The following is a 72,089-nucleotide window of genomic DNA, read 5'->3' on the forward strand; positions in this document are numbered from 1 at the left end:
TTATCAGAGAAATGCAAATCAAAACCACAATGAGGTACCATTTCACACCAGTCAGAATGGCTGTGATACAAAAGTCTACAAGCAATAAATGCTGGAGAGGGTGTGGAGAAAAGGGAACTCTCCTACACTGTTGGTGGGAATGCAAACTAGTACAGCCACTATGGAGAACAGTGTGGAGATTTCTTCAAAAACTGGAAATAGAACTGCCTTATGACCCAGCAATCCCACTGCTGGGGATACACACCGAGGAAACCAGAATCAAAAGAGATGTGTACCCCAATGTTCATCGCAGCACTGTTTATAATAGCCAGGACATGGAAGCAACCTAGATGTCCATCAGCAGATGAATGGATAAGAAAGCTGTGGTACATATACACAATGGAGTATTACTCAGCCATTAAAAAGAATACATTTGAATCAGTTCTAATGAGGTGGATGAAACTGGAACCTATTATACAGAGTGAAGTAAGCCAGAAAGAAAAATACCAATACAGTATACTGCTGCTGCTGCTGCTGCTGCTGCTAAATCGCTTCAGTCATGTCCGACTCTGTGCGACCCCATAGACGGCAGCCCACCAGGCTCCCCTGTCCCTTGGATTCTCCACGCAAGAACACTGGAGTGGGTTGCCATTTCCTTCTCCAATGCATGAAAGTGAAAAGTAAAAGTGAAGTCGCTCAGCCGTGTCCGACTCTTAGCGACCCCAGTATACTAATGCATATATATGGAATTTAGAAAGATGGTAATGATAACCCTGCATGCGAGACAGCAAAAGAGACACAGATGTATAGAATAGTCTTTTGGACTCTGTAGGACAGGGTGAGGGTGGGATGATATGGGAGAATGGCCTTGAAACATGTATATTATCACATGTGAAACAAATCACCAGTCCAGGTTTGATGGATGATACAGGGTGCTCGGGAGAAGGTGATGGCACCCCACTCCAGTCCTCTTGCCTGGACAATCCCATGGACGGAGGAGCCTGGTAGGCTGCAGTCCATGGGGTCGCTGAGAGTTGGACACGACTCAGTGACTTCACTTTCACTTTCATGCACTGGAGAAGGAAATGGCAACCCACTCCAGTGTTCTTGCATGGAGAATCCCAGGGATGGCAGAGCCTGGTGGGCTGCCATCTATGGGGTCGCACAGAGTCGGACACGACTGAAGTGACTTAGCAGCAGCAGCAGCAGCAGCAGCACAGGGTGCTCAGGGCTGATGCACTGGGATGACCCAGAGGGATGGGATGGGGAGGGATGTGGGAAGGGGGGTTCACGATGGGGAACACATGTACACTTCTAGCAGACTCAAGTCAATGTATGGCAAAGCCAATACAATATTGTAAAGTAAAATAAATTAATTACAAATAAAAGAAAAGAAAGAAAACAATTCAGGCCCCTTGAGTAATATTTGGTCATACAGCCAGCTAATCCAGAGCAGCACTAAGATGCAAATCTTAGGAAACCTTCCTGCCCCACCCCTCCACCACCCCCATCACTCCAGAGCCTGTCATCCTACCCACCATGCTCTCCTTGCTGGTTTCAGTCTTGTCAAGATGGGGGTTAATCTATGCCTGGGCTCTAGAATACATGATCTATGAGCTCAAGCTCATTTGGATGTTAAATTCATCAAAAGGTAAATTTTGGCACTATGTAGTTGGCACCATATATTCAACCATATCTTAAGGGGAAAATGCATTGTCTTTTCCCTCAGAGAATAATGCGGTTTTCTTTGAAAAGCAACAACTACCGTCACACAATGTTATTTGAGGAAGCTTTCTTTCTCATCTGGTATATTTAAAGCATCCTAATTTCCATTTCCTCTATGAAGTCCCAGATTCTGGCACCTCAGGATTGGATGGAGGGTAGGCTCTATCCAGTGACAAGGCATCTACATTCTCCTGTGGGCAGTCATTGTTAGCATTTTACCATGGTAGCTTTTTTTTTTTTTAAATCTGACCCTTAATAAAGAATTTCTGAGGCCCAAGAAACAAACTCCCAGGTAATATTTCCCCTTCATTTGTAATTAACTAACCCAGAGTCCACTTGGGACAAAATGATGGTGGGCTTTTGAGCCTGAACCATGTGAACCTAACTGTAATCTTCTCACATTAGCCTCCTCAGGCCTAAATTCAGAAAGAATGGGGGCAGCTGTCTAGTGCTATCTATCCAGACTGGGCTCTGACAGTTTGAAGCCAGGTCTCCAGTATTCTAGAACACAGAACTCAGAGAAAATTTTTGCCTTACAAACAGCAAATACTGCTCTGCTTCCAGTGCCCAAAAGGTCTGTATTTGGAAAAATGCTCCTCTACATATATTCTAATGCTGGTTTCAGTTGTACCTGTGTCACTCACATTCAAGCAACAGGCTGTACTCTAAGGCTACCCAAACCTACTAAAAGGGCTTCCCTTAGTGGTGAAAGAATCCATCTGCAGTGCAGGAGACAGGCGAGACATCAGTTTGACCCCTGGGTTGGGAAGATCTTCTGAAGTAGGAAATGGTTACCCCACTCCACTCTTCTTGCCTGGAAAACCCCATGGACAGAAAAGCCTGGCAGGCTACAGCCTATGGGGTCACAAAGAGACATAACTGAGCACACATGCATGCATTAAGTCAACTAGAAACCTCCCCCGACCCCTGACATGGGCAGTTGCTTAGAGGAAGGGCTTTCTCTTAGGGCACATTCACTGCTAAGAAGAAAAGGCTAGGGAACGCATGTCCAATTTCTCTATCTAAAGCTGCGAGTCATTTAAGTCAGCCTTTTCCCATCTAAGTCAAAAGTCAGTGAGAGGATTAAAGAGAGTCCAACAGGGCGACAAAGAGTGGAGAGTCCTCCATATGGAAAGAAAGTGTCTGATTAGGAAATGAACATTTCCTCCTGAAAAGGACTGCAGATACTCCTGGAAAGAATACTGGAAAACAGAGTTTTGCTGTTGCTTGAAGATTTAAAGAACATGACATGAAAAAAAGAGTTCCTGTGCTCAAGAGAAAACAAGAACAAACACATGGATATGGTTAGTATCTTTGGGAAGTAATAGCATATCTTGTCTCTAAATCACACATACACACAACTCTCTATCCCTAACAGCTCTTATAAATTCAACTAGAACTTTAAGGTAGTCACAGAAAGGAAAAGAAAGAAAAGGACAATCGGGTCTTCCTTCTTTGTTCAAAACAGGCAAGTCCTAGAAACCAGAACTAATGAAGAATAGCTTCTGTCAATGAATCATAAGATGACATTCATGACCAAATACATTTCATCAACAAGTGAGAATTACCAAGTCCCCTGTCTTTCCACAGCCCCTTTGTTATGTGGAAAAGGGAAAGTACTGGGGCTTCTTCCCAAGTGGCTCAGTGGTAAAGAATCCACCTGCTAATGAAGAAGATGTGGGTCCAATCCCTGGGTCAGGGAAGATCCCCGACAGGAGGAATGGCAGCCCACTCCAGTATTCTTGCCTTGAATATTCCATGGACCGAGGAGCCTGGCGGGCCACTGCCCATGGGATCACAAAGAGTCTAACATGACTGAGCATACAGAGAGAAGGTATGAATTGCCTTCTCCACCTCCCTCACAAGACTGAGTGGAACCCGAAATAAAAAAGGGCTTTGCAAAGGGTAGAATGGGCCACATGTGCTCACGGACGCTCCTCTTCTCTATGCAAGGGATGAGTTTAGCTTCTTCTCTAGCTGCTTGGTGATTGGATGGCTGCTTTATTTCAGTCTGTCCTGAAATAAAGTCTGTCAGGCTTGCCCGTCTGCCTGAGCCAGAATTTTCAACTCATTTCTAAACACAAAACTTTTTAACTGCCACAGTTTCTCACAATGGATCCTAAACTTTTAAAATATTCTGTCTCTTTTTCTCTTTCTCTGAGACAGGTACAAATTATGTGTTTAGGTGGCTTCCTGGCATAGTACCCTTGCTTTCTCAATCTCACTGGGTGCCACTTCAATCTTCCCATTTATCTGCTTACTTAAAGTGTGACAGCACTAAAATAAATAAATAACCACGACTTACTGAGCCAGACATTGTGTTAAATACTCCATATAAATTACCTCACGTATTCCTCACAACAGCCTGAAGTGGGCAGGGGAGAAATCCCTATTTCATAGAAGAGGAAAGTGTGGCAAGTTATCCATAACTAGTGAATTGCATACTACCCCTATGCCCTCCCACACATAGATCTAAATTTACCAAGATTTATGGTAGATCTTCAGGGCTTCCCAGGTGGTGTTAGTAGTAATGATCCCACCTGCCAATGTAGGAGACATAAGGCATGCAGGTTTGACTCCTGGGTTGGGAAGATCCCTTGGAGGAGGGCATGGCAACCCACTCCAGTATGCTTGCCTAGAGAATCCTATGGACAGAGGAGCCTGGAAGGCTGCATAAGCCCATATGGCTGCACAGGGTTGGACACGACTAAAGCAACTTAGCATGCCTGCATGGTATATCTGCATAGACCTTGCAAAAATTCACTGGTACTTCTCTTGCAGAACACTTTCGTAATCCCAGGTAGAGTCTAATTAACTCATGAGCTGAATCCACATGGTCATATGACCTGCCTCCTTAGCTGGACATGAAGCTTTATAGTTAAGACACATTATAGGAAGTATCTTCCTCGTGTTATGCAGAGTAAAATACTATTTTTAAAGCTGGCTGCTGTTTGAGCCAGTTGCTCTTAGAGAACAGCAGAATTCCTCTTGAAGACAAAACTGTTATTTTAAGGGGGAGGCTGTGTTTATGAAATGTATAGCTATAGTCTAGTCTGGATGAAAAATGAGAAAAAGGAATAAAGTCTCTTGTTCTTTCTTATCTTTGCTAACAAACTTTTCAGTTCAATTCAGTTCAGTCGCTCAGTTGCGTCTGACTCTTTGCGACCCCATGAATCGCAGCACGCCAGGCCTCCCTGTCCATCACCATCTCCCAGAGTTCACTCAGACTCACGTCCATCGAGTCAGTGATGCCATCCAGCCATCTCATCCTTGGTCGTCCCCTTCTCCTCCTGCCCCCAATCCCTCCCAGCATCAGAGTCTTTTCCAACGAGTCAACTCTTCACATGAGGTGGCCAAAGTACTGGAGTTTCAGCTTTAGCATCATTCCTTCCAAAATTTTTACTAAATGAAAAAACCTTGGACCTTGGAGATAACTTAGGATAATCTTTCAATTCTGTATACAAGGAGACTGAGACCTCAAGTGACTAGGGTGACTTTCCTAAGGTCATAGCTATTGAATGACAGGAATCCTTTTATTATACCAAAATTTCTCCCATTCAACAACATTCACTACATATTATAGTAGATACCCCAGAGCACACAATAATAAGGAAAACACATTCCCTAACTACCAGGAATAAATCAAGAAGTTACAGAGCTACAGTTAAAAGTATAAGATATATGCCGTCTCGCAGAAACATAAATACTAGTATGTATGTGTTAGTCGCTCAGTCGTATCTGACTCTATGTGACCCCATGGACCGTAGCCTGTCAGGCTCCTCTGTCCATGGAATTCTCCAGGTAAGAATACTGGAGTGGGCTTCCATTTCATCCTCCAGGGGATCTTCCTGACCCAGGGATTGAACTTGTGTTTCTTGCATCTCCTACACTGGCAGGTGGATTCTTTACCACTAGAGCCACCTGAAAAGCCCGAAATACTAGTATGGATTTCAAAGTTAAAGCACTCAGTTTAGTTGTAGACAGAGACACTTCATAGAAAAAGAGGCATTTAAGACTAGAAGATAAGTGTATTATTACATTATTTTTAATTGAAAGCAACAGAAAACCCTGTACAAACTGGCTTGAATAATTTTTATTAAGAAATGTGTTTGTTCATCAACAAAAATCCAGAAGCAAAGCAGGCTGCTCAGTGGGTTGGCTCAGTGACTCCATGATCTCTTCTGCACAATAATATTTCTATTCCACTCCCCTCACCATCAGTGTCTTTCTAAGTCTGACCAAAGGATGATTTTAGCAGCAACTGGCGCTACAAGCTTCTTTCTGTACAGACTGGAGAATAATTCTGCCCCACTCATGGTTCAAAATTATTTTTTTTCCTTTCTCACTGAGCCCATGTGGGTCACACTGTGTCCACTCTGGACACTTCAGCTGTGGTCCCTACACCAATTACCATTCATTCAGCCTCTCCTCTATTATAGATGCTTCCCTATTGCTATACAATAGGGTGAGTGGATGCTGGGTAGTCAAAAAGTTACCTCTTTAACAGGATTTCACAGGAAAAAGTAGGAAGTGGGGCAATCCCAGTGGAGGAGAGAACAAGAGTAAAGATACAAGAGTGAAATCAAATAAGAACAGTGCTTAGATGGAGAAAACCAGAGGTATCAGAATAGGACCCTTGGTTCTTCCATTATTTAGAGTTAGATAGTAAGAGAAAAAATAAACACAACCTCCTGAAAGATAAAAAATGCTATTGAGAGATCAAGAAATTTAAGAACAGAGAAGTAAACAATACATTTGTCTGGATCAGTAGATCTCAGCTAAAGGCCACAGTCCCCAGGGAGCACTTGAATATACATATATATATATACATATATATCTGCATTTATTCTTTTGTTGTAGTAGTTGTCCTTGTCCTAATAACTAAGAAAGAAACTGACAAAAATTCTCACAAAGAAATATACTGTCTTAAATATAGCTGCTTTCTCCTATTCTCCATTTTGAAATAAACTTATACCAAGACTTTTCTATTTAATGATGTAAAAAAAAAAAGTCTTAAGATGAATTTATATCAAAACCAGATTCCACATAAGCAATTTGATCAATTTATATAAAAATGAGATTCCAAATCATTGATTGGATCATTTTATACAAAGAACATGATTTCATATCAGTGAATAACTATTCTATTTCATAGCTATAAAGTACATCTGAAATTCACAGCAAAATTTCCATCAATTTGGTGACATGGACTCATTAGTTCTGTTTAGTTTTGCTTGTGTACATTTAATAAAATGTGTTAAAAAAATAAAAGAAGAAAAATATAAAGGAAGGGAAATTCAAAGCGTGAGTATGAGAGCTTAGCTGTAGCCTAGCATATACACAGAAAGACACCCAAGGGAGTGGAACAAAAACTTGTAATGATAGGTTTCGTCCACACTATTAAGGGATTTGACCATCAAGGTGAGCTAATTAATTTGTTAGCTACTTACGGATCACTGATTTTTTTTTAACAAGAAGGAACAAATAATCAGATGATTACTTTTAAGTGACATATCTAAAAATTATTTTCAGAATGACCTGGAGTGAAAAGAGATCAGTTAGGTGACTAACATATTGTACCAGATAAAATGCACTAAAGCCCTAAATTTGTCGGGGTTATAGGAGGTGGGGAAGATACCTTGAGGAGGTAGACTAAGGGACTTTCTGAGGGACTGGATATAAGAAGGAAATAAAAGCAAAGCTAAAATAACACAAAATCTGAGAATATAGAAGTAGGAGTTGGTTGGAAGGTGTTGAGAGAAACAAGAAGTTCCATTTCAAACTTCTAAGGTCTTTTAGGGAGACTCCCAAGCGAGAGATTAGAATTCAGGTCTGAGCGTTGGGACAGAGGTGAGAACTGCATCTACACATGCTTGCCAGGGAGAGAGGAGAGGAAGAAGAGAAGGGGCCAAACACATACCTCAGGTGCATCTGCATCCCATGAACAAACATGGACCCGGCACTAGAGAAGGTGCCTGAAAGGACAGAGAGGCGGAAGGATCAGAGTGACAGGAGCCATCAGCAAGCATTCCAAGGGGAGGCTGGCGTTGAAGCTCTGGTGTGCAGTGCGAAGATTAAGTACTGCATTAGCCAAGAGGCTTGTTCAGGGTTTCCCGTAATATCTTATAGAAAAACCGAAACTAATTTTTTGGAGGGCATCTGGTGACATATCGAGGAGATTTCTTTTTAGCAGAAAGAAAATGGTAGCATGAAAGGGTGAATTAATTTGGTGGTTAGAAAAGATTGATGCTACGTCCTATGAATTGTTACAACTTCTAGCACTCTCATCTGCATGTTCATTTACATATCTCACACTCATCTCTGAATGCTTCAAGACATGTGACCATGACTTGACCACTTTTGGGCCCCCTACTGGTAACTCAGAGCTTGTGCCCCAAGCTTGCAAGGAAATGAGAATTAAAAGGACCAGACATTTGATAAGACAGAGCAAATGAAAGGAGAGCGTTAGTCCAGAGAAGAACTAGAAATACAAATTACTGTGAAAAATAGCATATAGGTGGAGGTGTTAACTTTGGCAAGAAGGAAGCACACTCAGAGGAGAACAAGAAAAAAAAATATTAGAGAAAGGAGCTTGACAGGCTTCCTCTGGGCAGACTTATTCTCTAAGAGTGTAAGGTAGGAAGATGTGGGACTAAAAGAAAGCAAAGGGAATGAGGGGAACCTAGAAGATGCCAGAATTCAGGTCATAGCTGGCGAATGCTCTGCTTCCATCATTGGCCAGATCTGCTGTACATGTCTCTGTCTTTTCATCTTTTCTTTCTTTGTTATATTTTCATTGCCCTCTTCAGACTCACCTTCACATCACACCAATCCTTCTAAACAGCCAACCCCATAACTGAAGTCAGTAGCATATAGATTTTCACTTTGACAAAAACAGTGGCCTTTCATTACTGTTGTGGATGGAATCATGCCACCGCATTTGTGTGCTGAAGCTCTAACCACCAATACGATAGTATTTACTGAGTAAGTGCTTAGCTGCTCAGCCATGCCTGACTTTTTGTGACCCCCTGGAGCCTTTGAAAGGTAATTAGGGTTAAATAAGGCCGTAAGAGTGATGGCCCAATCCAACGAGATTAGTGTCCTTTTGGAAGGAGGAGCAGACATGAGCGAGCTCTCTCACTCTCTCCACACACACACACAGAAAACACCATGTGGTGACCCACAGAGAAGGGGTTCATGTGCAAGCTTGGAAGAGAGCTCTCACCAGAAACTGACTTTGCCAGTCTTGATCATGGACTGTTAGCCTTCAGAATCATGAGAAACTAAGTTTCTGTTGTTTTAACTACCCAGTCTGTGGTATTTGTTAGCACACACCAAGCTGACTAATGTGCTCACCACCAAAGGAATAAGGTTTACTTAACCAGTCTCAGAAAATGCCCCAGATCAGGAGCACTGGGGCCTGGGTTCTAGCCCTGGGTCCTAACTAACTCAGAGACACCAGATCAGTAACCTAACCTCTCTGAGCTTCCAGTATAGCATCCAGAAGATGAGGACACTGAACTAAATCATCTTAGAGTTTCTTTCTAATTCTCCTAGTTTATGACTCTGAGGAGTACTTTCAGTGTTGGAAGGTTGGTTAGCATTGTCAAGTTCCCAAATGGAGGCTATATCATCTCCATTACTAGAGACAGAAGATGTTCAGGGGTCTGGCCTGGAGAATATTTAAAATACATTTCCAGTGCAAAGATACCAACATTTGATAAGGTTGTTGGCAGCCCCTGAGAAGGTAAAGTCAAGAAGAGGCATGGCAAGAAAAGAGTGTCATTCAAGGAAAACACCATTGATTTTTTAGAAGTGAGTTGCAGCCTTCTTTTCCCCTTTCCTTTATAAAGTGTGATTAGGCTACACTGCTCAAGTTTGCAGTAATAACACTTTGACTCAGCACTGTAAATTCTGAAGAGTGTGCTCCAAAGTACTTGACCAACTCTGAGAATACAGTCCTTCCCTGCAGGGTGCACAGCCAGGCCCCCTCTGCCATGCCCCTCCTCTGTGGTTAGTTAACCAGCAGGAGATCGTTTTAGAACAGACAGTTTTGGGAGAGAGCTCCAAAGAGGTAATGACACAATAGCAAGCCTGATCCTTGGAAAAAGGAAAAGACCATTTCCATGCTCTGAAGGTCTAAGGTGTGCCAAATGTATTACCTGTTATTTTCACCTGAGTTGACTCATTCTAATCTGCTCTCTTACAAATGAACAACTGATAGGAAAGGTTAACCTACTTTTATATGTCCCCTTTTACCAGGCTTTTGCTGTTTATACTCATTTTTACCCAATAACCAATATGAATGAGGCAAGTGAAGCTATCATTTTCCAAGCAAACAAACTCATGATAAACAAACTGGTGGCACTTTAAAATCAAAAGTCAGAGCAGCCACTGTCCCAAACTGACCCCTCTCACCTTGAGATTAAGAGCAGGGAGACATGGGAAGAGCAGAGGCAGAATAATCTGGATACAAAAGATAATAAATGCAAATTTCAAAGACTGCAATATTGTGCCAAGAGCCAATACTATTTCATTAAGGATTTTCCCAAAATTCACAGATAAGTGCTCTCTATATACACTCATCCTTTCTCAAATATTCCATGTTACCCAGAATTGAATGTGAATCAAATTGATGTACAGCTAAGTACAAAAATGTTCCCTACATTTGTATACAAACTCCAAGTTGTCAAACTATTTCCAAGTGTTTTATCTCATTTCATTCACATAAGTATGTGATGAAGTTTACTGTCCTATTTCATAGATGAGGAAAATGGAGTATTGAAAAGTTGAGTGATTTAGTCTAAATGACCAACTCATGAAATATTAACAGATAATTCTCAGAAGGAACACAATTGTACATAAAAATTTCAACCAGTAACATTTAATGTAAATTTTTATTGAAGTCTAACAGAGAAAAAAAATCATAAGCATAGAGTGCAAGGAATTTTCACAGAATAAACACATTAGTGTAGCCAATACATTGATTAAGAAACAAAACACTACCAGCACTTCAGATGTGCCCCCTCCTTCCCCTTCCAGTCACCATTAATAGGAATCAATACTAAGAAAATGTTTAAGAACAGAGACTATGATATATAAACTGAGATGCTTTTTGCAAAATTGTTTAATATAATGAAAAATTAGAATACTTCTAAATGCTCAGTTCCTAAAGAATGGCTAAATAAATCATGATACAGTTATAGACCAGAATAATATTCACATTTGGCCTCCAATTAAAACACGGAAAGTGAAAACTGTACAGTTCTCACTATAACAAGAACAAATCAGAGAAGCAACAAATGCAGGGCTTTTAAAAACGCACCAAAGAAGTGAAAACGGCAGGGGGGCAGGGCAGGCAGGTAAAGTTAAATGAATTAAATACCAGAAAGTAATAGTCTTTTCTAGAAAAGACATATAGCTACTTTCACCTTTGACAAAGTCAGGAGGAAAAGGAAGCCATCTTGATGGGAGTGAGAGACACAGTCGTGTTTTTAACAAATGTTTAATGGCTGTTTGTGAGCTACATGAAAAGTTAAAATCCTCACTCACAGAGAGTCAATATCAACCCATCAACTCTCTTCTATCAGCTTTCTCGAAGGCGAAGATTTTACCGACAGTTGAGGACAGAGAAGTAGAGCTGAGATAAATCCTATGTGAGTCGTGTGGGACTTTCTCAAGTTCACAGTAGTAGCTTACTGAAGTCTAGAAACAGGCAAGAAAGCTGACAGATCCTTCAAGATGTTTCAGGAAGCAATTCAGGCCTTCACCTAGTGCACTGACGCTGTCCTCCTAATGCTAGGGACAGGTCAGAAAAAGAGAAAGATGTCCTAGAGTTGAGAAAGCCAGGAATGGGACTGAAGAGCAAAGAGAATTCTCTGGTGACCCAAAAATCTGGCCTCTAGGCAGTAAAGCATAGAAATCAAACACAGTTCATGAATTCAGTGACTGTTTTCTAAAGCAGAGAACTCTCTAGAGTCTGACAGACACTAAGACCTCAATATCTGATAAGGGGAAAGTCCTAGCCCTGAACTCAACACTGAAATAGAAACTGAGTTTAACTAAAGTTACAACAAAGCCCAGGCCCTGCACACATACAGAACAGACTGATTCAGCTGCCTATACTGGAAATCTGACAGAAGAAGCAACATGCCCTTTTCTGGGTAAATATTATTTTATTCTCATGTGGCGCTAGTGGTAAAGAACCCACATGCCAATACAGGGGAATTCCCTGGCGGCTCAGAGGGTAAAGAGTCTGCCTGCAATGTGGGAGACCTGAACTTGATCCTTGGGTCAGGAATATCCCCGGAAGAAGAAAATGGCAACCCACTCCAGTATTCTTCCCTGGAAAATCCCATGGACAGAGGAGAATGGCAGGACACAGTATTCTTGCCTGGAAAATCCCATGGACGGGAGACATAAGAGATGTAGGTTCAGTTTCTGGTTCAGGAAGATCTCCTGGAGGAGGGCATAGCAACCTACTCCAGTAATATTTCTTGGAGAATCCCCAAGGACATAAGAATCTGGCAGGCTATAGTCCATGGAGGTCTCAAAGAACTGGACATGACTAAAACAAACTAGCATGCATGCATTTTATTTCATTCAGCTTCTTCTGCACACAATATCCAGCATATTACCAAAGACCTTAAGGCATATAAACAAGGGAAAAAATGTGACCCACGGTGAGAGGAGGAAATAGTCAATAGAAGGAAATAGAAGGAACTAGTTAATAGTCAATAGAGGTTCCAAAAGAAACTAGATTGGAAATATGAAGAAAGAACTTTAAAACAGATATGATTTTTATTTAAAAGAACCTAGGAAGAAATGTGAAGAAATAATGTACTAAAAACTGGGAATATCATCAGAAAGATGGAAATCATATAAAGGAACCAAATAGAAAAGACAGAAATGAAAAAGCACTGACACAGAAATGAAGAACTTGTTCTGAGAGCTAAATAGCAGACAGAGAACACAGCACAGGAAAGACTCAGTGTACTTGAATACAGGTCAACAGAAATTATCTAAAAAAAAAAAAAAAGCCAAAAACAAAATGAGAGCTGAGCATCTGAGATCTGTTGGGCAATATCAAACTGTCCAACACAAGAGCATACATACACAGAGCATGCCACAGGACTTACACAGGATAGGAATAAAAACTCATCTCATGATTCTGAAATGCTTCAGAATCTGACTGCAAGGAGATCCAACCAGTCCATCGTAAAGGAAGTCAGTCCTGAATATTCACTGGGAGGACTGATGCTGAAGCTGAAACTCCAATACTTTGGCAATCTGATATGAAGAACTGACTCACTGGAAAAGATCCTGATGGCTGGGAAAGATTGAAGGCAGGAGAAGGGGATGACAGAGGATGAGATGGCTGGATGGCATCACCGACTCAATGGACATGAGTTTGAGTAAGCTCCAGGAGTTGGTGATGGACAGGGAAGCCTGCCGTGCTGCAGTCCATGGGGTCACCAAAGAGTTGGACACAACTGAGAGACTGAACTGAACTGTTTCATCATATCTAGGGTGTATAAAAGGATTGGGATGAAGATTTTAAAATGAGAACTATGGGAGACAGAGTCACCTTGGATAAATTACTTTTTCACTTGGCAAGAGCAATGCTGCATGGCTCACATTCTATCCCCATGGGAGAGGTAAAGAGAAGGAAGTGTTGCATCCTAGCCTCATAAGAGAGTCTTCAAAAAAATTACATAGAATGATATTTTTTAAAGATAAATGTTGATGGGCTTTCATTCCAACTACCCTATACTTCACCCCCAGTTAAGGGCAAAAGTGGAAGGGTGCCTGTCCCTACCCAAGGGAAAGGGACCCTGCATCTTGGGAACATGGTAAACCTATTTCTGACTGGAAAATCCAAAGGGCCAGCAATGGGCTGCATTGTAGGAAGTGAGATAAGGCTGATTAGGCATCCTATATTCCTGGGGAAAGAGACACTGGAGTGTTGCTATAAAAGATGCAAAGAGAACTTGTTTCAAATGAATGATGTAGCAACTCCAAGTCACTGTGATTAGATCAGACTATTCCACAAACAGTTGTCTTCCTTTAAAGCAAGTGAACTCTATGTCTGTCTGATTGGGGATGCAGTAGATATCATCCAGAAGAACAGGCTATTATTTCCAGTAGACTCCTTTTGGGTTGTGAGCTAACCATAAGTGACATTTGAGAAAGACACCACACAAAATCAGCTGGGGTACAGAAGAGAGTAATAACCATGTTTGAGACTGTATTTAGTTCAACATATATTGGAGCCCTACAATCTATGAGGAAACACTGCCAAATATTTGAGGGTGGATAACAACAAACTGTGGAAAATTCTGAAAGAGATGGGAATATCAGACCACCTGACCTGCCTCTTGACAAACCTATATGCAGGTCAGGAAGCAACAGTTAGAACTGGACATGGAACAACAAATTGGTTCCAAATAGGGAAAGGAGTGCATCAAGGCTGTATATTGTCACCCTGCTTATTTAACTTATATGCAGAGTACATCATGAGAAATGCTGGGCTGGATGAAGCACAAGCTGGAATCAAGATTGCTGGGAGAAATATCAATAACCTCAGATATGCAGATGACACCATCCTTATGGCGGAAAGTGAAGAAGAACTAAAGAGCTTCTTGATAAAAGTGGAAGAGGAGAGTGAAAGAGTTGGTTTAAAGCTCAACATTCAGAAAACTAAGATCATGGCATCTGGTCCCTTCACTTCATGGCAAATAGATGAGGAAACAATGGAAACAGGGACAGCTTTATTTTCTTGGGCTCCAAAATCTCTGCAGATGGTGACTAGAGCCATGAAATTAAAAAATGCTTGCTCTTTGGAAGAAAAGTTATAACCAACCTAGATAGCATATTCAAAAGCAGACATTACTTTGTCAACTAAGGTACATCTAGTCAAGGCTATCGTTTTTCCTGTGATCATGTATGGATGTGAGAGTTGGACTGTGAAGAAGGCTGAGTGCCGAAGAATTGATGCTTTTGAAGTGTGGTGTTGGAGAAGACTCTTAAGAGTCCCTTGGACTGCAAGGAGATCCAACCAGCCCATTATGAAGGAGATCAACCCTGGGATTTCTTTGGAAGGAATGATGCTAAAGCTGAAGCTCCAGTACTTTGGCCACCTCATGCGAAGAGTTGACTCATTGGAAAAGACTCTGATTCTGGGAGGGATTAGGGGCAGGAGGAGAAGGGGACGACCGAGGATGAGATGGCTGGATGGCATCACTGACTCGATGGACGTGAGTCTGAGTGAACTCCGGGAGATGGTGATGAACAGGGAGGCCTGGCATGCTGCGATTCATGGGGTCGCAAAGAATCGGACACGACTGAGCGACTAAACTGAAACTGAGGCAGCATATTAAAAAGCAGAGATATTACTTTGCCAACAAAGGTCCATCCAGTCAAAGCTTTGGTTTTTCCAGTAGTCATGTATGGGTCTGAGAGTTGGACTATAAAGAAAGTTGATCTTTGAAGACTCAATGCTTTTGAACTGTAGTGTTGGAGAAGACTCTTGAGAGTCCCTTGGACAGCAAGAAGATCCGACCAGTCAATCCTAAAGGAAATCAGTCCTGAATATTCACTGGATGGACTCATGCTGAAGCTGAAACTCCAATACTTTGGCCACCTGACACAAAGAACTGATTCATTGGAAAAGACCCTAATGCTGGGAAAGATTGAAGGTGGGAGGAGAAGGGGATGACAGAGGATGAGATGGTTGGATAGCATCACCAACTTGATGGACATGAGTTTGAGTAAGCTCTGGGATATTGTTCTTAACAAACAAACTAAAGAAGCCCATGATCAAATGTAATTAGTACCACAAGATAAATGCCAAGTTTCCTGGCTATTTAGGAAAAGAAGACTCTTTAGCTGGCTATTTTAGACATGTGGTGATTGGCACAGGGTTGGCAAAGGGATTGTTGGGAAAATTAACAAGGTTTAGCGGAAAACTTGGTAAATTAGAAAGCTGATAGATTTGCAAGCATGCAATGGGCAAAGGGAAAGATATTCCTACCAGAGAGCAGAGGCAAGTAACATGACATCTTAGAAACAGAGTTAAACGATGGTATTGCTAAGTCACTTCAGTTGTGTCCGACTCTGGGCGACCCCAGAGACAGCAGCCCACCAGGCTCCCCCGTCCCTGGGATTCTCCAGGCAAGAACACTGGAGTGGGTTGCCATTTCCTTCTCCAATGCATGAAAGTGAAAAGTGAAAAGTGAAGCCACTTAGTTGTGTCCAACCCTCAGCGACCCCATGGACTGCAGCCTTCCAGTTCTAACTCCAAATTCTACACCACTACATTATACTGTTCGACCTTAACAAATGATATCGCTACTCTTGATTTCAATTTCATTCTTTGTGACCCTGCTGTAGTCTGAATGTTTGTGTCCACCTAACATTCATATGCTAAAAATCCAGTGCCCAATGTGATGATGATATTCAGAGGCAGGGTGTTTGGGAGGGTGATGAGGTCATGATGGGGACTAGTTTGACCTCATAGAAGAAGCTCCAGAGAGATCCCTTATCTCTTTCTGCCATGTGAGGACACAGTGAGAAGTCTGCAACCTGGAAGAGGACCCTCACTTGACCATGACCCTGTTCTTGAACATCCAACTTCCAGAACTGTAAGAAATAAATCATGGTTATTTATAAACTACCGAGATTGTAATACTGCATTATAGCAGCCTGAACAGACTAAGACAAGCCCTAATTCTTATGTCTGGCATAGCACCCAATGATGGTAGTTACATGTGCTACTAATCCTTAATAAAGCTAGAGATGTGAGAAAATACATAGGAAAGGGTCATAAATAATGACAAATGGAAGGAAAAAGGAAATTAAAAGCAAACAAACAAACAAAAAAAAACAGTTGTATCCAGATCATGGAGCCCTTTGAAGGCCTGATGAAATGGAGTTTGGGGCCTTATCTGATAGGCAATGGAGATACTTAAAGGGTTTTCAGAGGCATCAAAGCTATGCTTCAGGAGAAGTAATCTATAACCTTCATATTATTATGCAAAATGATTAGCTGCTTTTTATTAGATCTAGAATTCAAACTCACATTCTTACAAAGCCAAGAGAGAACACAAACCAGTGAAGCAGGCTGGGTGATGATTGTGCAACTTAAAAACATTCCACCCGAAATGGGGTAGGCCCCACCTAGCTCCAAGGTCATTGTTTCCAGTGAGGGCACTGGGATACATGGTCAGACTGCTCTCAACTTCAAGAAAAATAGCTTTATGTGACATCCAGTCTTTGTATGTTGTATACATGTTTTTAAATATTAATGGATCAAATATATTGATGTGAGTGGTCCACCTGTTTGAGAGCTCTGGCCTGTTTGAGAGCTTCCTCACATCTGAAAATGATCTTTGGCTTACTTTTTGCATAATCAAGGTCTAGGAAAAGGCTGTCTTCATTGTTTCAGTTGTTGGTGTTTTCTCAAAATGATGAAGAAACCTGCCCTCAAAGATGCAATGAAATCTACATATCTAGAGAATCAGAAAAATTGCCATCTTTAGAATGGCAGGCTTTTTCTACTACTGGCCATCTTTTAAAAATAACATTGGGGCAAATTAACAAAGATCAAACACAAAGAACAAATATTAAAAGCAGCAAGGGAAAAACGACAAATAACACATAAGGGGATTCACATAAGGATAATTGCAGATCTTCCAATAGAAACGCTTCAGGCCAGGAGGGAATGGCAAGACATACTTAAAGCGATGAAAGAAAATAACCTACAGCCCAGATTACTGTACCCAGCAAGGATCTCATTCAAATATGAAGGAGAAATAAAAAGCTTTACAGACAAGCAAAAGCTGAGAGAATTCAGCACCACCAAACCAGCTCTCCAACAAATGCTAAAGGATACTCTCTAGACAGGAAACACAAAAAGGGTGTATAAACCTGAACCCAAAACAATAAAGTAAATGGCAACGGGATCATACTTATCAATATTACCTTAAACGTAAATGGGTTGAATGCCCCAACCAAAAGGCAAAGACTGGCTGAATGGATACAAAAACAAGACCCCTATATATGCTGCCTACAAGAGACCCAACTCAAAACAAGGGATACATACAGACTGAAAGTAAAGGGCTGGAAAAAGATATTCCACGCAAATAGAGACCAAAAGAAAGCAGGAGTAGCAATACTCATATCCAATAAAATAGACGTTAAAATAAAGGCTGTGAAAAGAGACAAAGAAGGCCACTACATAATGATTAAAGGATCAATCCAAGAAGAAGATATAATAATTGTAAATATATATGCACCCAACATAGGAGCACTGCAATATGTAAGACAAATGCTAACAAGTATGAAAGGGGAAATTAACAATAACACAATAATAGTGGGAGACTTTAATACCCCACTCACATCTATGGACAGATCAACTAAATAGAAAATTAACAAAGAAATGCAAACTTTAAATGATACAATAGACCAGTTAGACCTAATCAATATCTATAGGACATTTCACCCCAAAACAATGAATTTCACCTTTTTCTCAAGTGCTCACAGAACCTTCTCCAGGATAGATCACATCCAGGGCCATAAATCTAACCTTGATAAATTCAAAAAAATTGAAATAATTCCAAGCATCTTTTCTGACCATAATGCATTAAGATTAGATCTCAATTATAGGAGAAAAACTATAAAAATTCCAACATATAGAGGTTGAACAACACACTTCTGAATAACCAACAAATCACAGAAGAAATCAAAATATGCATAGAAATGAATGAAAATGAAAACACAACAACCCAAAACCTGTGGGACACTATAAAAGCAGTGCTAAGAGGAAAGTTCATAGCAATACAGGCATACCTCAAGAAACAAGAAAAAAGTCAAATAAATAACCTAACTCTACACCTAAAGCAACTAGAAAAGGAAGAAATGGAGAACCCCAGAGTTAGTAGAAGGAAAGAAATCTTAAAAATTAGGGCAGAAATAAATGCAAAAGAAACTATAGCAAAAATCAACAAAGCCAAAAGCTGGTTCTTTGAAAGGATAAATAAAATTGACAAACCATTAGTCAAACTCATCAAGAAACAAAGGGAGAAAAATCAAACCAATAAAATTAGAAATGAAAATGGAGAGAGCACAACAGAAAAAACAGAAATACAAAGGATCATAAGAGACTACTATCAGCAATTATATGCCAATAAAATGGACAACGTGGAAGAAATGGACAAATTCTTAGAAAAATACAACTTTCCAAAACTGAACCAGGAAGAAATAGAAAATCTTAACAGACCCATCACAAGCACAGAAATTGAAAGTGTAATCAGAAATCTTCTAGCAAACAAAAGCCCAGGTCCAGACGGCTTCACAGCTGAATTCTACCAAAAATTTCGAGAAGAGCTAACACCTATCCTACTGAAACTCTTCCAGAAAATTGCAGAGGAAGATAAACTTCCAAACTCATTCTATGAGGCCACCATCACCCTAATACCAAAATCTGACAAAGACGCCACAAAAAAAGAAAACTACAGGCCAATATCACTGATGAACATAGATGCAAAAATTCTCAACAAAATTCTAGCAATCAGAATCCAACAACACATTAAAAAGATCATACACCATGACCACGTGGGCTTTATCCCAGGGATGCAAGGATTCTTCAATATCCACAAATCAATCAATGTAATTCACCACATTAACAAATTGAAAAATAAAAGCCATATGATTATCTCAATAGATGCAGAGAAGGCCTTTGACAAAATTCAACATCCATTTATGATAAAAACTCTTCAGAAAGCAGGAATAGAAGGAACATACCTCAACATAATAAAAGCTATATATGACAAACACACAGCAAACATTATCCTCAATGGTGAAAAGTTGAAAGCATTTCCCTTAAAATCAGGAACAAGACAAGGGTGCCCACTTTCACCGCTACTATTCAACATAGTTCTGGAAGTTTCGGCCACAGCAATCAGAGCAGAAAAAGAAATAAAAGGAATCCAAATTGGAAAAGAAGTAAAATTCTCACTGTTTGCAGATGACATGATCCCCTACATAGAAAACCCTAAAGACTCCACCAGAAAATTACTAGAGCTCATCAATGAATATAGTAAAGTTGCAAGATATAAAATCAACACACAGAAATCCCTTGCATTCCTATATACTAATAATGAGAAAGTAGAAAAAGAAATTAAAGAAAAAATTCCATTCACCATTGCAATGAAAAGAATAAAATACTTAGGAATATATCTACCTAAAGAAACTAAAGACCTATATATTGAAAACTATAAAACACTGATGAAAGAAATCAAAGAGGACACTAATAGATGGAGAAATATACCATGTTCATGGATCGGAAGAATCAATATAGTGAAAATGAGTATACTACCCCAAGCAATCTACAGATTCAATGCAATCCCTATCAAGCTACCAGCGGTATTTTTCACAGAGCTAGAACAAATAATTTCAAGATTTGTATGGAAATACAAAAAACCTCGAATAGTCAAAGCAATCTTGAGAAAGAAGAATGGAACTGGAGGAATCAACCTGCCTGACTTCAGGCTCTACTACAAAGCCACAGTCATCAAGACAGTATGGTGCTGGCACAAAGACAGAAATATAGATCAATGGAACAAAATAGAAAGACCAGAGATAAATCCACACACCTATGGACACCTTATCTTCGACAAAGGAGGCAAGAATATACAATGGATTAAAAACAATCTCTATAACAAGTGGTGCTGGGAAAACTGGTCAACCACTTGTAAAAGAATGAAACTAGATCACTTCCTAACACCACACACAAACATAAACTCAAAATGGATTAAAGATCTAAACGTAAGACCAGAAACTATAAAACTCCTAGAAGAGAACATAGGCAAAACACTCTCCGACATAAATAACAGCAGGATCCTCTATGATTCACCTCCCAGAATATTGGAAATAAAAGCAAAAATAAACAAATGGGACCTAATTAAAATTAAAAGCTTCTGCACAACAAAGGAAACTATAAGCAAGGTGAAAAGACAGCCTTCTGAATGGGAGAAAATAATAGCAAATGAAGCAACTGACAAACAACTAATCTCAAAAATATACAAGCAATTCTGCAGCTCAATTCCAGAAAAATAAACGACCCAATCAAAAAATGGGCCAAAGAACTAAATAGACATTTCTCCAAAGAAGACATACAGATGGCTAACAAACACATGAAAAGATGCTAAACATCACTCATTATCAGAGAAATGAAAATCAAGACCACAATGAGGTACCATTTCACACCAGTCAGAATGGCTGTGATCCAAAAATCTACAAGCAAAAAATGCTGGAGAGGATGTGGAGAAAAGGGAACCCTCTTACACTGTTGGTGGGAATGCAAACTAGTACAGCCACTGTGGAAAGCAGTGTGGAGATTCCTTTAAAAATTGCAAATAGAACTGCCTTATGACCCAGCAATCCCACTGCTGGGCATACACACCGAGGAAACCAGAATTGAAAGAGACACATGTACCCCAATGTTCATCACAGCACTGTTTATAATAGCCAGGACATGGAAACAACCTAGATGTCCATCAGCAGATGAATGGATAAGAAAGCTGTGGTACACATACACAATTACTCAGGCATTAAAAAGAATACATTTGAATCAGTTCTAATGAGGTGGATGAAACTGGAGCCAATTATACAGAGTGAAGTAAGCCAGAAAGAAAAACACCAATACAGTATACTGACACATATATACGGAATTTAGAAAGATGGTAATGATGACCTTGTATGCGAGACAGCAAAAGAGACACAGATGTATAGAACGGACTTTTGGACCCTGAGGGAGAGGGAGAGGGTGGGATGATTTGGGAGAATGGCATTGAAACATGTATACTATCATGTAAGAAATGAAGTGTCAGTCTATGTTTGATACAGGATACAGGATGCTTGGGGCTGGTGCATGGGGATGATCCAGAGAGATGATATGGGGTGGGAGGTGGGAGGGGGATTCAAAAAAAAAAGAAGAAGAAGAAGTAAAACTCTCACTGTTTGCAGATGACATGATGCTCTACATAGAAAACACTAAAGACTCCACCAGAAAATTACTAGAGCTCATCAATGAATATAGTAAAGTTGCAAGATATAAAATCAACACACAGAAATCCCTTGCATTCCTATACACTAATAATGAGAAAGTAGAAAAAGAAATCAAGGAAACAATTCCATTCACCATTGCAACGAAAAGAATAAAATACTTAGGAATATACCTACCTAAAGAAACTAAAGACCTATATATAGAAAATTATAAAACACTGATGAAAGAAATCAAAGAGGACACTAATAGATGGAGAAATATACCATGTTCATAGATCAGAAGAATCAATATAGTGAAAATGAGTATACTACCCAAAGCAACCTACAGATTCAATGCAATCCCTATCAAGCTACCAGCAGTATTTTTCACAGAGCTAGAACAAATAATTCCACAATTTGTATGGAAATACAAAAAAACCTCGAATACCCAAAGCAATCTGGAGAAAGAAGAATGGAACTGGAGGAATCAACCTGCCTGTCTTCAGGCTATACTACAAAGCCACAGTCATCAAGACAGTATGGTACTGGCACAAAGACAGAAATATAGATCAATGGAACAAAATAGAAAGCCCAGAGATAAATCCACACACCTATGGACACCTTATCTTCGACAAAGGAGGCAAGAATATACAATGGATTAAAGACAATCTCTTTAACAAGTGGTTAAGTACTATTCAACATAGTACTGGAAATCCTACCCAGAACAACTAGGCAAGAAAAAGAAATTAAAGGCATTGAATCACAAAGGAAGACGTAAAATTACCTCTGTTTGCAGGTGACAGGATATTATATGTGGGAAATTCTAAAGATTTCACCAAAAAAAACAAAACTTAGAAATTTCATAAAGGTGCAGGACACAAAATCAACATCCAAAAAACATATATGCTAGGAACAAATTTTATGGAAAAAAAAATAACCCCATCTAAACAGCATCAAAATCAAGGAAATACTTAATAATAAATTTATTAAGGAGATAAAAGATCCGTGTACTCAAAACTATAAGACATTAATGAAAGATATTGAAGAAACAAATATTTGAAAGAATATCTTAGGCTTATAGATTGGAAGATTTAACATTTTTAAATGCCCATACTTCCAATACAATATTGTAAAGTAATTAACCTCCAATTAAAATAAATAAATTTATATTTAAAAAAAAAGAATGAACATGTATGAAAATCTTTAAAAAAATAAATAAATAAATAAAATGCCCATACTACCTAAAGTAACCTACAGATTCAACACAATCTTTATCAAGATTCCAACAGCATTTTTTACAGAAATAGAAAAAAACAATGCTAAGTTTTATATGGAACCACAAAAGACCCCGAACAATCAAAGCAATCCCGAAAAAGAAAAACAAAGCTAGAGGCACCATGCTTCTTGAATTCAAAGTATATTACAAAGCTACAGTAATCCAAAACAGTATAGTATAGATGTTAAAAACTGATACACAGATCAATAGAATAGAATAAAGAGCTCAGAAATAAACCCACTCATATGGTCAATTAATTTACAACAAAAGAGCCAAGGATATACAATAGGAAAAGAACAATCTGTTCCATAAACGACATTAGGAAAACTAGAGAGCCACATGCAGAAGGATGAGATTTGACCACTACTGTATACCATACATAAAAATTAACTAAAAATAGAGACTTGAATGTAAAACCTGAAACCTCCTATAAGGAAAAAAGATGGTAATCTCCCTGACATCAGTCTTGGCAATGATTTTTCAGATTTGGCAACAAAAGCAAAAATAAGTAAGAGGGACTATATCAAACTAAGAAGCTTCTGTATAGCTTAAAATAAATCAACAAAATGAAAAGGAAACTTATCAAATAGGAAAAAGTACTTACAAGTTACATATCTGCTAAGGGGTTGATAACATAAATATATAAAGAAATCATACATCTCAAAAGAAAAAGAAAACCACAAATAATCCAATTAAAGAGCAGGCAGAGGACCCAGCCATTAAAAAGAATTAAATAATGCCATTTGCAGCAACATGGATGGACCTAGAGAGTGTCATGCTGAGTGAAATAAGTCAGAGAAGGAGAAATATCATACTTAGAAAACAGAAAGAGACTCACAGACTTAGAAAACAAACTTATGGTTGCTGGTGGGGAGGGATAGTTAGGAACTTGGGGAAGGTTATGTACACACTGCAACATTTAAAATGAATAACCAACAAAGACCTATATAGGATAGCACATGGAACTCTGTTCAATGTTATGAGTCAGCTTGCATGGGAGCGGGGCTTGAGGGACGAATGGATACATGTATATGTATGACTGAGTCCCTTTACTGTTCACCTTAAACTATCACAACATTGTTAATCAGCTATACCCCAATACAAAATAAAAAGTTTAAAGTTTGGGGAAAAACAAACCAAAAAAAGCAGGCAGAGGACCTAGAAAGACATTTTTCCAAAGAATATATTCAAATGGCCAACAAGTACATGAACAGCAGAGAAATGAAAGTTAAAACACAGTGAGATATCACCTCAGAACTATTAGAATGGCAATTATTAAAAAGACAAGGGATAACAAAAGTGCTGGCGAGGATGCACAAAAAAGGAAACCCCTGTTCACTGTTAATGAAAATGTAAATTGGTACAGCTGCTACAGAAAACAGCATAGAGGCTCCTCAACAAATGAAAACTAGAGCTACCCTATGACTCAGCAATTCCACTTCTGGGTGTATATCCAGAGAAGATAAAATCACTATCTTAAAAACAGACATTTACCTTCCTGTTCCCTACAGCATTAGTTACAATAGCCAAAACATGGCAACAGCCTCAGCACCCACCACAGATAATCAGATATAGAAAACGTGGCACATGAATATTACTCATCTAAAAAATGAAATTCTGCCATTTGCAATAACATGGATGGAGCTAGGGGGTATTATACTGAAACTAAGATTGCAATAATACTGGAAATCGACTATTCTTCAGTTAAAAAAGAGACTGTGGCATATACATACAATGGATTATTTTTCAGCCATGAGAAAGAAGGTATGCTAAGTCAAACACAGAGAGACAGATATTGTATGATATCACTTATATGTAGAATCTAAAAAAAGCCAAACACACAAAAACAGAGTAGAGTGGTGGTTACCAATGCCTGGGGTCTAGGGGAAATGAGGAGATGCAGGTCAAGGGTACAGAATTATAAAATAAATAAATTCTAGGGATCTAAAGTACGGCATGATTATCATAGTTAATAATATTGCATTATACCCTTGAACGGAGAAGGCAATGGCACCCCACTCCAGTACTCTTGCCTGGAAAGTCCCATGGACAGAGGAGCCTGGTAGGCTGCAGTCCATGGGGTCGCTAAGAGTCGGACACGACTGAGCGACTTCACTTTCACTTTTCACTTTCATGCATTGGAGAAGGCAATGGCACCCCACTCCAGTCTTCTTGCCTGGAGAATCCCAGAGACAGAGGAGCCTAGTGGGCTGCCGTCTATGGGGTCGCACAGAGTCGGACACGACTGAAGTGACTTAGCAGCAGTAGCAGTATACCCTTGAAAGTTGCTAAATTTAAAAGTTCTCACACAAAATAATTGTAACTATGTGCAGTAACAGGTGTAGTAACTAACCTCACTGTGGTAATCATTTTGCATTATATATACATATCAAATCATCATACTGTTCATCTAAAGATTATACAAAGTTATATGTCAGTTATATCTCAACAAAGCTAGGGGTAAAAAGACACAAAGCTAGGGGTTGCATAGACTACAATCCAAAAACTGGATCTTACAAACCATAAATATTCAAGAAAAAGGGAACAGGCCCATGATTCTAAAATAAAGGCTACTTCATGGTTACATGGTCAAGGTCTAGATGGAAGAAATGGAACTTCCATCTTGCTGGTAATCAATTTTTTACTTCCCAAGAAGCATATAGATGTGAGCAAGAGTGAAAACAATTTTTTTTTAAATAGTAAATATGATCAAGGAAAAATAAAACTGTGTCTATTCTTGGCTCTGGTATGTAGATATGTGAACAAAAATCACTACAGACATGCTATTTCTCTTGAGGAAATTTGAGAATTAGAATTCTATTCTCATACACCAGCTGGAACACATACATACACCGACATATGAACTCTCTCATTTCATGTACATGAAAGACACCAAAAGGAGGAGACAGGTTGTCAAGGAAAAAAGTTCATCTCCCACCCCCAACTTGAGGGATCTAGGACCTTGTCAACAGTTAGGTGCTGTGTTCTGACTGCTCACCCCAGTCATCTGACCTCCAGTCATCCCTTTGTAATAATGCAGCTCAGACTGAAAGGAAGGCCCCAGATAAAGCATTTATTCCCAGCAAGAGTTTCTCTGATGCTGCAGCCCAGCAGTCTTGATAAACAGTCTTTGGACTATCTCAGTGATCTGAGTTCTCAGCAGGGAAGTCAGTACATTTGATGACTGACCCCTTGGGTCATGACACATGCAGGTCACACACATTCCATCAGCCCTTTCTATCTAACCCTACTTAGCTTTCCTTCTGGAGTACCCCCAGCAATCACTCTAGTTCACTTAAGATGGTAAGAATGAATTGCAGCTGAACGATGAGGTTGTAATTTGCTCTGAGATCACTAAAAATACATTTGCTACAGGTCAGCTCCCACTATAACACAAGGGGCTGTGGCTAACACAGCAAGTATAGTGATTACTTGATTCTAAACCTGAAAAAATAATCAAGATTCTGCTGCTCTGCCTTTAGAACTGCAGAGCAGGAGCATTCAGTAAATGCTTGGAATCCTTAAACCAACTGAATGAGAATCAGATTGTGATCCACTGGAGTCTTGGACATTAGAAATGCTCTAGCTTTAGTGTGTCAGGCAGTAAAGAATCAGACATGTGGAGACTGAAAGACTTTCATCCCTGACCATCACTTGAAGATTTGTCAGTGTACATTTACTGGGCATCTATGAATGTCAGGCACTGTGATGGATGTAAATATAAAGACAACATATCCTCAATGAGCTGAGGCTCCAGTAGAAGAGATAAAGAAAATTCATAAAGATTATCATGTAAGGGAGGATATATTTCATATATTAGGAGTAGTATAAATTGTGAAGTCTTAAAAAAATAAATGGAACTTTCATCCACAGAAAGGAGGATGTTCCAGGCAGAGAGCGCAACTGAGACAGAGGTGGAAGAGCACAGGATTTATGCAGACAAATTTGCAGCCCACTGTGTGAAGCTAGAGTTGTGCAGGGAAGCTTGTGTTAGTCACTCAGTCATCTCCAACTCTTTGCAACCCCATGGACTGTAGCCCACCAAGCTCTTCTGTCCATAGAATTCTCCAAGCAAGAATACTGGTGTGGGTTGCCAATCCCTTCAGTTCCCCTAAATTCAGACCTGAGATAAGAATTTGTGTTCATAGAGCTTATTTTGGAGCGATTCCAGGAAACCAAAGAAAGGGAGTAGTGAAATCAGTAGGGCAAGAAGGGAAAGCCAATGAAGGGTGAGTTAATGGTTGCCACTGTGGGCAAATGAAACGTGGTCCCACTAGACTCCAAATGAAAGACTGCATAGCACACAGTTCAGATTTGTCCTCCCAAAGGAAGGACAAGGGAGTTGGGGTCATTACCCACCAACTCTTACCCATCAGTGGTTGAAGGTTGCTGCTTCAGGGATGTTAACTCCACAGCACTTCCAGCACAGGCTCCTGCAGCTAGAGAAAGCCCTCAGGCAAGGAGACATAGGTACTTGAGGCAAGAAGCCTTCCAAGTGTACAGAGAATGGTCTACTGGAGAGCCAGCAATCCTCTGGGGTGAGCCACTGACAATATCTGCTACAGGGAGTGAAGCTAAACCACCAGATTAGGAGGCTACATCAGAGATCTTTTATTCCATTCATGTCAATTCAAATCAGTAAACACTTGGGGGTCCTAGGCACCTGAAAGAAAACATATAAATTAAATGTGGTTCTTCCCTCAGAGAGCATACAGTCCTTAAATAATGAGTCTGGGATTAATCATCCAGCAAGTAACCACTGAAGATTTATGAGGAGCTAAGTAACCTGATCGCAAAGAGTCGGACACAACTGAGCGACTTCCCTTTCACTTTTCACTTTCATGCACTGGAAAAGGAAATGGCAACCCACTCCAGTGTTCTTGCGTGGAGAATCCCAGGGACAGGGGAGCCTGGTGGGCTGCCGTCTATGGGGTCGCCCAGAGTCGGACACGACTAAAGTGACTTAGCAGCAAGTAACCTGATCAGATCAGTCTTCTAGTGGCTGCCATGAGTAGTGAATGGCTCTTTTTTTCTCTCAAAAAGAGATATTTGAGATGGGAAAGCCATTTAATTTAGGGCTGAGTTAGAGTGGTGATGATGCAGAATGTAAAGATGTAGAGCCTGTGTGTGTGTATATATGTGTATGGGTGTGTGTGTGTGTGTGTGTGTGTGTGTGTGTGTGAGCGTGTGTATGTGTAGGAAGTGCAGACTCAAGTAAAACATACAGGACCAAGTAAAACTGGCAAGATGTGGCTGCTGAAGGGTAACAAAGGATGCAGGAAATTCAGATTTTTAGCCTTGGGGATATGCTGGTAGCTTAGGCTGAAATAAAGAAATCAGAAGAGTAGAAGGTATGGAGAAGCAATGTCCATTTTTTTCTACATTGAACAAGACTCTCTCTTACTATCCCTCATCTTGCTCAGCATTCCAGTCACTTCCTCCAGAACTGGGCTCTGGGCTGCAGGCAGCTTATAAACTGTTACAGCCATTCCCAGGCCTTCTAGGACCACAGAAGCAGAGCTGGGGGTCTAAGCCACACCCATTGTCATTGGTCCCCTATAAACACCAAGTTTAAAGAAAAAAAAAAAACAAAACTGGATAATCTGGATAAACAACTAGATAAACCAAAGCATAAACCTGTTCTCACCAGTGGGGCCAATCTGGTCTGGGCAAAACGTAGTAAGCTTTCTCCCCAAACAGAGGTTAAGACTCAAGCAAGAAAAGAACACCTGGCTTTCTTTAATGACCCAGGCTATTGGGAGCCTTCCTTCTAAACTGGTACCACAGCCATCTCCCAGGTGTGCACCTATCAACATCCTCGGTCCTTGTCAGAACATTACAGCATTCCATGCTTCTATATGCAGCACAAATGCAGCTGAAAGAATGGAGGGGTTGCCCCCTCCTGTCTGAGGCATCCTGCTGCTGTCTGCTTGTTTGCTGTGAAAGGGGAGGTGGCAAGCTACCCTCCCCCGAGGTTTGGTCAGAAACACCACCAAGTCACCAGTGGTGTCAGGGTATGGATTCATAGTGATTGTGCTCACTCAACTTTCTCTCTCAAGCAGGAGGGTGTATCCAGCGGGTTGTGCCCCAGCTACAGGAGTTTCTTGGGAAACCAGAACCCCAGTGCACAGCAGTATAACACTCAGGATTTCTACCAGGGAGCAGCTGAATAGGGGAGGCCCTAACTTCAGACCACAGTAGCGCACAACTGCTAATATGGCTGAGAAACTGGAAGAGAAGAGGCTATACTGGCGAATGATATTGGGTAGGGGGATTTAGACTGAATGAATATGGTGGGTTGATGAGGTCTTTAGGTGCCAAAAGGATACTGAGCCCTACTTAAAAGTTCCACCTGAGCCACCCGGAAAGTCCTTGTCCTAGGGCAAATTAGCCTTCCAACTGAACTTTCTTCACAGCCAGCTTAAATTCCTGATCAGAGCTAAGAGTGCCACCTACAGACACTTTAGTGCTAAATATTTATTAGAAAATCTGAAGAAAGCCATCACGATCAGTTGTGCAAGATCCTAAGTAGTCCTGAAACATCACCAGTAAAGAAGGAAGTGGTGTGTGTGTGTGTGTTGTGTGTGTGCGTGTGTGTGTGTGTTGGAGAAAGGTAGGGTCAATAGACCAGGAGAAATAAAAACTAAAGGACACTCTGGGCCTAAATACGGCTGGAAGGATGCTGGTGACAGAAACAATAAGGGGGACTTTGGAAGGGGGCATTAGGAAACAGGTTGAATTAATCCCTCAGCCACTCCTCCCTGCCCCCCTCACAAAGGCTGCGTCCAATCCCCCAGTGTGATGCACTCTCACCTCTCCGTCTTCCTGCCAGCATTTCAGATGCGCACTTGAGGTCTGGACTCTGAGCTCCTGGCAATTTGCGACAGATAGTTATAAAACTACTACCTTCATGTTTTATTCTATCGATTTACTGAGACTTTCAGTGGTTAAGAAAAGTGACATAGTGGCTGGTCCTGCTCCCCGCCCTGCCTCTCACTGGTGGCTTTGCCTACTACCATCCCACTTTCACCAGCCCTATCTCCGCCTGCTGCTGCTGCTGCTGCTGCTGCTGCTGCTGCTAAGTCGCTTCAGTCATGTCCGACTCTGTGCCACCCCATAGACGGCAATCCACCAGGCTCCCCAGTCCCTTGGATTCTCCAGGCAAGAACACTGGAGTGGGTTGCCATTTCCTTCTCCAACGCGTGAAAGTGAAAAGTGAAAGTGAAGTTGCTCAGCCGTGTCCTACTCTTAGTTGACCCCATGGACTGCAGCCTACCAGGCTCCTCCGTCCCTGGGATTTTCCAGGCAAGAACACTGGAGTGGGTTGCCATTTCCTTCTCCAATGCATGAAAGTGAAAAGTGAAAGTGCAGTCGTTCAGTCGTGTCTGACTCTTTGCGACTCCATGGACTGCAGCCTACCAGGATCCTCCACCCATGGGATTTTCCAGGCAAGAGTACTGGAGTCGGGTGCCATCGCTTTCTCTGATCTCCGCCTACTAGCAGCTACTATTTTCTCTAGATTTGGGACGTATGCAGTTTGGCCTTAGAAAAACATTAAGCATCAAACCTTAAAACACCAGGGTCTAAATATATGTTTTTCCTCTAGGTATTTTAAAGAGTTAGCATTTAATTCAGAGGAATAAAAGTCAAATAGTAGGACTTGACAGAGATGCTCTTTTGGAGCATGAATCCTAAAAATCTTCAAGTTCCATCATATATGTTTAGTTTTATCACAAATACTAAGAGTAACACTTGCCCTTTTATGTAGTATAATGAGAACAGCTGGCAGAATTGAGTGCAGAACTCAAGCTCTGTGACACTCGGCAAGTCACTGAACTGACCAAAGCCTCAGTATCCAAATGTATAAAATGAGAAAGAAAAAAACAAAACCCTGCCTTTCACAAGGTGAGTTACAGATTCAAATATTATAAGATCCTTAACATCAACCCAGTGACTCACACAACAACGATGATGATCAGTATTTCCGGGCCAGCATGTCTAGAGGAATTCACTGTATTCTAAAGCAGCCTCTTCTAACATACCTCAGGTCATATTTCCCCTTATTAGCAGAAGGTCGTTACATTAATTAAACACTTTTTCATGCTTGTCAGTGATAACTTAATTTAAAGCCAAGCTCTCACCACTTCAAACAGCTTCTTATAAAACAAACCAGAGGAAATCCTACTCCCTTGATTACAAGACCACAATTCAGCAAGTACCTGCTTTTCTCAACGAAAAGTACCAAGACAGTGCATAGAAGGAAAACATTTGCCAGAAACCCTAAAAATGCACAAGAGCTAGGGGAAAGTGAGTTACAATTGTATCGTTGATTGTTCTTCCCTTTTATTTCTCTTGGGAGGAGAGTTCATTTTCCTGGCTCCCAATGCAATGAAACCAGGAAACATGTATATTTTTAGAAGAGCTGTATTATTGTTGCCCTAGTATATGCACTGCTTTTAATCATCTAAGTTATGCCTGGGTGACGGGCCTGGCACAATAGGGAGGCAATGACTAGACAAATAGGCCATTTCCTGAAATGTGTAAGAACATAAACAGAAAGATTATCCAAAATCCCATCATTGTGTGCAATACTTATCTTCTTGAGTCAGGAATGAGGGGACATTCCTCAGTTTATTTCCCACTGAACTGATCCTTTGTTTCCCTTCCTCCACCCCTTTCACAATCTAAATAAGTGTGATTTCCTCCCTCGATGAAATCAGAGCCATTCATCTTGGTTTATCTAGATTTGTAGCATGATGTGAGAGAGGAAAAGAAGGGTGAGAAAATGCATGTTCTCTCCTCAGAAGCTGACTCACAGACCCAGCAGGTAACACCAAGGTGAGGGTGAAAGGAGGAGGCGGCTGTTTCACCCTCTCCTAACTTGAAGCTGAGGCTCATTTCCCTGATCACACAACTGTGTCTCCAAATGCAAAGTGTAACCCTCAGTGCTCCTGGTAAAGACCTTTACCTGTTGCCTTCTATGGGTAGTGTGATCAGAAGAGGTGAGGGTGGAACCACCAAGACTGACTGAAAGGAGCAGAAAGAGAGGTTTGATCGAGAATCACTGCCCGAAATGGTGGCCTGATGCTCTTATAGCCGTGAGCAGGTGGTGTCATTGCCACTAACCCAAGGCACCACCAACATAATGTACATTTCTCCAGATGTGGCCAGTTGGGCACAGGGAGGAAAAGGAGGGATTTTATAGCTTGCTCAGGCAATCTGGGATTCACAAAAAGCTTAAGATTAAAATTCACCTACCCTGAGATCAACAATAACCTCACAGGCACACAGTCTCCAGCCAGGGCTCCAAATACTCATTTGTTGAGTACCAAACATGGGGCTTCCCTGGTGGCTCAGATGGTAACGAATCTGCCTGCAATGCAGGAGATCTGGGTTCAATCCCTGGGTTGGGAAGATCCTCTGGAGAAGGAAATGGCAACCCACTCCAGTGTTCTTGCCTGGAGAATCCAACGGACAGAGGAGCCTGCTGGGCTACTGTCTGTGGGATCACACGAGTTGGGACATGACTGAGTGAGTAATACACGCACAAGCATGTATTGCCCAGTAGGAACAGTATTACTCACTATGGTTAGTTCCAGACTCCGGCTTGAGAGGCAGGACCAGTGGCAAGACTCCACTGCTCTCTAACTAGGATGCTCCCTGCACCTATTAGTAAGCCATGATGCACCAGGGACTCCACGGTCCAAGGTGTCTTCCTAGAATCAGTTGTACCTGATGTTGAGTCATTTGAAATGTAACTTGTAAATGAGAGTATGGAGTAGAAGGCTAAATTTACATGAACCTTTAAAATAAAACCCAGACATACACAGAAACTGTAAAAGGCAGTTAAGCCTATGGTTACTTTATATAAATTTGCATTGTTTGTGATTTTTTTTTTCCAACAAGCAAGTCTACAATTATCTGGAAAAAAAATTCTTTTCAATCAATAAACCATAGAGTCTTTAAGAACTGTCTTACTAGGCAAATTCAAGCTGTGTTCCCAGACACAACTGATTGACTAATGCTCCTCCAACATAGAAGTCTTTCCGTGGGCAAGCCTGAGAAACAGTGAGATGCAAAGAACCCTGGGCAGAACCTGAAACTCAGAAGACCTCACGACCCAGCTTCACCACCATACTGTATGATACTGAGCATACTATTTCAATTGATTGTTTATTCATCCGATGAACATGTATTGAGCACTTGGGATGTGCTAGACACTGTAAGCTAAAGATATTCCTCATCTGTAAAATAGGGATAGTAATATTAGCATACAGTGTTACTAAAGTCAAATAAATTACTCTACACAAAAGCATTCCAAAACACAGTTCTATATAATATGGACTACTTTGTGACTCTAGGCATCTTATGGATTAAGAATTTGCTGGGTTAACCTGTGAACCTCAGCATTATTTGTAGCATGGTTTCCACGCAGGGCAGATTATATTAGAGTAGCAGCGACCACATGTCGCTCTGCCTCCTCCCCTTCTAACCACTCTGCCTACTCTCCCAGGTAAGTGATGGGGGTGGCCAGCCATGGAGAGAAAGAAGCTACACGATGAATAACTTTCTTTTCCACATTTCAGACCCAACAAGCACTGGCAAACTTTTAGGACCACAAGAGAATACATGCTTTCAGAGGTCCATTCTGACCTGCCAGGGCTCCATCATGAATCCATTATTCCTTCAATGTATCACTTGTAAAGGACATTCATGTGTCAGGTGTCTACAAGCCACTACACAGGTAATTCTAAAGAAAAGAGCAGAAGCTAAAACAAAGAGAAGTGGACATCTTTTCCACTGAAGTGTGTCGATGCCGAGTTCTGCCAGGGAGTCCTCCATGGGTCACTGGGGTCTACATCCCAGGGTAAATGAAGACTGCACAGTCTTCCTTAACGAGCCCTGCTTAGGGGACTGAATACTCAAGGTGTACAAGAGCAGCCACCCTGCATGAGCACAAAAGAGGGAAAAAGAAGTGGCAAAAGTAAACAACCCCTCCCCCACAAACTAAAGAAAATAGTTGTTTCCATCTCAAGGAAAGCTTTTTCAAAACCTGGAGGCTACAGCCTCTGAAGGGGTCTAGTGTAAATGTTGGGACTGTGGCCAGCGTATTTGGTTCAGATCCACCAATAGAAAGGGCTGAGTGCAGATAATCTATCCTTAGGTCTACGAAAATCACAGAGCCTTTTAATTTTTTGGCTTTTAATCCTTAGACAGGTTGTAGGCTAATTGAAAATTGCTTTGATGAGAGCATCTAAAAAGAATCAGTGTCATGGCTGCTAAATTCATTCAAGAGAGAGTAAAGAGACTACTTCCTGACCACATATGCACATGGCCATAGATTCAGCCTTTACTTTAACTGAACATTATGCATTAAGCACCTGCTATGTGTGAAACACTGGTAATGTGCTCCCAGAACAGAAATGAGACTAGATAACCCCTGAGCTCTGCTTACTCACTCTCCATTGTGAAAGCAAATGCCTACAGAAACAGCTTTGCGAAAAGGAGTCTATGCTAGTGTTATTAAACCACATGATGGAAGTATAGAGGAGACAGACTTGTGTTCTGAGAGAGCAACTTCAAGGAGAAATATTTTAAGATGATAAAATGAAAGGGTAACATATGTTAATGGAATTGCAAAGGTTAATATTTTGGTAACTAAAACAGTATAATTGTTCAGAATGCCCAATCATAAAGAAAAGGGAGGGAGGGGGGAAGAAAATAAATCAACAAACATGTTTGCATCAATTATTGGCACCATCCTACTTTTTAAGTATTGCTCTAGTTCCCTTATGTTACTAGCTAGTTTAGACAGAAGGAATACAGGCGATGCTGTTGGCTGCCTCTCCAACATTTGCCCTTCAAGTAGCTGAGAGTTGTAAGACCAGCTGGCCACACCCAGCGGTGGCTTCTGATGGATGCAGCCTTCCATGGTAGCCTCAGCCCTCCTCCTGCCAGTGGTTTGTTCAGGAAGGAACATCTGAAACAAATCTGGCCAGTGACACCACAGGTTTGAAGTCTCCTTTATCTTCGAAAGGGACCCAAGAGGACTTCCCTGGTGGTGCAGGAGATAAGGATCCACCTGCCAATGCAGGGGACCTGGGTTCAATCCCTGGTCCAGGCAGATTCCACATGCCAAGGAGCAACTAAGCCTGTGTGCCACAATGATTTGAGCCCACGAGCAGCACTTACTAAGCTGTGTGTTAAAACTACTGAAGCCCAAACGCATTGCTCAAGTACCCTAGGGCCTGTGCCTGGCAACAAGAGAACCCACCGCAGTAAGAAGCCCGCACACTGCAACAGAGTAGCGCCTGGTCTCTGCAACTAGAGAAAGGCTGCATGCAACAGAGGCCTGGCACAGGCAAAGTTATAGACAAATAAATAAATGACTTTTTAAAAAAGTGACCCAAGAAAGAGACCATTTTCTTTCTTCTCTCATGAATATTGGATGTGGTGTCTGGAACTGCTAGCAGAGTGGGAAATAGAAGGAAGCTAACTCCTAATGATTGCACCGCTGAACTAACCAGCTCTGGAGTCCTGGCCGCCTCCCTCCATGCTGTGAGAAAACAAATGCCTTCAGTGCCTCAACCAGCTGCCTCATGTTTCTGCCACATGTACTGAGGGAATCCTAGTACAAGGGATACAAGGAGGTGCCATACCTTTGTTCTGCTCTGGCTGGGAAATAGGCACAGACACGGACACCAGGAAATGGATCGCTCTCACTGGGTTTTGCGTGAGATAAATGTAGTGAAGCTTTCCTATAAAACTCACTGAGGCCTGTATTTAGTTCTCATCAGAGTCCCCTGTGCTCCCCTCCATAGGCTCTCCACGCACTCTTGTCTACTGAGTCACGGCACTGGTGGGCTCTCAAACTGGATTCAGCTGGTACTAGGATTAGACAGGAAGGAGCTACCAAGTGGGAGAATTGAGAGAAATAAAGGGGTTAGGAGGTGTGATCAGAATTACCGCACAGGCTGAAAAACCATAGTGCCCAGACCTCTAACCTTTACTAGCAATGCCTCCTCTCCTTGTATATGACATATACACACCTAGATATCTTATACTCACCCAGCATTTCTCATTCCTAAAGCACTTGGAAATACTATTTCACATACATTTGATCCTTAAGAAAATATCATGAAGTAGGCAGAGCAGGTATTTCTAACCTCTGTTTTATAGATAAACTAACTAATAGATAAGCTCTGAAAAGCTACACAGTGGATACTGACAGGCCCCAGACTTTGGCTTTCACTCCTGAAAAGACCAGGAACCTAAGAAAATAAATATTAATATATTTAAATACACATATTTATATAAAATTAAATATGAACATAATTTATAAATGTACTTATTATTTATTATTAAATTATATATACTTGAATACAAATATAAATCACAGAGGATTCGAGCCATGGGGAGCTCTTACATGATAATAGGAAGGAAAGAGTAGATACATTGAAATAAAATGTGGGAGATACAGAAAAAAATATTTGAGGGGAATTTTGAGGATAGAGTTTTACTCTAAGACCTTCTGATTTGCAATGCAAGCATTTTTACCATATGATGATCAATAAACATTTTTTGGCATCTAGGATGTAGGAGGTGCCCCTTGGGCTGAGTTTTAAAAGGATAAGAGAAGTGAAGCAGGGAAGCTGAGAGGCAGGAAGGAGACCCCAGGCAGAGAGAACAGCCTCTGCTACCAGGAGGCATTAATCAGCTCAGTGCAGGGGAACTTTAAGTGGTCTCATATCACTGGAGCACTGGATGAAGCAAACGCCAAGGACATAGCTCTAAAGAAAAGCACAGCAAAACCCACCATCTGCCAAAGTTTCCTGCCCTCCATGGAGGCTCCTGAAAGCCAGGCTGAGGAGCTTGGGTTCTCTTCTATAATATGTGGTGTTCAAAGTTTTTCTATGCATATAACTACTAAAGTAACTGAAAAACGATGTGCCTAATATCTACAACTTACTCTGAAAGGTGGCTCAGTTGGTAAAAAGACCTGCCTGCGATGTGGGAGATCTGGGTTCAATTCCTGAGTTGGGAAGATCCCCGGCAGACAGGAATGGCAACCTACTCCAGTATTCTGGCCTGGAGAATTCCATGGACAGAGGAGCTTGGCAGGCTACAGTCCATGGGGTCACAAAGATTTGGACACGACTAAGAGGGCAGTGGCATCCCACTCCAGTGCTCTTGCCTAGAGGGTCCCATGGATGGAGGAGCCTGGCGGGCTGCAGTCCATGGGATCACGAAGAGTCGGACACAACTGAACGACTTCAATTTCACTTTTCACTTTCATGCATTGGAGAAGGAGATGGCAACCCACTCCAGTGTTCTTGCCTGGAGAATCCCAGGGACAGGGGAGCCTGGTGGGCTACCATCTAAGGGGTGGCACAGAGTCAGACATGACTGAAGTGACTTAGCAGCAGCAGCAGCAAGCAAATTTCACTTTGAATTGCACTGAAAACACAAGATGGACTGATGAATGCATAGATGAACGGACAGATATGTGATAAAGCAAGTACTTTGAATGTTTTATAGAATCTAAATGGTGCACATGTGGGTGTCTGTCCATGGAATTCTCTAGGCAAGAATACTGGATGGTGTTGCCATGCCCTCCTCCAGAGCATCTTCCAGACCCAGGAATCAAACCCACATCTCCTGCAACTCCTGCACTGGCAGGCAGGTTCTTGACCACTAGTGCTACCTGGGAAGCCCCAAATATATTAAAAGTTTTATAAGTAAAAAGAATCAAAGCAGTACATATATGGGTGTTCACTATATAATTCTTTACTTTCTCTGTATATTTAAATTTTTTCATAATAAAAATGTTAGGAGAGGAAAAACTATGTTACTCCTTACAGATATTTAATTTTTTTTCATAGGTTTACATTTTTTATATAAAAGAACATAGAAAATGCTAAACAGGTAATGAAATAAGATGAGAATTGGTTATGAAACAAATACTATATTTTGAGATTTGATAAAAGACTGTAAATACCTTGTTGATAAAGCACACTGAATCTGAGGGAAATTATGTAAAATATTTATCCTTTTTTTAAAAATAATTATCTTGAAAAATGTGATAGTCCCTGAAGCATTTCAGTTACATCCATAAGAACTGGCATCATTAAACTTTTACTGTTTTGGCTGCTCTGAGTTTAGACCAATCCAACACTAACCAAATCTGAGCTCCACTCTTAACAGAGAGATGTAGAAGATGGGATAAACAGGAAGCTCAACAGGGTCAAGGGGTAGTGATTCATCATTAAAGCAAGTTTTTCTAAAAACCAGTATTTCAATTTATCCTGTTGTTTGATATACAGAGGTTTTTACATCTGAGGATAATGCTCCAAAGTAAGATTTAGAATGGGTGAAAAACCAACATTTCATTTATTAGAAGTAGATGAATCTTGTGCTTACAGGCTCGTTTGGATATTGAAGACCTGGAAATTGATTTCTTAAAATGTACTCATGCACATGTACCCTTTGGCAAGTCTCTGTATAGCCCAGTTTGGAGACCATTCACTAAGTGAGAAGTCATTACCTGTAAGATGTTCTGAGCAATGACAGGATCAGGTTTAGACCTTGACCCTGGGATGACAATGGAAGACAGATTTAGGGGCTTGAGAGTGGAGGACTTGGGGATACTAGCTAGAAAGCTGCTGCAGTCCATTGGATGTGAAACAGGAGAGATATTTTACATCAGGAACAAGGGAAAGAATTTGAGAGATACTTTAAAGAAGCAATGCTCAGCTGGATGAATGACTGTCCAAATATACGGAGAAGAGGAAAAAGTCAGGAGTAACCATTTGATTGATCCATAATGGCAAGGAATAAATATTCTCAACAGAAATTTAATATGTATGCAGTGTCCTGAGGATAACACATGCTGACAACATTGTAAAAGTTTCTGCAACATATGATTTTACCTTTTTTTCAATTAAATTAAAATGTGACTGATCAATCTAGATACTGTCCCTCAATGTTTCAGCATTTCCATCTCAAGGGACCACACTTCCAAGAGCTGACTGGGTCGTGGAGTCCCTTCTTGATTCCAAGTTATAGTCAAGGCAGTTGAAAGAACATGGAATGAGGATTAGGAGAACTGAGGTCTAGGTCTGCTCTGACTAGGTCCAACTCTGATTCTACTCCTTCCTGTGTGACTTCAGACAAATCACTTAACCCCTCTGACCTTCACTTATATCAACTGGAAAACAGAAGATGTCAGCAAGGTGATCAGCAAAGTCCCTTGCTTCCCTAGTATTATAAGGTTCAAAAATCTATTGACTCTGGACAGGCTAACTCCATCAGAGTGGTGAAAGAGTTAAGAAGTTGAGTGAAGAATCTGACAGATCATGAAGATGAAGTAGCTGCAGGGAGAGTCAATAGGTGTAAATTGCTATAAGCTTGGGGGCTTTCTGCAGCCCCTAGTCAGCACCTGGAGGAAGAAGGTGCTAATGATACTATGGGGACAGAATCACTGATAGTTATTAAGTAGCAGGCAATGGAAAACTCAAATTTACACTAATGTAATCTGAATCGGTGCCAACATCAGCCTGCCGAAGGTCCTCGGGGGTGGGTGACAGCACTCTGAAAAGCTGAAAATGATGGCTAATAATAAAGCACAAATTCCAACTCATGTATGCATTTCTCATTTTGTCTTAAAAAGAGAGAGACCCTACTCTATTAGCAAGTGCTTTCTCCCAGCTAAAGAAAAGTGTTAATTACTTCCAATAGTCTACAAACAGATGGACCCATCTTCTTTTTAAGTAAGTGAAGGAAAGACAGAGCATGGGTACAGGTCTTGCACGTTCTCTACCTGAGCTCACATTCTGACCCCGGGGGAGTTACTGAGACAGAACAAAAGGAATGCTTGGTTATTAAATGGGAGGGAAATAGAGGCTGGGATCCCAGGTATCTGAAGAACAGTTCAATTAGCATTGTTCCTCTTGGTAGAGAATCCATGAATCCAGAACAGGAGAACCAGGAAAAAAAAAAAAAAAAAAAGATCTCCTGGGGGTAGACACAGAACTTCCACTTTTTCAAGTGGAAAAAGTGTGATCTTACTTCAGCAAAGTTCTGTAACTTCCAACCTTACAATTCCATTTCCAACCAAACATTGCACAGGAATTTGCCTAGGAAACAGACAAGGACTAGAATTCTCTAAGTGGATTTCACCATTATTATCCCCATTTCCCCCACCTGGAGCCTTCGGGGCCAACATGGACACCATTCTTCACACCCTACATTCCACTGTCCACCTAGAATGCTTCCTCCTCCCTGCCCAAGACCCCTACCTAAACCAAGTTCGTCCTTCAAATCTCACTTTATCTTTGACACCACCAGGACTGGCTCAATTTCTAAGCTTCTATTATTCCTATAGATCATGATTAGTAATCCAGACCTTGATTTTCCCTTGATTTTTTTTTTCATTCTCAATTTCAAAACTGTTTACATTTTCATAGCTGAGGGATACCTGCTACCTGTTGTTTTTAACCTCCTGTAATCCAAAAGACAGTTTGAGGCACTTGCAGACACTAACACCCAACTGGTTACTGGAGAATGTCTCAGCAACTTGTTTCCTGGGATTCAGAAGTGCAGGACATCCCTCCCATCCTTCACCCAGATGTAAATATGAGTGTGGCAGTCCTGGAAACAGAAGTAATTTTCCCCAGCATCTGCCTCCCCTGCCACCATGTCTGGCACTGCCCTAGTAAGGACCTCCTCTCCCAGCATCACATGACTCTCAGATAAACTGTCCCAGGGGTTTCTCCTGTGACAACCACAGACTCCAGTGTAGGGGGAGAAGGAATATGATGGAGGAAGAATATGAAAGAAATGGAGATTGAGAGTGAAGAGACATGTACTCACTCTAGAATGAGAAAGCCTGAGTCCTGCAGGTGACAGCCTGCAAGGCAGCCAGAAATATACCCATGAATTAAGGCACACTTTGACCAGCGGAGAGATCACAGTTTTGGACACTACAAAAATGGGAAAGTGGAAGAGATCCAAATTCAAGCATCAGGAATTAAAGCATGGTCACTAGAAAACCCAGGAACTAGAACATGCCTAATCCTCGGTCATCAAAAGTGAAGTCACCTTAAAAGCACCAGAGTATGAGAGAGTGGAGGTGGGTGAGACAGATTCCCCAGAGTCTTATATCAGTAAGTTCACCTAAGAAATGTGTGCTTTTCATTGATTAAATATATAAACACAATCCTGTGTCAACAATATCTCCAAAATATATGTGGGAAAAAGAACACAGCCCATCTATTATAACATACTCTCCTGGAAATGACGCACAGCATGCAAAGCCAACTATTTATACAGCTCATGACAATGCAGCAGCCAAAATGTATATGAAACCAACTTTAACCACCTGTGAGGTCACTATGTGTCAGGTACTGTTGTAAGCCATTTACAAATATTAAATCCCTGTAACTCTCACACCAATCCTATTATTATCCCTACTTTACAAATGAGGAATCTAAGACACAAGCAAATCAAGTATCTCTACTAAAGTCACCCAACTGCTCAGTGGTGGAACTGAGATTAGAACCCAGTGTGTCTGGCTCCTCAGTCCTTGGTCTTATCTGTTTCTTTCTCCTTACTGTTTTTTTAACCTGGAGAGATGACAACAACAGCATAAGTTTATCTACTTCTCCAAACCAATAACTTCCATCCAGAGTCTGTTTTCCCTGGATCTTCCCAATCTGGAACTCCTTAACCAGCCCTACTGTCCACCCTCAGAAAGCAAAATCTCAAAGATGTATTTATAACTCTCTGGGTATAGCACAGATAATGATCTTGAACATTCTTTCCAAATCTGTTTCTCTCTCTCTCTCTCTTTTTAACCCATTATTACTGCAGATAGAGATTCTCTTACTGATAGTGAAAGAACACATTGCTCCTTCCCTCTCTCTGGCCACCAGCTGGCACATCCTTCCCTCCCCACCCCCACCCACTTAGGAGATATACATGCAATGAGCAGCGCCTCCTTCCCATGGATGCGCTGCCAGCACTTCCGTATTTCTCAGCATCTCAGAAGAGCAAAAAGATCCACTTCCTGGCTGACACTCTACAAACTCAGAATCTGCTTGCTGATCTTCTGACGATGCCAAAGTAACTGAAAATTTCGGTTTTCCAGAACTCCTTCAGTTTCAAATGCTTTGCCACATATACAAATTGGGAGATGAAGTAATAAATCTGGGCTTAATTTTCCTAAATAGACATTATGAAAATACCATTTTTCCTAATGCTTGATAATCACAGAAAAAAATCCTCCCAGATTCTCAAAGTTTAAGAGGGCAATGGCTTCACTTGACCATTGAGAATTTTTCTGGACTTCCACACACTGCCAACTCCCTTCACTGTTCCTTTCCCGGTTTTCCTTCTTCATGTTCACATTCTCCTTCCTTCCTCCCTCCCTCCCTCCCTCTTTCTCAACTAGAGGCAGCCAGAGCTGACTGGCATCCTCCCGGGTTACTCCCCCTGGCCTTATACACTGCCTCACTTCAGGCACAAGAATAGCCTCTGAGTCTGTGCCATTCACTCTGTTTAAACATGAAATAGATTCTATTGGATTGGGGGTAAAAATATGCCTTTGAAGAAAGAGTCAGTGGAGGCCCATATTTACAGGACATTTATTGCCGCCACTTTATGGGGAAAATTAGTCTTTTATGCTTTTGGTAATGATTCCCCAGGCCCTCTTTTCAAAAGTCATGCTCATAAATTCCTTGTTTTTACAACAGGGCAAAAAATGTGCTACAGCGTGCTCTTCTTTACTTACCAGCAGCATCTGGGAGAAGATGGGGAGGCATCCTGGGAAGAAGATGGCGTGCTGGTCAGGGCAAAAATCCAGCAGGCCACTGGGCCTTCTCTGGACAATTTCTCCAGAGGTGGGGGCACTGCTGCATAGCTAAGGGGCACAGTCTGGAGAGCACACTTTTCTTAGAAACACAGTTGGCTCTTTAAAGAAAAGAGGCCCAGCACTGGGTGGGGAAAGCCTGCTTTGGCTCTCTGGGACTTTGTTAGGGTTGAATAATGCACACTGTTCCAACAACACAAGAGAAGACTCTACACATGGACATCACCAGATGGTCAACACCGAATTCAGATCGATTATATTCTTTGCAGCCAAAGATGGAGAAGCTCTATACAGTCAACAAATACAAGACCAGGAGCTGACTGTGGCTCAGATCATGAACTCCTTATTGCCAAATTTAGACTTAAATTGAAGAAAGTAGGGAAAACTACTACAGCATTCAGGTATGACCTAAATCAAATCCCTTATGATTATACAGTGGAAGTGAGAAATAGATTTAAGGGACTAGATCTGATAGACAGAGTGCCTGATGAACTATGGACAGAGGTTCATGACATTGTAAGGGGACAGGGATCAAGACCATCCCCAAGAAAAAGAAATGCAAAAAAGTAAAATGGCTGTCTGAAGAGCCCTTACAAATAGTTATGAAAAAAAGAGAAGCCAAAAGCAAAGGAGAAAAGGAAAGATATACCCAGTTGAATGCAGAGTTCCAAAGAATAGCAAAGAGAGATAAGAAAGTCTTCCTCAGTGATCAATGCAAAGAAATAGAGGAAAACAACAGAATGGGAAAGACTAGAGATCTCTTCAAGAAAATTAGAGACACCAAGGGAATACTACATGCAAAGATGGGCTCAACAAAGGACAGAAATGGTATGGACCTAACAGAAGCAAAAGATATTAAGAGGCGGCAAGAATACACAGAAGACTGTACAAAAAAGATCTTCACGACCCAGATAATCACGATGGTGTGATCACTCACCTAGAGCCAGACATCCTGGAATGTGAAGTCAAGTGGGCCTTAGGAAGCATCACTACGAACAAAGCTAGTGGAGGTGATGGAATTCCAGTTGAGCTATTTCAAACCCTAAAAGACAATACTGTGAAAGTGCTGCACTCAATATGCCAGCAAATTTGGAGAACTCAGCAGTGGCCACAGGCTGGAAAAGGTCAATTTTCATTTCAATCTGAAAGAAAGGCAATGCCAAAGAATGGTCAAACTACTGTACAATTGCACTCATCTCACATGCTAGTAAAGTAATGCTCAAAATTCTCCAAGCCAGGCTTCAGCAAATGTGAACCGTGAACTTCCAGATGTTCAAGCTAGTTTTAGAAAAGGCAGAGGAACCACAGACCAAATTGCCAACATCCACTGGATCATCAAAAAAGCAAGAGAGTTCAAATAAAACATCTATTTCTGCTTTATTGACTATGCCAAAGCCTTTGACTATGTGTATCACAATAAACTATGGAAAATTCTGAAACAGATGGGAATACCAGACTACCTGACCTGCCTCTTGAGAAATCTGTATGCCCATCAGGAAGCAAGAGTTAGAACCAGACATGGAACAACAGACTGGTTCCAAATAGGAAAAGGGGTATGTCAAGGCTGTATATTGTCACCCTGCTTATTTAACTTATATGCAGAGTACATCAGGAGAAACACTGGGCTGGATGAAGCACAAGCTGGAATCAAGATTGCCGGGAGAAATATCAATAACCTCAGATATGCAGATGACACCACCTTTATGGCAGAAAGTGAAGAAGAACTAAAGAGCCTCTTGATGAAAGTGAAAGAGGAGAGTGAGAAAGTTGGCTTAAAGCTCAACATTCAGAAAATGAAGATCATGGCATCCAGTCCCATCACTTCATGGCAAATAGAAGGGGAAACTGACTTTATTTTCTTGGGCTCCAAAATCACTGCAGATGGTGATTGCAGCCATGAAATTAAAAGACGCTTACTCCTTGAAAGGAAAGTTATGACCAACCTAGACAGCTTATTAAAAAGCAGAGACATCACTTTGTCAACAAAGGTCCATCTAGTCAAAGCTATGGTTTTTCAAGTAGTCATGTATAGATGTGAGAGTTGGACTATAAAGAAAGCTGAGCACCAAAAAAACTGATGCTTTTGAACTGTGGTGTTGGAGAAGACTCTTGAGAGTCCCTTGGACTGCAAGGAGATCCAACAAGTCCATCCTAAAGGAGATCAGTCCTGGGTGTTCATTGGAAGGACTAATGTTGAAGCTGAAACTCCAATACTTTGGCCACCTGATGTGAAGAGCTGACTCATCTGAAAAGACTCTCATGCTGGGAAAGTTGAGGACAGGAGGAGAAGGGGACGACAGAGGATGAGATGGTTGGATGGCATCACCAACTCAATGAACATGAGTTTGGGTGAACTCCAGGAGTTGGTGATAGACAGGGAGGCCTGGTATGCTACAGTTCATCAGGTCACAAAGAATCGGACATGACTGAGTGACTGAACTGAACTGATGCTGTTGGAAGAGAGTCCCCTCATTCAGGGCATCTGGCCTCAGTGCACTCTGTCTCCAAATGGGCCAGAAATAACTGCTTTAAAACCTGGAGAAGACTCTGTGGACTGTGCTGCCCTCCTAGGAAGTGCTTTTCAGGAACCAGAACTGGTTCTATGCCCAGTGCCCAGGGGCTCCCTCTCCATCTGTTAAGCACCACTGCTTGAGTCACTTCTAATACCTCACTCTGACTTAGTCATTTCAGACTCCCCAGAACATGACTCAAAGACACCAGCAAGGAGAAATAAAAACAAGATTGCTTTATGCTTAAAAGCAAGTCAATTCCTATTTACTTAAAAGCAGGAGGCTCGTGTATTCTTGGGCTGCCCTGGTGGCTCAGTGGTAAAGAACCCACCTGCCAAGGCAGGAGATGTGGGTTCAATCCATGGGTCAGAAAAGTCCCCTGGAGAAGGAAATAGCAACCCACTCCAGTATTCTTGCCTGGGAAATCCCATGAAAAGGAGCCTGGCAGGCTATAATCCATGGTGTGGGAAAGAGTCAGACATGACTTGGTGACTAAACAACAACTGTATTCTTGCTTATCCCAACCTGTGCTTTCAGTAATATAATGGTAGCAGTGTTTAGTTGCTCAGTTGAGTCCGACTCTTTTGCGAGCCTTTAGGTGGTAGCCCACCAGGCTCCTCTGTCCATGGGATTTCTCAGAAAAGAATACGGGAGTGGGTCGCTATTTCCTTCTCCAAGGGATCTTCCTGACCCAAAAGATTGAACCCAAGTCTCCTGCATTGGCAGGCGGATTCTTTACCAATGAGCCACCAGGGAAGACCTTTTAGTAATACACTTAATACTAATGCTACAAATGTGGCAGGTGTTATTGCCTGAGAATCAGCTCATTTCAGAGAATATTCTAATCACATGGCAGTTTTTACTAAACTGTAGATTTGGATCCAGCAGGTCTGGGGTGAGATGAATGATCCTGCATTCCTGACAAGCTCCGGGGAGCACCCTGGGCTGCTGGTGCTGGAGTTCCACTTCGAGTAGGGAGGTCTTAGATCAAGTGCTTTGGCGCTAGACAGATTCAACCTTGAATTCAGTGACTTACTGCCCTCGGGATACTAGTTAAGTTCTCTAAGCCTTTGTTTTTTCATGTGAAAATTAAAGGAAATAGTAATACTTGTTCGTCCTTCTTCCTGTAATTGATGTGAGTTTCAGGTGAAAATATACATGAAGGGGCTCTGGAAGCTCTAGACTACTTGCACAAATGTCAGTTATTACTACTGACTCCTTTCAACAATACTATTTTATATGCTAAGTTACTCCCAGATTTTGCCTACTGATGCCTTTTGCAACATATTGCAGAGCTGAGGAAAAAATTCCAAAAGGCTGTTTTTCTTCCGTTTCCCCATCAAAGGGCAGGGATAGAATAGGCTGAGACAGATTACCTGTCCTGTTTTTAAAGAATTCTGAGGGAGGGAGGTTCTACAACATTTCTTGCTACACTGTTTAACCTCAAGGGGAAGGAAAAATTTCTTGGTTAACTGCTGGGTCTATGTGATTCCTACAACCAGTTGATTAACAAAATCATCAGTTGTGTCTTGGATTTAGCAAACATCTAAGAAGACAGGTTGCATTTTTTTAATCTCTTTCAATACATGTTGCTCAATTAAGTAGAAAAAGCATAGGCATTACGGTCAGGAATATCAAGTTTAAATCTAGAGCCTACAGCTTATAATTATGTTGACCCAAAACAAATTGCTTCACCTGAGTCTCAATTTGTTCATTCACACAATGGGACTAAATTGTTCCCATTACATAGTATTCTGGGGAGTACCTGAAGAAATATGTAAAGTTTCCAAAACGTAAAAGATGGCCAGTATATATTAGATCTCTCCCCTTTATTCTGATTCTGTATCAGAAGATGAAGAACAAGTTATCACCTTATAAATATACTAAATATTAGTCAAAGTGAAAAATACTTTCTATGTAGCTAGTGCTGCAGTCAGCACTTTAAAAGGATCCTCTCATTTAATCCTCACACAGGACTTTCACTATTACTACTCCTGAGTTAGAGATGAGAAATCTGGGTGACAGAGAAGTATTTCAGTCTGTCCCCACAGCTGGTGGCAATGCTAGGATATGAGGTCCAGAGGAAGCTAAGTCCAAGACCCTCACCTTTATTCATGCATCCCTGACTCTGATGCTCACCCTGAAACTCACCCTTTACAGAGGCAGTTCAGAATTCACTGCCAGCCTTCTCTTCCTCCCACTCTCAGGATAGCTCTGATGTTACTGTCTGGCATGCAAGCTGGTGCAAAAGACATTACATTTTGGAGTTGATCCCACAGAGTGTTGTCAGCCATTAGGACATTTTTATGGAAGAGTCACAGGCCAACGGACATGCAACAGGGAGAATAAAACAGCAGATCTAACAAGCAGGGAAATGACCAGTAAGTCACTATCACCTTGCATCCCTCCATAAATACTGCATTAGATACACACACACATATATATACACACACACAAATGTACACATATATATTGCATGTGCTTCTTAACTGAAGAGATGAAAGACCAAATTGAAGGAAAACTTTTACCTACACTTGTCCTTCGGTATCCATAGGAGATGCCAGGAGCCCCCACAAGTACCAAAATCTGTGGATGCTCAAGTCCCTGATACAAAGTGCTGGAGTACAGTGAATTCAGTCAGCCCTCTGTATCCCCAGATTTTGTATCCGTGGATTCAACCAACTATGCATCGAATTTCTGATCTGCCTGTTGGTTGAATCCACAGATGCAAAAACCTGCAGATACAAAAGGTGGACTAAACAGTTCTTAAAACCCAATGACTGGTCTCAGGCCATGTGAAGGTTAGAGTTGTATTTAAATAGTAAATCTCTGAATTCCTTAAATCTTCCTCCTTCCTACAAGGATGTCTTCATTCTAATTTCTCTCAAGTGACATTTAAGAAGAAGAAAAGTGAAAATTTTTAACAAAGGTAAATTTTTATTTTTACCATGACATGGAGAAACCACTGTAGATATAGATTAATTTGACATCATGGAGGTCTCAAAACTATATGCAAAGAAGCACAGGGGCTAGTGGCCAGGTGCCCAGACTCAGAATTCCAGTTTTTTGACTGACTGATGAATTGGTGGATTGACTGAGTGACTGATTACACTAACATTTACTGTGAGTTGACCAGGCACCATGTACTGAGCTAAGTACTTAACATCTTCTGCTTAATTTAATCCTTCATAAAATGTTATAAATTAAGTATTATCCTAATTTACAGATGAGGAAACCAAGTATCAGAGCCAATTAGGTACCTTCTCAAGGAATAGTTAATAAGATCACCCATCCCCAACTGAATCTAAAGGTTAAGCTTTTAGCTACACTTTGACAACTGCCCTTAGACTTTCTATTTTTTATTTTCTTCTCTTAAGTTTATATTAGACCATAACACTCACATATGCATGTGTGCATGTACACACACTCAAACATACACTCAAAGTGACTCCAAAGTCACTGATTCAAGCTCAAAATAACGTACGGTCTTTTTAGCTTCACTCTCACTCTTGTTCTAGAAACGGCATATAATTACTTTCTACTACACTGCTCGGCTCTAAAATGCCCCAACAGGGAAACTTTCAACATCAAGGTGTTGCTTGAACAAACTGGGAGATTGTTACTTTTGTGATTTCAACACATTGAGGCCCAATCCAATACACACCATTCACAGCCAACACAGACCGTGCCACCCGACCCCACAACTTATTGTTCCATAATCCACACTTTCTGCCTTCATCTCTAAAATGGGGAGATAAATTCCAGAGACTAGCTTATGGCAAAGGATGGTACCTAAAATTTAGTAAAACAGAAGATATGGAAATGTTCTCAAAACTCTAACAGCTGTACAACAATAAGGCAATCCTTACTATGTGCCACGTACAACACTAAGATTGAAATGAAATTTCTTAGTTAACCTTCCCAAAATCACTGTGAGGCAGAAATTACTACAGGCAAGAAAGTTCAAAGCCAGAGCATTCAAATAACCTGCTCAGGACCACACAGCTAGGAGACTAGAATGGAAGCCTGCGGCCCTTATGCTGCATACTACTACTTTCAGGAATGACTACTTCAGTCCCACCCCACCCCTGACCCCCCCAAAAAAACGAGAGAGAGAAGAAAGCGAGGGATTGTGAGTGAGTGTCTCCATTTCTACTGTCTTTTGTTTGTTCTGAAGTAAGTCTAGTTCATGTCAGGCTTAGCAGCTTGCACTGTACAGTGGTTCTCAATCCTCTATGCCTATCGAAACCAGCTGCTGCTGCTGCTAAGTCGCTTCAGTCATGTCTGACTCTGTGTGACCCCATAGACAGCAGCCCACCAGGCTCCCCTGTCCCTGGGATTCTCCAGGCAAGAACACTGGAGTGGGTTGCCATTTCCTTCTCCAGTGCATGAAAGTGAAAAGTGAAAGTGAAGTCACTCAGTCATGTCTGACCCTCAGCAACCCCATGGACTGCAGCCTTCCAGGCTCCTCTGTCCTCGGGATTTTCCAGGCAAGAGTACTGGAGTGGGGTGCCATGGCTTCTCCTAGAGTGCTTTAAATAATACGGACAACTCAGTCCCTCCCAAGAGATTCTAATTTAATTTGTTTAGGGGGACTCCTGGGCATCAAGCTTTGTAAAAGCTCCCAGGTGATTTCATTGTGCAACCAGAGTGGTAAACCATTGCCCAACACCGTCAGAGCCCTACAAAGAAAGAAGTCCCCTGCATGTTCAGTTCTGGGCTCTGAATGCTCCATTCCCAAGTGAGAAGCCAAGGGGAGGGGAGGATGGGAGACAGGAGAAGTGACTGAGAATTGATGGAATCCAATATTCATTGGTGCATTCTGAATGGCAACTTTCCTGGCAGATACATTACCAGTCATGTCCCAGCCATAAAACATAGAGCTCTCATTTCCTCCACAGCCTTATATACTCTGAGTGCTTTTCAGCATTATTAACCTCCATGATCAAAATAGATAGGGAGGCTGAAAGCCAGGGAAAACCACTTTACATCTTCTGAATTGCAAAGCCACAAAGTGAGAAAGAAGTCAGCCTGCATGTGAGCATTCCTGCTTGAATCAGATGAACCCAAAGCCGGACAAATTCACTTGGTGTACATAATAGGTTCAGGAGGGCTGTGGATTTAGAGAAATAAATGTATAACAATTAGACTCATGGCCATTAGTATAACAGCATGCCTGTTTGAACACTGCTCCATATAAATGGGGCTATCCCAGCTCCTTTTTAGGCATATTTCTATGCAAAACCTAGGATATGTAAACAAGGTTCATTCAGGGCTGCCCAGTATCTAGACTCCCCCTTATTTGGGCAAGTCACAGAATTGATAGGAGACAGAGTTCACTGCTTGCTGGGAAAGTCAAAGAAACACAGATAGCCCCTCTCTCTCCTCCCAGGAGGCTAAAGTGTACCCAATCAGATGGCACAGCCAATCAGATGCCCCCACCCCATGCTCCTACACATATTTAAGTGAAAAGTATGGGCTCAGTCCAGTTCTTTTTACCTTGGTTATGGCAGATTAGAGGATCCAGAAGCATGGGAGCAATCCAGCAGCATGATAACTGACCACTGACTATGGGGCCAGCGGCACTGGACAGCCCTCAGTTGACAAACAAGCTCTCCCTACTCCCTGCCATGACCATACATCAGCCATGTCTTGCCTCCCTTGATTAGTACCTGACCTGTTGTCCAGCCTTCCTGGATTCCACGAGCTTCTCAACCACCTTCCAAGAAGTTCCTCTTTTCCTTAATTAAACCACAATAGTCAATTGTTTCCAACCAAGAACTCTTATTGCTGCTTCTGCTAAGTTGTTTCCGTCATGTCCAACTCTTTGCGACCCTATGGAAAGTAGCCCACCAGGCTTCTTTGTCCATGGAATTCTCCAGGCAAGAATAATGGAGTGGGTTGCTGCCGGGGTCCAGCCCCGGTGGATCCAGGGAATTCGAAGGGTGGACGGCGTTGGCGTGGAAAGACTTGTTTATTTATTAATATAAGATTAGATTAAGAAACTATAGTGCAGTAGGAAGAGTAAGTGGAGAAAGAGGGCTGAATATCTTGGTTTACGCGGAAGACCAATAAAATTCCAGACAAGGAATTTGCACCATCTACGTTGGGCCACCGGTGCCCGCTTGAATATCTAAGGGTGCCTCACCTTAAGCTCCCTTTCGCGCAGATCTTAATAACCAGGGCAAATAAGTAGACCTGGCGAGCCTCCGCATCCCAGATGGAAATTCAGCCTGAAATTAAAGTAAAGAGCAGAGGGAAGAAAAGGGAGAGAAAAAGAGAGAGAGACATGGGGGGAGCCAGATTCTCAAGAAACCAGGCCGAGACCAGTCTGAGAAACTGGTCTGAGAATCTGGTCCAAGAATCTGGTCCCGTCCTTTATTGTTCAGAAGGCCTTTTATACTTTTGATAAAACATGGAGATCAATGGGTAACACAAAGTTATGCAGCTTTAGCAGTCCAGACTCTTATCAAAACTAGGCTTTTTTCTCTGCATACCTAATTGTATACACAAGTCTTAGGTAATTTACATCATCTTCCAACCAAAAGGGCCAATTAACATTTTACAGCCTTTTTTCTGATAAGGGTTTGTCAACCACAAGACTTATTTGTGTTGATCTTCCCAAGGTCTGGTGCCACTCTCAGAAAGCACTAAATAAAGTTACATTCTTACACAGCAAGGATACAGCAACTTATAACAAGTAGAGGGAGTACAGTGATTTACAGCAAAAGAGAAGCAATTAACTTAAAAGTCTAGTGTTGCTCACATCAAAACTACTATGTATATTTTTCTACATCCTGCTTACATTAACATCTTTTCAGGTGCCTAAAAGATAAAGAATATGGAGGTCTGGCAGCAATCCTTGAGTCAACAGTGAAAACCCTCTACCAATATAATTTTTAACTCTTTAGAAAAGGCTCTGTATCTTTAAGATGATTTTAAGCTTTGTGCCTCCCGCGGTTGGGGGGCTGTAAGCAATTCACAAGCTGTAAGAGGTCTGGGTAACCTGTTAGGCAGGCTAGTGAGCTATCAGAGGGGTTTAACTGAAACATCCCTTTCAAATGCAGAAGACTAAAACCCTGAATTGACTTTTTCCCAGAGAATATCAGAAAAGTGGAAAAGCAGAGCACAAAAGCCGGCAGATTTTTGTTGGGGTACATGCTTAGGAATTTCCAGAGGGGTCCCTGAAGTCTGAGCACGCCTTGCGTATGTCAGCTTCCTTCCTCATGACCTTGTCACGGGCGGGATTCCTCACACTGGCTCCCGGCAGGTTGCCATTCCCTTCTCCAGGGGATTTTCCTAACCCAGGGATCAAACTCGCATCTCTTAGGTCCCTTGCATTGGCAGGTGGGTTCTTTACCAACAGCACCACCTGGGAAGCCCAAGAACCCTATTGATACAGGGTAATATAAGGGAATCTAATCACTGCTCCTTTAACTACTAGTTTTCCAGAAGTTACCCACATGGCCTTGAACCCTACAGATGCTTATAACATGGCAATGTAACTACAAACTCTTCTCCAGGTCCTAATCCCTCACTTGAAAAAATTCAACCCTGAGCAAGTTTCTTTCTATTTTCTTTTCTCCCGTTGTGAGAATTCTGGATGCAGCACACATGAGTAGTGAGTCACATTAAGCCAAGATTTAAGGAGTAAAAGTTAATTTCCTTGTCTGAAGAATGGGAATAAAAATAGTTTCACTCAGAGGTCAAAATAGGGCAAAGTTAAAGTGCATGAAGCAAGCTGTTGAAATACTAAAATTTAGTATTCCATTTTCAACTAATAGATAATCCTAAACCCTCTATCATATTTGGTCTTTGAATGCAGTACAAGTGTACCACATCCAAAATTATCTCTAAACATTTTTGTCTGACATCTTTTCTGCGGGTGGGGAAATAAAGTGTTTTGATCTGAAAGATCTTTTCTTGGTAACTGAATTGAGGGTGGGATAGGAAAAGCAATCCAAACCTCATTTTTCAGCCTTCTGCTGTACTATATAAGTGTGTCAAGCTGCATTTCAGATTAGGAGTCCAAGGAAAAGGTTACCATGGATCAGCCAAGGTGCTATTGTAAATGTCACAAAAGGAGTCAAATCGGGAGGATGCAATATCCACTAAGCCTGTAATTTTCAAATCAGAGACCATCTGCCTCATGTCCACATTCCCTCATGATCACTCCCAGACTCCTTACTGTCTACTAGTCATTCATATGTGACAACTGGCTCCTGACTGAAAGGAAATGTGGGACAGTTGGAAAAACATGGGGTTCAGAATCAAACAGACGTAGGTTTGAAGAGTGCTTCTACTGCTATGAGCGCTATTAGGATCTTCAGCAATTCCCTTAACCCTCTACAAGTCTTAGTTTCTTCTTCTATAAAATGCATACATAAAATTATATAGAATGCCTGGCACAGTGCTTGATATATAGTTAGTGAAAACAGTTGACCCCATTCAGATAGGGTAATTGAGGAGGCTTTAGGAATACCAAGATGCATTCATTTATACAAGACACATTTATTATCTATTCACCATATGAAAGATTTTACAGATAGATAACATATAGATAGATTTATGTATACACACATGCATACACACAAAGATAAATAAAATGAAGATTATGACCTCAATAAGAGCTGATGATTGAAACACTGTCTAGAGTTTATACTCATCAAAAATAAATTTGATACAAGCCCTGCTTTTCCCCATCTCCTCAGAAAAGAAAATCTCTATACAAGCCCCCACACTCCCCAAATAAACACTTGAATTCCTCTCCTAAAAATCCAATGATGGCTATTTTCTATTTGCTCTACATGATTCAGCCTAATAATCCCCTTATCTACATTATGGATTCTTATACATCCCCTGGCCACCGCAAGGAGTACCAGGAACATGCTAGTAATGTTTAACAACTGGCTCTCTGCAGGGAGAATAGCCCTAACTTGCACTGTTTGCCAATTCATGTGGTGTAAATACTACCACCATGGCTGATTTTAAGCTACCAACATGATATCACTGAACACATAGCTGGGAAGAGATACACAGTCAGTTTCACAAGCTGAAGAGGTGGCAGCAATACACCACAGTGGCCCCATGTAAAGTCAACTGTGCCTGCTATACCCAGCTCTGCTCTACCAAATGTACTCATTTGGTTCTATGTCTATCCCATATGATTCCAATAAACTGAAAGCTCCCTGATGGCAGGAATTTTTCCAGTACTTTACTGTTACATGGGCTTCCCTGGTGGCTCAAAGGTTAAAAAGCATCTGCCTGCAATGCAGGAGACCCGGGTTCGATCCCTGGATCAGGAAGATCCCCTGGAGAAGGAAATGGCAACCCACTCCAGTACTCTTGCCTGGAGAATCCTATGGAGGGAGGAGCCTGGTAGGCTATAGTCCATGGGGTCTCAGAGTTGGTCTCGACTGAGCAACTTCACTTTCTCTTTACTGTTACAGCTCCAGCACTTGACACACTCCCTGGCACAGGGGAGGTCCTCAGTGAATGCTTTGTGAGCAAGTGATGCCATGGGAAGCTTTCCATCCTCTTTGGCACTCATGCCCTCTTGGAGAGATAATAAACTGGTCTTGCTAAGTTCATCAGGTTTGTCTTCAACTTCCCAAACACCTCTTTAGCTTCTCAGCATCCTTTTTCTCTCTTCCCCTTTCTGATCATGAAGTATAAGCAGGAAAAATTCTAGAAGCAATCATCTGTACCTCGAAAGTAATTGTCTTGTTTTCACAAGCATGTCAAGGCTTAGCACTTCCTGGGCAATGATTCCCTGAACTTAGTTAAGGTAATTTTAAAGACAACAAGGAGGAGTAAAAATGTGACAATAGTCACTTACTTTGTATGCATGAGAAAACAGCTTTGTAGAAATCTGTCTCCTGAAAATGACATTTCAGTATTTGCAAATACTCACAGGTATCAAAAGCTTATGGCATTTTAAAATCCATGTGGTTTAACCTGAACTAAGCACACTGACCATTCACTAAATTCACTTATCTGTCCTGAAACACACAAGTCCAGTAAGTCATCGGTTCAACACACTCCCTTTTTTAAAGGCTTGGTATCTACCAACTACCGAAGGGTCTTGAAACTCCCATTTTAACCATCTCTTCCACAAACCCAAACTATCCTCAAGCATGTATCCTTTCACGCAAGTACTATGTCTCTGACAGACAAAAATCAAATCAGATATTAAGTGCTAAAAGATATCATTTTTTAAAGGAACACTGATAATAATAACAACAAAGATGATTAACATTCCAACCACTTACTATATGCCAGTCATCAAGGGAACTATTTTATGTAAATATATCCCTTTACTACCTTCCATAGAGCAAGGGAACCACTGATGATGTAAACAAATGCTACTTAAATTTCTCTGTAACTTTCAGTGGGTTTTTTTTTGGACTTTCCTTACATAATGCTGTCATTTCAGAGCTCTGTTGCACTGAAAGCATGCAAGATTTTGTGCATTTATGGAGGATAAATTTGTACACTCCACTCTTCAACTAGCAAAAGCCAGGCCAAGCCCTAGGAAGCAATAATTTAAGGCATGACATGAAGTAATATCCACATGAATGGATTATCTCATATTCAATCACATTTGTTTCACTATTTATTTAATTAAAAGCACACTATATTTATAATGGCAGCCTCTGCCTTCCAAGATCCATAGCCTTATTTCCTTCTGGAAGCACTCACGGAAGAGGAACTTTAAGTACTTCTCTTCATAGCCAAATATATCCTATTTTCATTAGAGGCTCCTAAGCACATAGACATTCACCATAACCTTATTGATAATTGTGCTTGATTAACCACAAACTGAAATGGAAGGAGGATTGAATGCTTTTTATTAATTAACATAGTCAAGTCAAGGAAAACAGCCTACATGAGGGATAGCTTGTATAAAAATAATTGACTCATTAATCTTAACCATATGAACATGCTCACATTAGCAAGGTCAGTCGCTAGAAAGGATTCAAGCTGGAATAGCACATTCATGCAAGTATGATTTTGCAGTTATTTCATTTGGACTAGCGTGGAATTCCTTAGAACAGTGAAGGTTTTCAGAAGGACACAGGCACACACAATGCCAAAGTTTCATAATGGAGATCTGTGCTTCATGCTTTCAAGTTGTCAGAGCACTGGAGAGGAAGCCAATTCCAATTTTTATGCCAGCACACAGGTAGCATTTGCACCCTAAAAGCAATCCCTTGGATACCTGCTTCCTCATGTGCTATACTGTAGCTATCACCACCAAGCTCACCTCAACAGCTGCAGAAGTGCATGCGAGCCAGGCAGACATTGCATCCTGGGGACTATAACCGGTCAGGAAGGGGCTTTGGGGGCACAGGAGCACTTAAGCCTGCAAAGCAGTCATTTAAAATAATAACCAAAGGAAGTACTTCTTCATACAGCAGGTGGTAAACATGTGGAACTTGTTAATCCCAAAAAGCTGAACAAGCCAAGAAATGTAAATAGGTTCAAGGAAGGTTTGGAAAAATTGTGGACACTCAATCTCTTACTGCTTGTCAAAAGGAGGTTGGAGGTGTCTGGATGCATTCTCAGCTTTTGAAGTTGCAGAGGCAGCTGCTACACTCCTTTATAAAACATCCCTGGCTCCAGCCTATTCAAAGGAAATAATTGGTGGAGTGAGCCATTAGACTGACCCACTACGGCATGTCTTTCACTCTTGTATTCTTAAAGGTAGCCTCCAAGGAGCCCATTGATAGAGGTTATCAGAGACTCTGGGTTCTTGCACTTGTTGAGTGATGAGAACTATGTGATGGAAGAAGTCTCAAAACCTTCATGAACTCATCTGTGAAATGAGCTTGATTAGACTCCTCCTCCCTACAACACAACAGTGTCATTGTGAGAATCAAGTGAGAAAATGCTTTCTAAACTATAAAGTGCTGTGCACACATTGAAGGTACCAATTTTTATAATCCAAATAATCCTGGGTGCTTCCTGTGCAGGCAAATCCTAAGACTGCCACACTCAAAAGAAAGATATCAGTTCTGAAAAAAGTGTAAATGATGGTGACATAACTACTGTCTAAAGGATTCTCTCTTCCTCACCACCGTCCCACAATCTACTCATCATCAGAGCTCCTCGAGATCTGCTCTCTCCATCTCCACCAGGCTCCAGACCCCTCGACTTGTCCTGCTCCAAACTTTCTTTTCGAGATTCGGAAAACCAGTTCAGATTGTCTTCCTATCACCCATTATCCCCACAGCAAAACAAAATTCAGGAACTGAACAAATTAACAGAAAGATGTCATATCCAAGAATATTTGTATGTTCATTTTTTGCCCCTCAAAATAATTTCCAACCTTAGAATGCAGTAATATAGTACACATTCAGTATCTCATGTGAGAGGTGTGAACTTCAGGATTATGCTTATAAGGTAAACATCTCAAATCCACAAGTGCTGTCTCAAGTCCCTGCTGGTCTGCAGACACTGCAGTAGTGGCAGGGCTCAGGGAAATCCACATCACCTTATAAAGGCTACAATTTCTGGGGATCACTTAAGATGACACTCTTAGACCTCACCATCATGTCTGTGTCCCCACCATGACTTGCTTATGTGAAGGTGCTTAGCCAGTTACTCTGACCTTCCTCTGATCACAGTGTTGTGAGTTCTAATTCAGCGGCTTTGGACTAGAAAGAACCAGTGTTTGAGTCTTAGTTCTACTACTTAAAAGCTGTGACACTTTGGACAAGTCACTTATCCTCTGTGGACTACTGTTTTCTTGTCTAGCAAACAGGTATTTTAAATATACATACCTCCCACTGAGACTAAACAACACAATGCATGCAAAGTGAAAATAAAAAGACACTTGCTCCTTAGAAGGAACACTATGACAAACTTAGAGTATTAAAAAGCAGAGACATCACTTTGCTGACAAAGGTCTGTATAATTAAAGCTATGGTTTTTCCAGTAGCCATGTACAGATGTGAGAGTTGGACATAAAGAAGGCTGAGCACCAAAGAATTGATGCTTTTGAACTGTGGTGCTGGAGAAGACTCTTGAAAGTCCCTTGGACAGCAAGGAGATCAAACTAGTCAATCTTAAAGGAAATCAATCCTGAATATTTCTTGGAAGGACTGATGCTGAAGCTGAGGCTCCAATACTTTGGCCACCTAATGTAAACAGCTAATTCATTGGAAAAGACCCTGATTCTGGGAAGGTTGAGGGTAAGAGAAGAGGAGGGAGACAACAGATACGATGACTGGATGACATCACTGACTCAATGGATATAAGTTTGAGACAACTCCAGGAGACAGTGAAGGACAGGAAAGCCTGGTGTGCTGCAGTCCATGGGATCTCAAAGAGTCGGACACGACTTAGTGACTGAACAACAAAGACAATGAAAAGCACATGCGTGCTGGGCCTGGAAGACAGTAAGTAAATAAATGGCGAGTGTGACTCTCACAGATCCTGAGGTTCTGTTGGGCCTGGCAGGCAGTAAGTGCACAGTAAATGGCAAATGTGACTCTCAGAGATCCTGAGGTTCTGCACAGATCTACAGGTGCTACACAAAGTGCGAGCATGCCTGGTGGTGTGAAATAACAGCTTCAACAACAGGCATAGTTCATCAGCTCCAGTGATACAAGAAATAACTAACCATCCAGCAAAGAACCAAACGTGGACTCATTCTCCCGGCGTTCCACCTCAGCTGGCTGTTCAGGATACTGGAAAACTGCTTTTGCTCCAGAGAAGACCATACCCTGGATCTTCCCCTGGAGTCACTGCGGCAGGTGGCATTTATCTTGTCTCCTACAAACTGTTGTTCCCTTCAAGGATCATTGCTTGTCTAAGCCACATATTATTTTCTTAATATTCTGGCATTGGTCTCCCTCTGATTGTTACAGGCTCCCTTGTAAGCAGATCACTCTGGGCCTATTAAACACTGTATTTGTTTAACAGCCAAAGAGTTGCTGTGTAAACATGCTGTGAAAAGGAATATTTCCAATGAGCAGCATTAGAGGTCAGCGCTCAGAGAGTCTCATTACTTTGAGAGAAGCCCATGACTCTCTCACCCACATCCCTCACCTCTCAGGGAGGGTGGAAGGATGGGGCCACAAATACCCACCAGGGAATCCTTTTACCCAAACCACACAACTCTTAGATCTTCCAGAAACTAAGTTTTTGCCTTCATTATCTGAGTAACTCAGGAATTCTCATTTACTTTTCGCCAAGAGAAAAATAATTATTCCCACTGTAGCCAGTATTGTAAAATATTTCATGAAGCCAGAGACCATTTTTCTTTTAGGAACAGTGAGATGGTGGGTAAGAAAACAGCAGGAGTGGGGATTAACTTCAGTATCTCACAGCCATTTATATTGATTTTTCCCAAGTTTGTACAAAAGAAAAGATTTCCCAGCTGAGCTGAGATCAAAAGTGGTGCATTTAACAGGATCCTGAGGATCCGGAAGGCCATCTTGTTTAAATACCTTTAAGATTCTACAATAAGATTCTTTAAACCTTGTGTCTACAAGAGGGCAGTTTATCCAGGGAGGGGGGCATATGAGGGAAGGCTTCTAAAAAGCCACACTAGGAAACCCTGCAAGATGGTTCAGGGAATCAAGGCACAGTTGCTACAAGTAACACGCCATGTCCTTCCTGTTCTCTTCCTGCAAGCTTTGGAAGGTCTGCAAGGCTGGCAGCACTGAGGAGGAAGTGGGAAATCTTGAATACAGAGCAGTAGGTGTTACAGGGAGCCCCACAGCCTCAACTGCTGCAAAGTAGTAGCTCCATTTTGAGAGGCTGGATCATCAAAGAAGACAATTTGAGAGTGCTGCCAGCATAACAATGAGAATAGTTTCAGTAGGTTTATTTAACACCTGCTGCTGGAACACCAGAAAGCTCCATGATCCCTTGATCAAGAAACAGCACCAATATCAAAGGGTCCTAGGGGAAATGGAGAAGAGAATGTCACAAGTCTAAGTGGTTAAATATTCACAAGCACTCAGTGAGTCCATACTATATATAAGATACTGTATTAGGTACTCAGAGGCAGCAGAATAAAGGGGAAGAGGGCATTAAGATTTGCACCAAAAAAGCAAAACAGAGAGGGGTCAACTCTTAGGGAGGAAGAAACAAACATATATAACAGACTTGTTAACAAATCTGCTAACAGAGGCATTAAAAAAAAAGTCTTGGTACACTACTGGAAAACTTAAAGGAGGGTAATGAAACTCAAGTTGGGTTTTAAAGGAAGGTCAGGAAGAAAAACAAAATGGCAGAGGTGATTGTGTAGCTTCTATACAGGTTGCCTGGGTAGATACTGATGTCACTGACCAGGATAAAGCAACATAAGGAAGCAACTCTGGGAGGCAAAGAAGTCCAATTTGAGATGACTGTGAGCTCCCTCACTTCATTCATATGATGATATCCAAGGGATATTTGCAAACTCAGGTCTAGGTCTTGAGAATCCTGGCTTGCACTGTTTCTCAAATGTTGTGTAAGTGTATAGACCAGTAATTCAGTGTGCAGAACTATTGTCTGGGCCCACATAATGCAGGTGACGTGCACACCTTTGCTTCTTGCAGACCAAGCCTTGTACAGCATAGCCTTCAGTCACTATCCTCTGATACTATGATTTAACATGGGGGAACTTCACATGAAAGACCATGTCTACCATTCCAGCATCATGGCAGGAAAAACTATTGAGATAATTTTTATATTATATTGGCTTTTCTAATAGGCCTAATTAAAAAAAAAAAAGAACTCAGAAGATAATCCTGCCCCCACTCCCAAAAAGCCAGTCTCCTCTGAGTCTATATTCTAAGTCGTGGTGGCAGAGGGGTGGTGCAGGGGGGTGGTTGCCATGGTTTTAGTAGAGAGGGTCATGTGAAGGCTTCCTAAAGGCCCTTATTACAAGGAAGAAACACCTAACAGATGGGCAAAGGCTGAAGTTTTACAACAGTTTTGTGAAATAGAAAACAATGAAGGTCCCTTTCAGGACTGAGGACACTTTAGGAACCACAACAATTCCTGGAGAACTTCTACTATGAATCCAGGGAAAGATGAGAGGAGGCACCCCAAAGACCTTAATTTGAGCAAGTGAGGCTGAGTGAGAAATGTTATAAAATGCTATTTGAATGAAAGGCATTATTACTGCTCAAATGTCCAATGCCTTTTCCCTACTAGCAACTGCTCTTAGGAAACTTTCTTAAAACATTCACGAATGCAGATAGAAGCTAAAACATAACCCTCCCAGCACTTCTGTCTTATTAAGAAATTTCTGGCATGAATGAGCAGGTAAAAATGTGACTGAGTAATGTCACCACATCTATTAAAAGACACTTGGTGAATCCACTGTTGATCTCACTGGTTGAGCACATAATAGAGATACTAGTGAGGCTGGTCACAGAGAAGCCCCCAGGCCTAAAACAGGCAAGGACCTATGCAATCTTTTTTTTTCCTTCATAATAGTATGACACATATAGACCTGGACACAACAATAACTAATACAGGTATACTATGTGGATATACGTACATATTCATATACTATGTACATATTCATATACTATGAAAACAACATAATTATTTAACATAACAATTTTTTCCCATTCTGCTTCAGGTTGTCTGATAAGGGTCTTGAAATTCTTCTAAATTCATTTTCCAGTTGACTAGAAGGGCGTGTAGGATGTGGTCATTGTGGATGAATGTCTGTGAGAGAGTGGATGTGTGTGTGAGAGAGAGAGAGAGAGAGATTTGTGTCAATGTTTCCCTAATGGTTCTTACTTATCACATTCTCTATTTCACCTTTAAGATACTGTGTGCTTTACAGGTGGTACTTCTGCTTTCAAAGTCCTCCTTTCCCTACTGGTCATACTTTCATGGGAAACTGATGGAGAGGGCCTTAGACAGTTACGGGCCTCCTACAATACTATAAGATTCCTATAGTACCCTAAAGGCAAATGAGGAGCGTGAAAGGTGCAGCTGCCAGGGAGGTATAGAACACAATCTCTCCTCTTACACACACACCTTCATGCCCCCCACCCCACCCCTGCCCACTTACAATCAAAGTGGATTTAGGACAACAATTCCAGGACCCTTATCAGAAGACTAGGTACAAAATGGAAAAACTAGGTCGCCCTGCTGCTTCCAGCTCTCCCCAGAGAGCTCCGTGCCTGCCGACTGCAAGTGTGCCTGCTTCTATTTCTGCTCTTCCTTCAGGAGGCCCCTCAGGGCTTGGCTGCTCTGTTCCAAGAGTACACAACCCAGGGCACTCTGGCAACTTGCTCCAGTTTCTATACCAGACTCAGCATTTCTGTATTGATATGTTCCTCCCATATCCATTTTCCATCATTAGGAGGCCTGATACTGGCAGCCAGAAGAATCTGCCACCCTGGTTCCCTCTTCCTGCCAAGACCCATCCATTCAGTATTTACAGTGAAGAAAACAAGAGACGTGACTACAAAGTCTGCAAACTGTAGAATTAGTTACGTATCCACATAAGGAAAAGGGCATTAAACTTTCTCTTCATACAACCTCATCTTGAGAAAGTTGAAGGCTTTCTCTGAGTTTAGAGTCTTACAATAAAGCCAGTTGTTCCTGACTCTCTCAAGAAAGACAGACATCTCACCTTAAGGACAAAATAAAAGACACCTCTTGCTAAAGAGGGAACATTTACCTTCATGCAGAGAACATCAGATCTCATATTATTCTGCACTTAAGACTTTATTAAAGTCTAATTGCATGCCAATCAGCCTATCTGTCAACAAATAGTGTGTGGGGGCTGGGAGGTGGGGCAGTGGGCTAAGTTTAGCTCAGAGTTGCTAGGCTGGACAGGCACAGGCAAAAGATGACAGCAAAAAAGCTAATGAAACAGATTGTTTTGCTGAAAGAAAGTCCTAAGCAGGAGGAAAGAAAGCCTGTGGGTGAGACAGGGCAGCCCACCTTCCAACAAACTGTCCAGGGAAACAGCCACACAGGGAGCAAAGGGCAGCTTTCACAGGGCCCAGCAGCTGATTTCACGTTTAAATATTCACTCAACAAACAGTCATGGGAAAAGACTTCAGAGCCACTGTGAGCCAAAAAGATCAGTCTATCTTCCCTTCCTTCCTTCCTTCCTTTTAATCCTCCTTCCTGTCCTCCTTTCAGCTTCTCTACTTGGAAAAGGAAGGACAGAGCTGGTGTCAGGAAAGTATCTGGGCTCCACCCATGAGCTCAACATATCACAGACCCAACTTTGGAGCTGAGCTTTACATCTTGTTGTTGTTTAATCTTATATCTGTGACCAGAATCTATGAGACCAGAGCAGAAAGCCAAGTGTGTAAACTCTGTAGGATCTTGTCCTAAATTTTGCTTTTCCGAGGGGTGAGGGACAATTGTCCACATTTGATATGTCTTGTGCCAGGTTCTTTGGGACTTCCCAGTATAGGTGGAACAAGGCCCCTGAAAGTGGTGAGAATGGGAGCTGGGTGGAATCTGACCAGACTGGCAGATCAGCTATTTTGCTGCCACATGCCTCTTTCACATGAGAATTCATTTAACCCTCTTGGCAGTTCTCAGAAATACTTATTATGATGGTTTTCAATCCCATCTTGTGTATCAAAGCCATGAGAAATTAAGATTTTGCCCACGAATCGACATAATCATGACAAAATCTGAATTCCCTTGGCCCTGAAACCAGTGCTTCTTGCCCTACACCCCACTTCCAAACCCAGGAAGAAAACCTCTCTTGGAGGATGAAGGACAGCACTGTATATTGTGCACAAAATTCAATTTAAATTGATTACGTGTCTGAAGAGCCACACACCTGCCTGATAATAATTTGCCTTCTCTATTGTACTCTCTAAGCAATAATTTATGGGCCTCAGAAAGCCAATTTACACAACTGAGCAACTAAAAACCCTGCAATTAATTTTACACTTGTGCCATGCTTTCTGCATTTCCACTTTTGTCTGGTTCTGATTTTCTACATCCTGTTCCCAAGCTGGGACTCATTCAAAACCAAACACCTTCTTTGTAGGTTCTACCCAGCCTCCCACTTTCAGCCACCTTCAGAGTCCTGAGAAATTCCTGTTCCATTATTGCTGGAAGTCCCAAGGACCCTGGCACACAGTCTAATAGACTGACAGCTGCCCCCCAACCCCCACCACCACCCCAACTCCTCCAAAAGGTAAAATTTAGGGCAGGATCCCAGGGAGTTTACAGATTTTGCTTCCTGCCCTTGCTTCATAGGTTCTGCTCCCGGATACAAGATTAAGCAATGGCAGAAATTCCAGGATTCTGGAAATACACTGTCAACTGGGATGACATAAAACAGATGCGTGGAGCTCGGTTTCTTATGGTGTCTGGTGGAGAAGTTAAAGATTTTAACAAGGGATGGGAGCGGGGAGGAGGAATGGAAGAAATAGAGGTATAGGCCAGGAACCAGCTGTCTTGAAACCTTGGTTTGGAAGCAATAGTTAGAGAAGCATGCTGATATCATATTCCTTCATCTCCGTTAAAAAGCAGTAAAATTTAATGGTCCAAGAAAAAAAGTATACAGAATATTATTTTTTCACTGGCACCAGGCAGATTGTACTGTTGCACTTACAACTGGCTTGGAATTGAGAAAAACCTGAATCTTTACCTTTCTATTACTGCTCTGAACAGACAGGAGGAAATCTGGGTTCAAGCGCTAAAGTTTTCTGTTTATCAGGGTAATGGAATAAATACAGTATTTATTTTTAAAACACAAATTCACCTAGGCCTTATCTGGCTGAGAGTTTTCCAACAGTTTTAGTGACAATGACAATTCAAGTGTCATCGACTCCTGACTCCACTTGTTACTACAGGACCACAGTTCTTCATGAAATAATGTCTTATTATCTCCTTTATTTCTGGGAGTCCTCAAGGAAGGTCCTAGGTGTGCTTGCCAATCAGTCCATTCTTCCCAAGAACCTCTGTCACCTCTATCTCCACATCAGAGCCCTCGAGGTGCCAAGCCCTGGCCTGTGGTGATGGAGGGAAAATGATACTCGCTCCTCTGCCATGAGACACCTGCTCAGATGAGCCTGAAAACAGTGACACTCTGCTCTCCTACTTTTTGCTGGTTTTAGTGGAATAACTGCCATATTCTACCTGCATCCCTTTATCTCCATTAAGCAGAACTGAATCCTGAGGTTGGGCCAGAAAGAGACAGACAGATTTGAGTGGCAGCCTTCAGAGCGTACCCAGGATGTCCCTTTCCTCTAATGATCAAGGCCTGGTTACACCAAACCAACCTCAGCATTACAACAGTGCCCTTTTCCCAAGAGGCTCCTCAGTACCTTAAAAAGATAAGACTTTTAGCAAACCCACCTCTCACTTACCAGACGTTCAATCATACAGTAAATGTTTACTGAATCCCAACTTCCTAAGGCACTGGTTCTCTTTAGACCCTATACAAATCCTAGGTGTATTCACTCCTTCCAAAATGTATGGGTCTGCCAACAGTCACCGGTAACCACAGGGATGTATTTTCAACTATATCACCATCTGAAGGCAAGTAATATTAATCATTCCACACTCATACATCTCTTTTCTAAAGAAATACCCAGAAGCCCACAGGCACAGCTGTACTTAGAAAGCAGCAATAGGTTTTGGGGGAAGTAAAGTAATCCTGCCAACAAAAGATTCTTCCATCGCAATATAGAAGACAGAGCGGGCATTATTGTTAATGAGTAGGCATTATCAGATTTACACACATGTATGACAGCACTAAAGTGACTACAGAGTCTGGACAAGAATTTTGCACAAACTTATACAGTGAAGAGGAAGAAAGAACAATTACAGTTTCTCTTATCTCCCTTAGAGATAAATGGATGTACCTTGTAACTATCTCCTGTACATCTCAGGAAGGAAGTGATTTCAGAGATATGTATTTACTGCTCCAAAGGCCAGAAGGCCCATGATTTTGCATCATAAGATCAAAAGGTCCAGTCTCTTACTGAGCCTATTATATTTTCAAAGAGGCAAGCCCAGAAAGGGAGAGTGGGGGGACTATCACCTGTTTGTTCCAAGAGAATTCATCATGTTATCATTATGAGGCCTGAGGGTTTGAGGGATTAGAAAAGGGACCCACATCACTGAGTAGGAAATCACTGGATTTATACCGGGATTATGTGGTTCTATGCTGGATAGTTTACACAGGGTATTCGTAAAATATCATACTCAGATTTTTTTCCAAAAGAAAAGCACTTTGCATTCAAAACTCAGCTCATCAGCAGGTTGCTTACTGTCACCAAACAAAAAAGCAAGTCTCAGTGGGAAATAATGGTTGGAAATGGAGATAGAGGACATAGGGCTTAACAAGCTAAGAAAGACAAGGAATGATCCAAAAAGATGGCTGCTGCTGCTGCTAAGTCGCTTCAGTTGTGTCCGACTCTGAAAGATGGCTAGAAAACATTAAATACAAATTTTGTCAGTTTCATAAGCTTTTCATGAATCAGCACTTCATTCATGACATGCAAGTGTGTGTGTGACTCTGTGTCCCCACAAGCTCAGGCATATGCCACATGTACTTAGATGAATACATTTTTATCCTCTGTAACATTTATGGTGGCATAATGTATCCAGGTGGTAATGTTTTGGTTTTTCACTGTGTTTGCCTTTTTCTGTTCTGTAAGAATGAGAAGGGATGGACACTATACGTAAATTTGGTCTCAGTGTTTTCCTCCAGCCACCTTTTCCCTCACTTTAGTATATCTTCAGGGACCAAGGCAGAGTTGTTTTAAAACAACATCTTTTTCAGGATTTTGTTAAAAATCTCTGCCTCCTTAGCTGTCTGAGTCGGTCAGAAAGTTCTCTGTTCAATCGTGGGCATGGTGTGATGGGGAAGTGCAGGGTCTTGACAACTCCAAACAACAGCTCAGATGCTGCCTTTTGAGGAAGGAACTGGGCTCTTCTTAAAGTCACATTTTCCACGGTGCATCCTGAATGAGAACTGGAACCAGAGCAAGGCCAATTCACACGATCTGCAAAACTGCATCAGTGCAAGGTATTCAGCTTTGCTTTAATTTTTGGTCTTGGCTATCACTGGAAATAACACTTGAGTAGATTTCAAGCCTTAGTTTGACTCTTCCATTACAATTTAGCCTAGATTTTGGTCTCTACGGGAATGAATAGACCCAGCACCCCACAAATTGGACCATTTCAGCATGTTCTGACTTGTGTTTCATTCTGCTTTCAAAAGACAAGCCCTCCAGCTCCAGCTGCAAGAATTATCAGCTAAAGGCAAGCTGTGCTAGCTGATGAGCATGGCTCTGCTGGGTCTACTCTCACCTCAGCTAACACTGACTGAGCAGAGAACAGTTACCTAGTCACTCTTCCCACTGTGTTGAGCACTTCTGTATCAAGAACTGTTGTTGAAATATTTTTCCAAAACAAAACTTTCAGGCTTTGAATTCTTGTTGGCAAATAAACTCTAATACCTAGCAAAGCATTCCTTACACTTTCTGTTAGCACAATTCCTTTCTGGAAACCAGAGCAGGAGGATTTGCAGCAGGGAGGTCACAGCAGGGTCATTTTTGAACATTAACTGTAGCTATTGAGGCATAATGTATGTGGGAGCTTGAAGTAGAGGATACAGTCTTTAATAAAAATCATGCAAATCCAAACTCATCCCTAAAAATAATTTTCTAAACAAATCATCTAAATTGGCCTATGACCATCTAAATTTTTTTGACCTTTAATATTTTGTTAGAACAAGATGTGGTTATCTGTGATTATATCTGAGTAGTGGGATTATGGAAGGCAATTTTTCCATCCTTTTCTATATTTCCATCAACACAAAACAATGCCTTCATTTTTGTTGGGAGAGTTTTTTCTTTTTTTTAATTTTAGATGTTTGGAGGCACTTTGTTTATTTTTATCTTGAGGATGACTAGCTTTCCCAAGGCTCACTGCCTCGAGCTGTCTTTTAGTCTGGGAGACTCGGTCTTAGGAGACACCTGACGCCAGCAGATATTCGATGCACCCAGTTGTGGCACACACCGCCGCTTTATTGCCTTTTCTGGCTGTAATTTAAGAGAGACCTCAGATTTGTTGAATCGGATACCCAGGGGCAACTTGGAAAGGAAGAGCCTCACTGGGTTTATTGCGCTCACTGGAAAGAGGGCAGAATGAGCGTAGCCAGGATACACAAAAGGCAACATTTTTATATGGGGATCGGCAATTTAATTTGTCTTTGTATTTTATGAATTGCACGCAGAGATGTATTTGCAGGAAAATACATGGGCATTTTTGAAAGCAATTAATTAAGCATGCAATTTATATGAAAACAATTTACTGCAGGACATTATCGGGGCACCCAAAATGCACATGCAATTTCCTTGCCTTCTAATTTGTGGACATAATTTATTTTGATTGCACAATTAGGAAAGGAGACCTTTATTAATTTCAGTGCAAGTCTAAAGAACCAAGACAAATTTTGCAGTGAAAGAGTTTGCCTTAATGGAAAAGAGGAAGGCGTGGCCTAAAGCTCTTGTCTTGTGAATAAGCTTTTTGAATCCAAAGCCATGAATTTGTATCTATTTCTGCTCCAGACTGTCTTCAACAGGGCACTTCACCACTCTGAGCTTCAGCTTTTTCTTTCATGAAATGGAACTGGAAAAAAAACTCCCTCATGGATTGGCATTTAATGACAGGTTTGCAGAGCCTGTCACGGTTGGGTTTGTCCCTCAGTCACAGCAGCCTGCCCCAAGCCTGGCCTCACTCGGCAGCCTCATCCCTCCCCAGGTCTCCCCTTCAAGGTAAGTGCAATCCTATCACCTGCAGAGGGTCACCGCAGTGCCCTTACCAACTGACTCTACAACAGAAAAAGCAGACAGTGGCTTGAAACAGATTTTTGTTTTATGAGAAGCAAACTGCCAGGGTGGAAATGGAGCCCAAGACCCCATTAGCCTGATCCTATAACACACCAATAAATTAGTCCAAATCATCAAAATTTCACTAGCTATTTTTAAATCATAAAACTTCCAAAGGAGTAGGTATTCTTTTTAAAGGAGTTGGGAAGAACTATCAAAATATTGGGTTGGCCAAAAAGTACCACTGATGGTATGGAAAAATCCAAACAAACTTTTTGGCCAACCTAGTAGTGACAGAAGTCTTTGGAGGTCTGCCAGCAGCATGAAGAAAGCACTTATTGGGCCCTGACCCCACCGCTTTCCCCCACACCCACTGAACACGGAAAAGAGGAAGCGGATGACAAAACCCAAAATGCTCTAGATAACGAAGTGCTAGACTCCCGATGTTATGTCAATTAGCACCATTACAGCCCCATAAAGTAGGTCCATTTGTTCCCATTTTGCAGATGGGACTCAGAAAGGTTAAGCAGGGCTCTGAAAGTTAGGTGGAATCCAGTCCGATTGTCTCCAGAGTCTGTGCTCTTTTCACCTGAGCTGTGGGCTCCCCAAGGAGTGCAGAGGTGGGGACCAGGTAATGCTGCCCCTTCTGGGAGCCTTCCCTCTGGCTGCTGAGCCTGAAAACAGCATTTTAGCCACTTTCCAAATTTCAAGTGGTACTTAGCCTGTGTGTGCTGAAAATCACCACTTCCACTGTGGCCTATAACCTTTCCTTGGCTTTTGATAAACCACTACCTTCAATTTCAATAGCACTTGATTGTTTTCTAAGCACACTTATAATAGTTATTTATATATGTAACTTGAACATTACCAGAGTGGGCTGACAACATAACATTTTCTCTCACATACAAATTACAGTGCCACTCGAATCCCCACAGACCCAGATTAGCAGACAATCTAAGCTTTCTATACTTAGGTAAAGAAGCTCCCTTCTAGGTATTGATTAGAATTCCCAAGTATGCTTACTCAGTCCACAGATTCAGTCTGGATTTTCTTACTTTAAGGGTAAAGTCGATGATACTAAAAAGCCAAAGAAATGCCCTGATCGCTGCCAATGTTGAACGTTATTACCAAATCCAGAGGTGCCACTGAGGAAGAAAAAAAGCTTTGCTCATTGGAATGAGCACTAGAAAATCCTGGGAATTGGAAGCACTGCCCATCTGCTTCCATTGTTGCTGCTGTTACTGGGACACTATGTCATCACTCAAATGAAGGGGATTCCCACAGCTGGTGGCTCCACTGCCATCCCCTGTTCCTTAAACCCAACTGCCAGGTTTAATCACAGATGTCCCCACCCAAACCCAACCTAGAGTTATAATTGTTATTATGTTCCTAGCTCTTTGTATTCATGCATGTTTTTCCCAACAGAGACCACATCCTGGGGCAGTTTCGAGCATCAGCCAAGGACTGTATGGAGGAGTTCAGGCACCCACAGCCTTGGCTTTGGTGCTGACTTGGGGTCACTCATTCATATTCCTTCCCCTCCCTCACAGTGACTTCCTCTCAGAGCTCCCACCAGCCTCTATGGACCTCTGAGCTAGGTGGGCTTTGCCCTGGTCCATTAGAACTTCAAAGTCTCCTTGCACACTTTGTAAACTTGTGGGAAGACACAGAGTAAAGTGGGATTTTGCAGGTATCTAAACACCTTAAAGATACCTTAAAGATGGTTTTTCCTGTGGTCATGTATGGATGTGAGAGTTGGACTGTGAAGAAGGCTGAGTGCCGAAGAATTGATGCTTTTGAACTGTGGTGTTGGAGAAGACTCTTGAGAGTCCCTTGGACTGCAAGGAGATCCAACCAGTCCGTTCTGAAGGAGATCAGCCCTGGGATTTCTTTGGAAGGAATGATGCTAAAGCTGAAACTCCAGTACTTTGGCCACCTCATGTGAAGAGTTGACTCATTGGAAAAGACTCTGATGCTGGGAGGGATTGGGGGCAGGAGGAGAAGGGGACGACAGAGGATGAGATGGCTGGATGGCATCACAGACTCAATGAACGTGAGTCTGAGTGAACTCCAGGAGATGGTGATGGACAGGGAGGCCTGGTGTGCTGCGATTCATGGGGTCACCAAGAGTCGGACATGACTGAGCGACTGAACTGAACTGAAACATCTTAAAGGGGTCACTTGGTGGTCCTTTCCAAGACCAAGTGAGTCTGCCTACAAGTGAAGAAATTTTCTCACTGAAAGAAGACTTCTTAGCATTCCAAAAATGATGCTCATAAAGTTATTTAAAAGTCAGTAAATAGAGCTAGAGACCTGTCTGCCTGGGCACTCTATAAATAAGCTTTCCCCCTCTCTCTCTACAGTTATTCCAAGCACACATTCATGAGGATATGAGAGATATGCACGCACAGTTCTCCTGAGATGGTGAAGGTATAACATAAATGATTATCCCAATGACAGAAACAATATCACATGCAATTCACTCACTGCCTACTGTGACACTCTACTAGCTGCTTTGTTTATGGGTATCTTTTTAATCATCAGAATAACCTTACAAGGTAGATACTGCCATCATTCTTGCATAACAGATGAGAAAACTTGAGCTCAAGGAGGTTAAGTGACAAACTTGTAAACAGCAGAGCTGGGATCTGAACCCACATCTAGCAGATTCAAAAATCTGTTTTCAGGACTACCCTGGTGGTCCAGTGGCTAAGACTCTGTGCTCCAAACACAGGGGACCTGAGTGCAAGCCCTGGTCAGGGAACTAGATCCCACATCCCCAACTAAGATTGAAGATCCTGAGTGCTGCAACGAAGACCCCAAGCAGCCAAATAAGTAAGAATATATTTTTAAAAATCCATTTTCATAACAATTTGTGAATTGAGTTAGAAACAACCAATTTG

Source organism: Capricornis sumatraensis, chromosome 6, assembly GCF_032405125.1.
Source record: "Capricornis sumatraensis isolate serow.1 chromosome 6, serow.2, whole genome shotgun sequence".
Lineage (NCBI taxonomy): Eukaryota > Metazoa > Chordata > Mammalia > Artiodactyla > Bovidae > Capricornis > Capricornis sumatraensis.